We start from the raw sequence: 72,089 nt of genomic DNA, 5'->3' as shown, positions 1-72,089 counted from the left end.
TTTTAAAATGAGATGCATACCAAGGACAATGGCTAAGCTCTCTTATTCTAAATACAGGTTTGCTGTCTGCAGTTAAGTGCTGGCTGTTCTAGAGCAATGCTGGAATTCATCACAGGGCTAGGAGTTCAGGAGGTGGAGTTAGATAGATCAAGATTAAGTCTTGGCTTCTGTTTTCCAACTTTAGGCAAGTCACTTAGGTTCTCTGCATATTCATTTTCTACTTATAAAGTGAGAATAATAAAATGCTTACTTCATACAGTACAGATTAACTTAGTTTGTACAAAATAACACACCTAGCACAATGCTAAATTCATGAACATTAAGTAATGCTATTATTACTAAAATTTGTATTGCCTAGGCAACTTTTAAAGGACAGCCTTCCTGGTGCTTAAGATTGGAGTGAATCCTTGGTGCTTAGCATTCCTGTATCTAAGTTTAGAAAACAATGGGCTGGGGCACTGTATCTGGCATCAGGGGTTCATACCCTAAGGAGATGACACAGATCTTTTCCCATTTAGAACACAAGGAATCATCAGAAAGCAGACTCTCTGCTTAGTCTGTCCAAATCAAGTTACGTTTCCCTTTCCTCTTATGAAGCAGCATATGGACTTCAAGTCAAAGTCCTTGTTAATGCAAATATGAACTATTGACTTTAATAAGTCTTCTATACCATTTTGAAGAGTGGTACTGACACTTGCCATTTGTATATTCACAAGTCCACAATACACAAATTCATAGCAAAATATAGATCTCATCTAAATGTTCCTTTGGCAATGAGAATAGTTAACTGCTCATTTCTTGCCATCTTTTCTCCTATGGTAAAGGAAAGGCATTAAGGCTTTTGAGTGAAAACAAGAGCTACTTTTCTGCATAATTGATTTATAAGTACTCTGAAGGACTATAATAAGAATAATAAATAAAATTCCACATTGTATACTGCCACAAAAACACTAAAATACAAAGAAACCTATTGGTGTTTCTTTTTTTTTTTTTTTTTTTGAGATGGAGTTTCGCTCTTGTTGCCCAGGCTGGAGTGCAAGGGCATGATCTCGGCTCACTGCAACCTCCGCCTCCCAGATTCAAGCAATTCTCCTGCCTCAGCCTCCCAAGTAACTGGGATTACAGGTACGTGCCACTACGCCCGGCTAATTTTGTATTTTTAGTAGAGATGGGGTTTCTCCATGTTGGTCAGGCTGGTCTCGAACTCCTAGCCTCAGGTGATCCGCCCACCTCGGCCTCCCAAAGTGCTGGGATTACAGGTGTGAGCCACCGCGCCTGGCCTGGTGGTTTTTTAAATCATCTTTTAAGTCTACAAAAACAGTCAAAATAGAATATCATTAATTTTTATTTCTAAAAGTACTTTCCCTGAGGGCATTATGTTATTGTATCAGACCAAATATTCCTTTGTATCATATTGTGTGAATTTTATAAATTAATGAAGATCTTGCTTGGGGGCAAAACATGCCATACAAGATACTGTATGTTTGAGAGAAAGAGCTCCAAAAATCATAGGTTCCCTTTAATTTAGACACCTTAAGAGCTCAGGTTATTTTGAAATCTTCTTGAGGAACTCCATGTGCAGTTGCTTCTATAAGTTAGCAGAGTCCCAGGGGGTCACCTGAGAGATATTTTGATCCATAGTTGATGGCACTGGAGGGGGTGACTCAATCTAAAATAAGACATCGAAAGCTTCCAAGACTTAGTATCTATGGTATAATTTAAATTTATGGAGTGATGTGTTGGGAGGGGTGCATTTTTGCTAGAGCATCAAAACAAGAAATTATTGACTTCAGAGTAGACAAGATAATAGTCCCAGAGGATGAAATAAAATATCTTAGTTAAAACAGAGCCGCATGTTAATGCCTATTTAAGGCTTTTCGAACATGGTAAAACACATAGAAAATATGCAAGGTACTCTCTATAGTTCTGGTTTTCAGATGTCTGTGTGCATCAGAATCATATGTTAAAATGCATATTCCCAAGTCAGACACTAACCCTGATCACTGAGATTTTCTGAGGGGGAAGGTAGCAATTCTGATGTAAACCAAGGTCTAAGAATTGCTACTCTATAGTTTTTGCCATGCCATATCTCAGCCTATAGGGAAAAGGCTTTGGATTCTAAGAAAGAAAAGCACCACATTGGTTTGTTATTCTACCATAAACACTCACAGAAAGAGGAAATTTTATTAAAACATTTATCAGCAAGGTATTTTTGGAAGATTTTTTGTTGGTTATGTGTGCATTTATTTAATAAATGATCTTCAAATACCTCAGTAAGTATAATCAACTGCAGTTCCTGTTGGCAATACAAGAATGAATCAAACAATTGAAAATATCTCCAATTTACTCACATTCTAATTGTAGAGACACGCAAGCAACCAGAAAAATGAAATAGAAGGCATTAAGATAGATGCATGCACAGGGTATTATGAAAGAATGAAGGTAGAGATGAGAGCTTTAACCCAGCTCGAAAAGGGCAACTTCTCAGAGGAAATGATGCTTAAGCCAAATCTTGAAAAAAATGATTATATAAAAAGGTTAACTTGAGGGTGTCTATGAGAGCATGTTTCGGTCATAAAGAATGAAGTTAAAAGGTTCAAGGGCATGAAACAGCTGGGATAACAAGAAGTAATTAAATATATCAGTTTAAATATTTATACATATATTTAATTGATTTCAAATAGATATAGTAATTAAATATAACCAGTGTAAGAGTCATGTGAGAAGAGTGCAAAAAGTGGAAAGGGTCAGATTATGAAAGCCTTATTTGGTAAAATAAAAAATTTTAATTTTCTCTTGTAAGCAAAAAAGACTAAATGATTTCAAGGACCAAAGTGAAAAGATCAGATTTGCATAGTTGAAAGCCACTTCTGCCATTCTGATTACATTATGGAGTATGATTAAAGGTAGGGTAATGCAATTGAGGATGGGAAAATATGGTAATTTTGGCAAGTGGCAATGGAAGAGGTGGAAATGGATATGAACAATATTAAGAAAGCAATAAAAAAGACTTCAAGTCAATATGAGTTGTACTGTGAGTGAATAATGGCACACAAAATCAACACTCGATCTGCAGAAATACTTTACTAACAAACGTTTGGAAAACAAATTGCCCATTCTCCATCACACAGGATTTGGAGAGAAAATAAAAGTGGGCTGGACTCTTTTGGAACCCAGAAACTTTTCCCTGTCCCCTGGGGCATGGAGGTGGCAAGAACTGTGGGGTGGGGTTCATTGGATTTTGATAGGCATCAAAATGACCTGGTAAGTGTTTTAAAAATCCTAAATTTGGATCAATGGATGGAAAATACATGAGTAAGTTTTCTCTTGATTATTTAAAAAGTATAATCTACTATCAAGATGGTTAACCTAGGGTTAACAATATCAACTGAGCATCGAACAACACTAATTACCCAGTTGATCTTAGGCAGCTATCATTATTTTGAGATGGAATCTTGCTCTGTTGCCGAGGCTGGAGTGCAGTGGTGCCATCTTGGCTCACTGCAACCCCTGCCTTCCCGGTTCGAGCAATTCTCCTGTCTCAGCCTCCCAAGTAGCTGGGACTACAGGGGCACACCACCATGCCCAGCTAATTTTTGCATTTTTTAATAGAGACGGGGTTTCACCATATTGGTCAGGCTGGTCTTGAACTCTTGACCTCAGGTGATCCACCCACTTCGGCCTCCCAAAGTGCTGGGATTACAGGCGTGAGCCACCATACCTGGCATAGGTAGGCAGCTATTACATCCCATCAACTTAGGGGATTGAGCGAAGATCTCTGCCTTCACAGAGCTTATGTTCTAATGTCAATTTAGGGCACAGCTCATTATTTTCTGCATATCAGATCTTCCCAGGAGTATTATGTGACGTGGGAAGAGTGGTCACCTCCATGGATTGGATGAGACTCAAATATGCTTTCAAAACTATGGTATTGTTGCTTTCTACAACATCACAAAAAATACAAGGCAGAAGAATATGTGTGAAGTAAAAACATAGATATATTTAAACAGATTTAGAGCACTTATTTGCCTGATTAATTGGAAGAAGAAGAAGAGAGGAGGAGTAAGAGAAGGAGAAGGAAAAGGAGGTAGAAGAAAATGAAAAAACTTTTATTAAAAACAATAAAAATTACCTGTATACTTTCATCCAGATAAGCTTTATTAACAGTTTTCAAAGTAGCATTCAAGTATGTTTTTAAAGTTCAGATTATGTAGTTTTTATGGCTCCTTTTGGCTTTAATCTTATATTATTTTACATAAAATAATAATGAGACCAGTAAGCAAAAAGTATGTGTAAGAATATTAATCACAGCACTGTTTACAATTGTCTGTTTAATCTGTTTAATTCAGCTTTTTATATTCTGCCTTTTAGTGTCATTATTTTTGTTATTTAAAAAGTGTAACAATCACAACAGCAAACAACATAATTTTGCTATGATAACATGGTAGCATTAATATTTTTATATCTTTTCTATATCGCTATCTATATATTTCTTTAACAACTATTTGGACCATATTGTATATACAGGTTAGTATTCTTTTTTTCCTTACAATCTACCTTTTCCTAAGCTCTTTAAATATTATTTCATCATATAAGCTGTATATTTGAAATATTGTTACAGATTTTAGTTATAAATAACTATACACATGTAAATGCATTTCCCTACTATATCCTGGTAGTATCGTAATAAGTAATAGCTTTTATTTCACTGGTTAATGCTCTATCTGCTAGTGAAGAATCCACCTTCTCTTTTTTCCATAATTATTTCTGCAGCCACCTGGATATGAATCAGGTGCTCTTATCATCATGTCTAGCATGTTGTCACATGACATTCATCATCTTTCCTTGCCTCTTGTCTGCCTATACGCCAATGATCCTACCTCTGCCCGCTAAGCTATGCTAGGTTGCCTTGTCCCATCCTCTTGTGCTCACAGGTGAGCTGCTTCCCCCAGGTATCTTTTTTTTTTGTGTGTGGAGACAGGGTCTCACTCTATCACCCAGACTGGAGTGCAGTGGCGTGATCACAGCTCACGGCAGCCTCAACCTCCTGGGCTCAAGAGATTCTCCCACCTCAGCCTCCCAACATGTTCTTCTGGCTATGAGCTCACTTCCACAATTTGCCACCTCTTCCTAAGGGACACTGCTTCCAGAATCACTGACTCAAACCTCCTGGGTGACTCTGTTACTATGGTGAGGTTAAGATACAAGACATCTCTGAGTACTCTGAAGCCAAAATAATATAATAAACAAAAAATTATTAAACTATAATACAGTTTATCATTCTATATATTATATACCATATATTATTATAGTATATTAATATACAATTCTTGTTGTTGTTGTTGTTGTTGAGACGGAGTCTTGCTCTGCCACCCAGGCTGGAGGGCAGTGGCGTGATCTGGGCTCACTGCAACCTCCACCTCCCGGGTTCAAGCAATTCTCCCGCCTCAGCCTCCTGAGTAGCTGGGATTACAGATGTGGACCACCACGCATGGATACTTTTTGTATTTTTAGTAGAAATGGGGTTTCACCATGTTGGTCAGGCTGGTCTCGAACTCCTGACCTCAGGTGACCCTCCCACCTCGGCCTCCCAAAGTGCTGGGATTACAGGCGTGAGCTACCGCACCTGGCCTAATATACAATGTTTTTTAAAAGAGGAAGAGAGGCTTCTTTCAGAAGCAGAATAACTTTTTTTTTCTTAAAATTACATATTTGGATCCATAAAGGAATACAAAATGTGCCCTAATCTGTAATAGGGATTTTTAAAATGATCTCTTTCAGTTTTTATTTATTGCTCTCTTATGGGATTTAGGTATCTATATAATAGGAACTGAGCTAGAAAATGCATTTAGAAGGGACACCATGTTTTATTTAGAATCCCTCTGCCTCTTCAGTGACTAAGATTTTGTTATTAGGTGAACTTCCTGGTGCCTGGCTTTTTTTTATCTTAATAATTACTTTAGTTTGCCAATGTACCTTTTGGAAAGAATATCCTTGGTTTAAACTGGGACTTTGCACATTTTTTTCTAGTAAGTCCTTGTAATTCTTTGAAAGGTTCTTACTCATATATCACCATCCATTCTTGATGGAGAATGGGATGAAGGGATGTTTAATAGAGTCACTCTGTCTCTTCTCCTGGGGCAAGATATCAGAGATGAAGACAATCTTTTGTCAGCCATTGTTAAATGATGAATCCAATCCCAGCCCAAAGCTATGTAAATGAGTTTTGGCACTAGTGATATTTCTGGCAGTCTGTCTCAGGGATCTCAACCTCTAACTAGGCCTTTTCCAACCTTGAGCTTTCTCTTAGACAAGCATGCCATTTTCTTATGCAGGATGACTTCTGTTTCTGTGCAAGGCCATCCCATTCCTGAAGTGGTATAGGAACTGATGCTGAATCAGTGGCTCAGAGACAATAGAATTGGATTTGTCAAGCCTCATAAACCCCTCTTTCCATCACAGACTCTCTCTAGCCTCAGCTCATCAACATTCAATTATCAGAGAGCTGAAGAACTAGATCTGTGAACCAGGGAATCCTCTAGATGCTTCTGTGGATATTGGTATAATATCAATTATGGCCCTATTCTCTGCCCTGGCTCTTCTCTCTAGTGCTTTTTTCTAACACTTCAGCACAGAAGACGAAACATGACCCTTCAACATCTGATTTCTGAATTTAATTTTTCTGGGTTGAACATAAAAAATCATAAAGGGGTATAGTTTACAAAAAAGCAGACAAACAGTAAACATATGAAAACATGTTTGACTTCATACATCATGAAATGTAATATGTTAAGCAACTATAGCATTTCATTTCTTATCTGTCATATTGACAAAAGTCAAATAAAAAGTTCAATGATATTTTGAACTGCTAAGAACAAAAGCATATACTGGTGCTGAGAAAGTGGATGTGTACATCGTTAGTGTCAATTTGACAACACGTGTATACACTGAAATTTCTTGTACCTTTTGTTCCAAGAATTATAACACTAAAACACACTTTATAGATGTTCTCACTAAATTGTGCCAATAGATGTATAAGGCCAATCATTTAATATTGTGCTGTAGAAAAATGAACAAAAATCACTAGGGAAGAATCAAAAAGACCTGTATTAAACTAGAACTTAAATCAGCAAAGAGGTGAAAAACATGTCATGGAGAAGAATAAGGAATATACTGAAAAGATCAATATAAAGAACAGAATGTGGTCTGTGAAAATAAAAAAGAATCTATGTGGTATAATTTTTTTCTAGAAGATGAAAGTTAATACTAATAGTTATTATGTTTGGGAAGATAGATTTATTGGAGAAGAGAGACTTACACTTTTCATTTGGAATCCTCTGAGTCCTTTAATGTAACTGTATTTATTTTTTTTAAATGGCAATAGGAGATATGTGAGTCTGTAGACCTAGGTTTTATTATACAAATATGCAGAACAAAATGTGTGTGTCCATGTGAACTTTAAAAATTGTTATCTGTTTTTTAATTGTATGCTCACATGCGGTTGTAAGTAATAATACAGGGAGGGTTTTTGAGTATATCTCTTTGTTTAGCCTTTTTGATGTTGCTAAATGAGTAAAGCTGTTTAAGTATTTAAGTCCTTATTGATAAGGGAGCTGAGGTATTTCTAAGCATTACTGCATGAAAGCACACCTGGGGCAGGAGCGAGACTTTCAATGATGACTGCACATTAGAATCACCTGGGAACTTTTAAAAAGCACTAATATTCAGGCCTTACATTATACCAATTAAATCAGAATCTTTCCTGGGGGCTAGGAGTAGACACATGTAACATTTTTAAAGTTCTCCAAGTGATTTTCAACATGCAACCAGAGTTGAGAACTATTGGCGATATTTCTCAAACTTAAGTGTACATAAGAATCACCTGGGAATCTTGTTAAACTGTAGATTTTAATTCTAGAGATCTGTGATTCTGCATTTCTAAGGAGCTTCAGGTTGATGATTATGCTGGTCACCTGCAGGCTGCACTTAACGTTGCAAAGGGCTACAGGTATGAGCTGGTATTTGCTAAGATCTTGGATTTTGAAATTCATAGAGTTCCATTTGAGGATCTATGGACTGTGGAGGTAGGAAAAATGTGAGCTGGGGAATGGAAGTAGAAGGGAGGAGGAGGGGGGAGTGTGATGGGGAAAGAAGAGAGAGGGCTGGTGAACAAAGAGTAGATAGATAGTAAATAGCAGATATGTTCTCAGAGTAGCAACTTTTCTTTTGCCCTTTCCTTAAAAAAAAAAAAAAAATCATTGTCCTGGCCGGACCTAGTGGCTCACCCCTGTAATCCCAGCACTTTGGGAGGCAGAGGCAGGCAGATCATTAGGTTAGGAGTTCAAGACCAGCCTGGCCAACATGGTGAAACACTGTCTCTACTAAAAATACAAAAAAATGTAGCTGGGTGTGGTGGCAGGCGCCTACTCAGGAGGCTGAGACAGGAGAATCACTTGAACCCGGAAGGCGGAGGTTGCAGTGAGCTGAGATCATGCCGTTGCACCATAGCCTGGGCAACGAGAGTGAAACTCCATCTCAAAAAAAAAAAAAAAATCATCGTCCTTTGGAGGAACTTTGTCTAAATTTCACCATTATCCTCAGCAATCATTAGACTTGTGGAAAGTCACAGTTTTGAAGAAAAGTTTTGGATTTGTTTCCTGAGAAAATATGAATGCCTTAATGAATTTATTGCTTAGTTCCGTCTTATCTGAGCAAGCATATTAACATCATAGTGGCCCTAAACATTTTGGAAGCGAGGTTAAGGGCAAGGAGAGCACAAAATTGAATGGTGTCAAATATTTATCAAGCACCCAATACCTGCCAAGAACTTTCACTTGTATTACCTAATTTAATTTTATGAAAATTCTATAAGCTATGTAAGTTTTCATATTCTCATTTGGAGATGAGGAAGCTGAATCTAAAGCAAGTATTCAAGTTATTTCCCAAGGTCACATAAATATAAACCAACAGAGTTAGTATCTATACTCAGACATTTTCACTCCAAGTTCAGTTTTCTTTCCATTTCAACTAGGAAAGCCTGAACTTACAGAAATAGCAGATAGGTTGAAAAATAAAAAAAAAATAATAAATATTTGATTGCAACAAAAGATGGAGGCTAATATGTTGAATATAGAAACAGTTTTGAAAAGAGCATTGAATTTCAAGAACATAGTAAATTTCAAGTTTAAAATGTAATCTTGAAAACTGAAGGATTTGCTAATGGACTATTCCAGTAAAAAATTAAACTATTATCAAATAAATGTAAGAGTAGTTAAGGAACCTAATGAGATATTTAGAAAGTTCCTTTCCCTAAGGATTCCCTAAAATTAAAAATAATTCTTAGTTTCTCCTGACTTGTTTGCTCATAACTGTGTGATAAACTAAAGCTCTTGTGCAAAGTTATCAGTGTCAAGAACTACACAAAATATTACCCTGGGAATAGAGAGGATGTGTGCCAATGTGTGTGTTGGGGGCGGTTAGAAGAAATCCAATTAAGAAAAGTGGGCAAAGACATTTTAGTATCAAGGTTGAAACAGGAAGATAAGGAAAGAGAATTTGTCCCTATGTGCCTGAGGGAATAGACCTATATAATTCTGAGGGAGGTTGGATAGACATATATTATCTACCATCTGTTTCTACACCTTGAGGAGCCTAACTAATGAGATCTTGGATTTGCCACTAACGTTTGGCGAATAGTTGTGGGAAGACTCTGAAGCTTCATTCTGAAACTCCAAAATTCCTTGATGTGTCAGGACAATTTTGTTGCTGTAGGAGGTTGAGAGAGGTCACTGTCAGTAAAAACTTGTTAACGTTCATCCTGTAGGGCCTACAAAGCAGCTCAGAAACCAGTGTTGGTCACCCAGTCAAATTGATTGCTATTGGCAGCCAAGCTACATGACATTTCCATGTGTTTATGGGTTGAAACCATGGGATGAGTCACACAGTTGAACTTTTTATTTAATCTCTTTTCTTTAGCATAGATCATTAGATTAATTTTTGGATTCCCACCTCTTAAAAATCACTCATAGCAGTTTGAAATATGTACCTTAAAATATACATGAGCTGATATACATTTGTTTGGCAGGGTTGATCTAAGATAACCCACCAAAAAATGGTTCATAGGTCAAAGTCCCCCTGTAACCCTGAAACCCCTGATAACTAAAGATCTTGGCTTAAAGTAGACCTATTTTGTGCTGAATTCCACTTGACTGAAAATGGGATGATTGCATGTTTCCAGTGCCAATATGGTAAGAAGACTGCTGTTGGTCACAGTCATCAACCAAGAATATGTAAAATGAGTTTTAGATCACTCTAAAATAGACACAGTTTTTGCTGTCATGCTGGAAGTCAGTTCAACACCTTCATGCATCTACCATACTTATATTAATGTCAGTAGAGTTTATGATTTGATTTAGTTTGGATCTGTGTCCCCACTAAAGTAATGTCAAATTGTAATCCCTAATGTTGAATGAGGGGCCTGGTGGAAGGTGACTGGATCATGGGGGCAGATTTCCCGTGAATGATTTAGTACCATCTCCTTGGTGCTGTCCTTGCAATAGTGAGTGAGTTCTCATGAGATCTGGTCGTTTAAAGTGTGTGGCACCTCCCCCCTCACTGTGTCTTTCTTCTGCTCCCGCCATGTAGGATGGCGGCTCCCCCTTTGCTTTCTACCATGATTGGAAGCTTCCTGAGGCCTCCCCAGAAGCAGAAGCCACTATACTTCCTGTACAGCCTGAAGAACCGTGAGTCAATTCAATCTTTTTTCTTTATAAATTACCTAATAGCAGGTATTTCTTTATAACAATGCAAGAATGGGTGAATACATGATTCTTTCCAGGAATTTATCCTGGACCCTCCTTGCCTCTGTCTCTGATGATGCCCTGCCCCATTCTCAGGCTTGTCTTTACTTCTCCTCCTGGCTTTTGAACTTGAAGTGGTTTCATTTCCCTTTTTAATCCCACAAGGTATCCCTTGTGATTAATTTTCAGCTCTGGGAGGATGCTCCCCTCTGGTTTTACCTCTCAAAACTCATGCCTGGTGCCAGGTTTTAATTAGCCCCTTGTCAGCCCCTCCCTCCCTTCAGGAATGAAAAAGACTGAGGTCAATGTATTATAATTACAATTGTGTTGAAGATATTTCCAACACACTGGATGCTGATAGGTGAAGAGATAATGAGTGGTAAAATATCAAGACTAATATTCTTATCACTACTGTCTAGAAATACATACTGACAATGGGATCAAAGAAAACCAGAGCAGCCTAGGGAACCCTATTCTATCCCATTTGTAAATTTTGATTTATAACTGAACCTGACTGATCTTTGTTATCAATGAATAATAAGTTATTGCTGAGGATGTGGACAAATAAATGGGAATGAATCTGCCACAAAAGCTTCAAACCAAACATATGACTTTTTATTCTCTTGTTTTTTCACTAGTTCTAGACTCAGGCATTTCATGAAACTCTGTGCAAATTTTCAAGGGTAGAACTCAATATGTTGTGCCTGATCTGAAAACTCTAAATTCTGAAAATTAAAGAAAAGGAATCTTTTAGGCTTATTTCTTCAATCCGTTTTATGCAAAAGCGTAGCTAAAGTCTACACTTACTGTTATGATAATTACTTTTTATTTAAACATGAATTTTTGTTATTTATTGTCACAAAAAATCTCACTTTTTATGTGTGTTTATGTATGAATAAATGTAGATTAAATATCTAATGTGTGTTTATACGTGAATAAATGCATATTAAATATCTAATGTAGGATTGACAGTCTCTTTCACATTCTCTTATTGAGTGAATTTTAAAACACTTATAAAGTCATTGGGATGATATTCCATTGCTTAAAAACCTTAGTGAGTCCCTGTTCCCTTCAGATATGCTATACTTTTTAATAGTGTTCCATGGTTCTTGAATTTTTCTCGAGACAAAATCTCTCTCTGTTGCCCAGACTGGAGTGTAGTAGTGCGATCTTAGCTCACTGCAACCTCCGCCTCCTGGGTTCAAGCAATTCTCCTGCCTCAGTCTCCCAAGTAGCTGGGATTACAGGCCCCCGCCACCATGTCTAGCTAATTTTTGTATTTTTAGTAGCGACAGGGTTTTATCACGTTGGCCAGGATGGTCTCGAACTCCTGACCTCAAGTGATCCTCTTGCTTCAGCCTCCCAAAGTGCTGGGATTATAGGCATGAGCCACTGTTGAATGTTTTATTCTGTATTTCTTTTCCATTCCTTTTTTTCTCCTTGTGTTTCAGTTTGGGAAGTTTCTTGTGACCTATTTTCAAATTCAGATTCTTTCCTTGTCTATATTGAGTCTAATGATGAGCCTATGTGAGTCAATCTTCATTTTTTTAGCATTTATTTTCAATTTTTTCTTTATGGTTTCCATGTCTCTGTTGACATCATTCATTTTCCCCTTAGATGTGACACTCATTTTTGCACAGTAGACAAATGTTTACAAAATTTTTTTGTCCCTTCTTGCTTCACATTACAAACTGTAGTTATAATCGAATTATTTCAAGTTACCTGAAAAAAAATGCTTTCTAATTCCAGGTTTAATGAAATTTTTATATTTCAAAATCAAGCTCAAATATTACTCTGTGATGACTTCCTGGTCTGATTTTATGAGTCCTTGGCATAATTGGTGGCTTCTTCTTATGCTTGACCAAAATACTTTCTATATACCTTTGTATGCACATTATACGCTATTATATCTATTGCTATTATATTATATTGTTATAAGTTTTATATTATACCATTATATCTATTGTTAGATGTCTATCTCTTTTATAAGACTATAACATCCTAAAGAATATGGAAGACATTTTACCCATATTTATAATTCCAGGCACATACTAAGTGCTCAACATTTTACATGAATATTCTGTTTTATTCCTAAAAGCATGTGAGAAACTTAGGAGAAAACACAAGCAATAAAACAGTGGTAAATTAAAAATAGAAATACAGAATCTGAAAAAGTAGAAAGGCATATAAAATTTAAAACTTGAAATCCTGTAAAATAAATGCCCAAATATACAGACAATTTAAAGACACAACTGAGCTTCAAATTTCTGAGCTTCCTAGAAGACAAAAAAGTAAAATGAGACACATGGTATTTTAGGTAGCTGTTGCCAAAGCATTGAAGTATAACAGCATTGAAAGAACCATAACATATTGGTGGCTCATGCTATTTACTTATTATGCATCTGTGGGTGAGCTTAAGCAATTCTGTTAACCTCAGCTGAGCTAAAATCTATGTTTTGACTGGGTTTTAGCTGATCTGAACTGTAGTGTCTGTTATTTTCTGTTTCAAGTTGCAGGTGTGAAACAGAAAATACTCCAGCATCTCTCAGCCTCCTTGGATATGTAGGCTAAGCCAGATCATGTTCTCATGGCAATGCAAGGGTCAAACAGCCAGGCCCAATATCACAGGTACTTGTAAGCCTTTGGTTCTGCCATGTTTACTAACATTCCATTGCTTGAGTAAATCATATGGTCAGACCCAATGTCAAGAGACAGAGAAACTGTCTACTTCCATGGAGGTGGCACTGAAAAGGCCATAAAAATTTCTGAATCATAATCTAATTATATATGAGAAATTATTGTTTGCTTAAGTGGAAGGGGTATTATTTTGTAAGGGAAAATAAAACTTTACTCAGTCCCATATGCCAAGAAATATTTCTCAAATGCTATTTTATATGCGTGGTTCTTAGGGATACAATGGACATATCACTGACAATGTTTCCTAAGTCTACTGGTTTTAAATTCATATCGCTATTTCTTGAGGTTAACCTAATTCAAACAGGTGCTTATATTGTGGTTATTGTCTCACATGCATTGTTGAATTAGATTTCCATGGCCATGTCAGAAATGGAAGACAATATCTTTATATCCATTTTTTAGATGAGAAAACATTACTCAGTGATATTAAGCAATTTTCCCAGTACTAAAGATTCCCAGTACTAAATGATATAACTTAAATATCATCAACTATATCACAATGTTGTTAATTCCAAGATAACATGTCATCTTTCAAAGGCCTAGACCACATTAACTCTAAAATTGATAACAATAGTGTTAATAGGAGCTACAGTCATACACAAGGTTTCTAGATGTGTGCAGTATTAACAGGGCTTGTCACTAGCTGTTTTTGTTTTACCCTCATCAAATTTCACAATCATGTCTAGATTTATTTTTTGCACGTAGCTATATAGTTGTCACAGCACTATTTGTTGAAAAGATTACTTTCTCTGTCGAATTCTCTTTCCTCTTTTGTCAAAGATCAGTTGGCTATATTTGTGTTAATCTATTTCTGGGCTCCTTATGTTCCATTGATATGTCCAGCTTTTTTCACCCAAACCATGCAGTATTGATTATTGTAGCTTTATAGTAATTCATGTGGTATAGTTCTCCCATTTTGTTCTTTTCCTCTTCAGTATCATATTGACTATTCTGGATCTTTCCTCTATTGATCCTATACACAATTTTATTAGATTTATTCCTAAGTGCTTCTTGTTTGAGTGCTGATATAAATGGTATTGTGTTTTTAATTTCAAATTTAAATTTTCCATTGTTGGTATGTAAAAAAGCAATTTTATGTATCCTGCAGCTCTGTTTTAATTGCTTATTAGTTACAGGATTTATTGTTGATTCATTGGGATTTTCTACATAGGCAATCATGTCACTTGCAAAAACAAACAAATGAAAACAGTATTATTCTTTCTAATCTGTATACCTTTTATTTTGTTTTCTTGTCTTATTACCTTAGTTAGGACTTAGCATATGGTGTTGAATAGGAGTAGTGAAAGGGACATCCTTGCCTTGTTTCCAATCTTGGAGGAACAGGGTCTAGTTTCTCATGATCAAAAATGATATTATTTTTAAGTGTTTTGTAGGTGTTCTTTGTAAAGTTTTAGAAATTCCCCTCTCTTTCTAGTTTGAGAGTTTTAAAATCATGAATCATTGCTGGATTTTGTCAAATGCTTTCTCTGCATCAATTGATATGATCAACTGATTTTTCTTCTTTGTTAACATGGCAAGTTAGATTAATTAATTTTCAAATGTTGAACCAGACTTTGGGGAACTTGGAATTAACTCTACTTGGTCATAGTTTTAATTCTTTCTATACATTGCTAAATTCCACTTGCTTAGTTCCATAGATCTCTTAAGTAAAACTCATTAGTTCCAAATTCAGAATGACCCGCAACCCTGGTACCAGAGATTATATGTAGCAAAGACAAATAAATAAATTACTCAATATAGCTTTCTTGAATAAAAATTAGATTATAATTGAATTAAAGTTAGACCTAAAAACACTTTGAACTTCTAAGACAAACCAGTAGATCAGCAATGGGTTTAATTAAACATATTTTTAGTTTTCCATGGACTGATTGATACTTTGTTCGAGAATAGGGGTTTAGAAGTTACTAGTTAAAAAGCTTATGATCCCCATTTACTGATGGGGATTTTTTTCTTCTTAAGACGTACTGTCTTGAGCCCTGAAAAATCTGTAAATAGCTTTTCTCTTCTTCTACTGGTATACTGAATTGCCAATCTCACTTAGTGTGGCTCTCAATAAAAACCCCAGATATATCCTCTCTTTATGTAAAAGTTAAACAAGTGGTGATTTTTCTCAAGTGAGATGCTTGTTTTAGCCTCAGAAAGGCAAAAGTCAGGAACCTGTAGATATGTTGTTGAATATCTTTTAGAAGACATTTCTGACAAAGAGGCCAAGAATATTAGTCTGGGTCTCTAGGGGAAAGAGCTGGTCCATTTAAGACTTACCTAAAGAGAAATGAATGAAGGGTCTATTTACAAAGTCATGGGCATGATTTAGGGAATCAATAAAGGTTGGTGAAGCTCCCAGGGACAGCAACAGCTGGAGTTCTTAGAGCTGAATACCCTCAGAGCTAAAATGGGCAAAGGCCCTCATGGTGTTACCAGAACCCAGTGAGAGCTGCAGTTGTGGAAGAGAGGCTTCTCAACCACTGGTTAAGAAAGGATGATATAGATAAAAATGCAGTCCTCTGAATTTCCACCCTTTAAGTTGTGTGTATGAGTTTTCTTTTGCTGCTGAAACAAATTAGTACAAACTAAGTAGCTTAAAGCAACACAATATTTTTATGTTACAGTTCTGTAATGATAAAATAAGCACCTTGATTTTAACCTGGTTCAACCATGTCAGACTTCTGTAAGAAATGTAGGGCTACATTTCCTTTTGGAGGCTCAAGCTGGGGAGTCCATTTTCTGACTTTACCAGCTACTAGAGGGGACCTGCATTTCTTGGCTTGTGGCCCCTTCCTCCGTCTTCAAAAGCCAGAGTGCAGGCTGAGTTCTTTTACCATTGCATTACTCTGACTGCCTCTTCTGCCTCCTCCTCTATTCTTAAAAAAAACTTGTGACTACACTGAGCTCATTTGGATAATCCAAGACAATCTCCTTATCTTAATATCAGCTGATTAGCAACCTTAATTCCATCTGCAACTTTAATTCTTCTTTTTCATGTAACCTAACATTTCATAGGTTCCAGAGATTAGGATGTGGATATTTTTGGAAACTGTTATTCTGCCTATCACACTGTTGATGTTCAAAACTCTCTCTAAGATAAATGCTTATATTCTCATGATCACTTATAATTCTTATTTCCTTTCTTTACTAAATTTTTTTCTTGTTCTATGACGCTTGCAATGGTATTTCCTTACCCTTGTGCTAAGAAAAATACAAAACAGGAACCCTTTCTTTAAATGTCATTCCACCTTAAAATAAACTTGAAAAGGAAATAATTGTCTATGTTAGAAATTTTTCAGAGGATATATTAGACATTTCTAATCTCATTCTGTTGGTTGTTCAACTACTGTAGTTTCTCAATGGGCATTGATTACTTCACTGTACCTGGTGCCCAACCTTCCTTCATAAACATTGGTCCTGTATTTATCTCCTCGTTATGCTGCTTTATTCTCTTTTCCCTTCTCCTCACTCCCAGTTGCATTACATATTCCTCTCACTTGTTCATGCAGACACTTGACTGTCTCTTCTGTTGCCTGTTGGTGTATTTTTCTAAAAGGAATTGTGGTGAAAGCTAGTATAATACATTTCTCTTCATTTGATAGGGTATGGATCTGTAGTGCCCACTGAAATCTCATATTGAAATGCAATCCCCAAAGTTGGACATGGGGCCTGGTGGGAGGTGATTGGATCATGGGGGCAGTTTCTCATGAATGGTTTAGTACCATCCCGCTTGGCACTGTTGTCACAATAGTGAGTGAGTGAGTTATCACAAGATCTGGTTGTTTAAAAGTGTGTAGCACCTCCCTCATCTCACTCTGCCTCCTGCTCTGGCTATGTGATGTGTCTGGTGTCTGCTCCCCCTTAGCCTTCCTCCATGACTGTAAGTTTTCTGAGGCCTTTGCAGAAGCCAGGGAGGTGCCACTATGTTTTTGTACAGCAGAACTGTGAGCCAATGTAACCTCTTTTCTTTATAAATCACCCAGTCTCAGGTATTTCTTTATTGCAGTATGAGAATGGACTGATGTACCATTGATAGCAAACACTTCATCAAATCCTGTTTATGCCTTTCTTTCACAAGTGGTCAACTCCCTTCCTGTATCTCTTTGATCTGAAGGATCTATTTTATTTGAAGCAATAAAAGAGTAAAATAAGAGCTTTATTATAGTTAACATCTGTGGTGAGATTTGTTTATCTCAATAAAATGTTTCAATTCAGTGTAAATGACATCACAAGAACATTTTCTGAGGCAAACATTGTGGTGTGGCTACTCGACCTCAACTTCCTTCTTGCTGTCCCTCCCTTAAATATCTGGAAATCTAGATATTTCCTCAGTCTTCCTGACAGCTGGGATGTCTGAAAACATAATTCCAACCAAAAAGATGCTGTATTAGTTTGCTAGGACTGTCGTAACAAAATACCACAGACAGGTTGCTTAAATGACAGAAATTTATTTTCTCATAGTTCTGGAGGCTGGACGTCCAAAATCAAGGTGTCAGTAGAGTTGGTTTTATTTTGTTTTATTTTGAAGTCTCTCTCCTTAACTTGCAGAAGGCTGCCTTCTACCTGCATCCCCTCATAGTCTTTCCTCTGTGTGTGAATATCTCTGGTGTCTTGTGTACGTGTCCAAATTTCCCTCTTTTTAAAGAATACAGCTCAGATTGAATGAAGGCCCACCCAGATGACTTTATTTAACCATAATTACCTCTTTATTGCCTCTATCTTCAAATAGAGTTACATTCTGAGGTACTGGGGGTTAGGGTTTTAACCTGTTACTTTTAAGAGGACACAATTCACCTTATAACAGATGCTAAGCATAAGTCTGTGAGAGTAGCCTCCAGAAAACTAAATTCTTTTTTTGAGATGAAGTTTTGCTCTTTTTGCCCCCGCTGGAGTGCAGTGTCACAGTCTCAGCTCACTGCAACCTCTGCCTCCTGGGTTCAAGTGATTTCCTACCTCAGCCTCCCAAGTAGCTGGGATTACAGGCATGCGCCACCATGCCTGGCTAATTTTTGTATTTTTAGTAGAGACAGGGGTTTCACCATGTTGATCAGGCTGGTCTCGAACTCCTGATCTCAGGTGATCCACCCGCCTCGGCCTCCCAAAGTTCTGGGATTACAGGCCTGAGCCACCGCGCCAGGCCAGAAAACTAAATTGTTACTAAGATGGATAGACATGGTTGCTATGACCTCTCTTCTCTCTTTTCCTGATTGAATAAAGATGTGACGGATGGAGGTAGCACAGTCATCATGTGATCCTGAAATAAAGACACAGTGAGCCAAAGATATGTCAGAACTTACATCATAGAGTCCAAAATTAATATCAGTAGCCATACACCTCCAGACTTCTTGTTATATTAAATGAATAAACTGATTCATGTAAGGCTTTTGAGCACAGCATTTTATTATTTGCTGCTGGATAGAATCTCACCTAATTAATTTTTGTGTCAAGGATGTTGTGAATCTTAATTATTAAGTTTTGATTATTAGCAGAAATGAAGACATTGTTCCCCTTTAAATCAGGATCCCATCAGGAAACAGAAATCATCCCAAAGAGAATGTAATGAAAGAGTTACATATACTAGGGAGGGATAAGGGGAGAAATAGGGATGGTGAGCCACCCAGAGATGAGAAGTGGAAGAAAACAATATCACCCTAAAATCAAATGGACAAGGGAAGAAAAATGAATTATCTCACCCCAGTGGGAGCCGAACCTATTGAGAAGTGGCTGCAGGTGGAGCCTATAGACATAGAGAGTCACAGCTACAGCCAGAGGCATGGCAAGGAAACAGAAAAGGAGCAGATAAGAAAACCTATATTCTCTGGCTTCCTCCCTTTGGATTGTCTGCCTGCCTGTGCCTCCAGCGTCCAAACCAACTGGAAGATTTTGGTCAGGGAAGCCTGGTAGATGGAGTCCATCAATGTCAGACTCCCAGGGAAAGTGCAGAGGAGGGAAAGGCAGAGAATGAACCTTGGAGAAGTATAGGGGAAATGCAAAACAATCAGCACAATGTCCCAGAAAACTTTAGCCTCATTTTGACCATTTTTCATTTCCGTTACTATTTGGCATAATACAGGCCAGTAGCTCTTCTCTGATATCAAATATCCATCCTTTAACTTGAAATGCACAAACCTATAAATTAAATTTAGCTATCCTTGGGAAATAGATTTGACTAAAGGCCTATGAGTGAAGTATCTGTGATAATACAAATTGAGAAACTGCAGCTTATAATCAGTTGTCATCCATCAGAGTATTAAAATATGAATTCATAGCTGCATCCTAGGTATACCTTCGTTTTAATCCAATAATGATGCAAAACTGCTGCTTGAAAGCAATTAGAAAGGGTGAGAGTCTCAGTTTCTTTACCAGTAAAATAAATGGAACTGATCTCATCAATTGTATTACAGGGCTCTAAGAATAAGACAAAATATCAGTCAGAAAATAGATTATTTTAGACTAGAAATTACTCATCATTCTTATAATGAATATGGTAATTAAGTTAGAGTAAAGACTATATGTTGATGATAGTCAAATTTATGAAATATCTTCCATATGTAAGACAAATCCCCTCCCTCCCTCCCTCCCTCCCTCCCTTCCTGCCGTCCTTCCGTCCTTCCTTCTTCTCTCTTACCTGTTTCTTGCCTTCCTGCCTCTCTTCCTTCCTGCCTTCTAGCCTTCAACATTTTCTGGCTTTGTGTTAGTTATTGGAAATAAAAAAGAACTATGGTATTACAAGTAGAGGCACACAACTTAAGTTTAGGGCAGGAAAGTATTCTAGAAGGATGTGGAACCTGTTCTGAAATTTGAAGATCATACACAAGCTAGCTGTGGGAAGAAATAGTGGGGGAAGTATATACAAACCAAGAGAAAAGACAATGAAGGCAGGGTGTTTTTGCTTTAAAAATACTGGAAATATGTAAGTATGCAAAAAAAATACATAGAGTGGAGGATGGGGGCAATCAAGGGTGGAGGAATCTAGGCCTAGAAGGGATTTGTCTAACTCGCTAGAGTGTGAATTTGAAACTAAATGCCTAAGCGTCACTGTATGATTTGCCAAACTAGGAAACTTTGAAGATTGAGAGTTGGTGCTACTAATAATTACTCTGGGAGAAAAGGTATAAACTGAGAGTGTCCAGGCCAACCGGGATTTATATTTACTTTCAGAATTAGAGACACATTGGCTGGGCACGGTGGCTCACACCTGTAATCCCAGCACTTTGGGAGGCCAAGGTGGGTGGATCACGAAGTCAGGAGATCGAGACCATCCTGGCTAACATGGTGAAACACTGTCTCTAATAAAAATACAAAAAATTAGCCAGGTGTGGTGGGGGGCGCCTGTAGTCCCAGCAGCTCAGGAGGCTGAGGCAGGAGAATGGCATGAACCCGGGAGGTGGAGCTTGCAGTGGGCCGAGATGGTGCCACTGCACTCCAGCTGGGCGACAGAGCGAGCCTCCGTCTCAAAAAAAAAAAAAAAAAAAAGTTAGAGACCCATTACAGTATTTTAAGGAGAGATGTGGCACGATACGAATTGCCCTTTAGGGGAAACAAATTTGAATCCTATTAGAATAATCAACTGGACAGATACGGACACCCTGGGCCAAGGCAGCAGCAGCAGGGTTGGATACAAAGGACTAGATTTGTAAAATATAAAGCAAGTAGTATTAACAGGACTGGACCTGGAGAGTGAGAAAGTGTCGATATCTCCTAGGTCACTTGTGCAAGACAGTAGTCCCAAATTCTTCAATAATAAAAACAATTTTTTGATACCCACATCCATTTTAACTAGACAGATTTAAAAATTATAAAATCAGATCATTTTCTTGCTTACACTTGCTTAAAATTGCTTTTCGAATAAAACTCAACCTCTATATGGCTCAGAGGCTCTGCACCATCTGATGACTGCCTGTCAGCTAACCTTGGCACCATCCTCCCCTTGTTCACTCAGCTCCAGGCACACTAGCCTCAGTTTTGCGTCTGAAATCCTCCAAGTTCTTTCCAACTTTGGAAAGTTTTTATCTACTCTTCTTTGTGCCTGGACTCCCTCCAGGTGTTACTTCACAGACCTGGTTCATTCCTTGTCTCAGGTCTCCATCCGGCACCCACCCTATGGAGACGTCATTAATAAACGTCCATCCACAGTAAACAGCCCAGACTTTCCACCTGGCACTAGGTTTATTTCAATGAATGACTTTTATGAGTGAAAATAGAAGTGAGCAAATTTGGAATTGTTGATAAATGGATGGTGCACTATCTATTCCTCACACAGCACCCGACTAATCCTCAAAATATAAGGAATTTATCTCCAAAGTCTTCCATTTGCAATTAAAATAAAAGAAAAAAACCTCACTTTGGCCTTCATAGCCTTCCATAATCTGGCCCCGCTTCTTCTCAGACCTCATGTCCTATAATTCTTGCCATCACTCAGTCTTCTCCAGACCCTTTGACTTGCTGTTCATCAAATACTCCAAACACACTCTTACCTCAGGGATTTTGCACTTGTTCATCCTGCCTGGGATGTTCTTTGCCCACTTACTATATGGTTTACTTTCTCCCATCATGCAGGTCTCTGTGCAAATGCCATTCTCTCCAGGAGGCTTTTCTAGACCAGGCTATTCATACTTACTCCTAACCAGACTTTATTATTTTACAGCACTTACCATCTGATGTTGTATAGATATGTGTTTATTATCCCCTAAAGGGTTGTAAACTCTATTAATGAGGGAAAGTTGTCTGTCTTGTTTCTTGTTCATTACTCAGTGATTATAACACTGGATGGCACATAGTAGGTGACTAATGAATATTTGTTGAACAAATAAGCAAACAAATAGGCTGACCCATGGATTCTCCATACATAGTCTTCCTAGGCTAGCCTTCGATCGGAAGAAGTTTCAAATTTATGTAAAGGGTTTTATAGCTAGATTCACTAGCCTTCCTTCAGACAGGTGACTTAGTCGTATCAGTCCTGTTTAAAGAAAATCAAGCGAGTCTCTGAGAGTGAACTTACTTATTGAAGGTCACATATCTTGTTATTGTCAGAGCCGGTAAGAAACCTCGGTTTTGGCCTGGGCATGGTGGCTCACACCTGTAATCCCAACACGTTGGGAAGCCAAGGTGGGTGAATCACTAGAGGCCAGGAGTTAGAGACCAGTTGGGCCAACATGGTAAAACCCTGCCTCTACGAAAAATACAAAAATTAGCTGGGTGTGGTGGTACATGCCTGTAATCCCAGCTACTTGAGAGGCTGAGACACAAAAATAGTTTGAACCTGAGAGGTGGAGGTTGCAGTGAACCAAGATCATGCTACTGTACTCCAGCCTGGGCAACAGAGTAAGATTCTGTCTCAGAAAAAAAAAAAAGAAAAGAAAGAAAGAAAAAGAAATAAAAGAAATTTCAGTTTCCTGTATTTTTGCAGAAAAAAAACCACACTCTCATTATAGTGCATTGTCTATATGCAAATCTGTGTTAAGTGCTTTATTCAGTTAAACCATGCTGTGGATAATTATGTAGCTAAGAGAGGTAATTAGCCCAAGCTCACACAGCTAGTAAGTGACAGAGTTGGAATTTGGTAGCAGTGTCTACTGGCTTCTCAGCCTTGTGATGTACAAGGTAGCATCTATTGTAATGGGTACTTGGCCCCAAAAATACTTGGTACTATTATCCGTCTTAGTGACAGCTTCTGAGTCCGATTTTTGAAATCTAGCATAAAGTTAATATATAATCCCCAAAATGTAGTGATGAAATAATGATCATGTGAGGGAAGTGGTGAGTGTTGGATTCTACAAGAAAGGAAGATCAGAATAGCTTCCTGAAGTGCATATGCATTTTCTTATTCAAATCCTATAAATACTCTAATAATCAGGCTATTATATTAATAAACCTTAAATAATTGGTTCATTTATTCAACAAATGTTTACTGTGCATTTCAGGTGCATGTCATAGTTTTACGCAAATGTGAGAAGCACAGAGGAATCTAGACAATCTTTTTTCTCTAGGAGTTTCTGATCTAATTGGGAAGACAGACCATACACAGGCCAAATTTAAATATGCATTTGTGATAACAAAGAGGAGACTTCCAAGAATACATATGAATACCCATTGCAAGTATCCATTGCAACAGGTGCTCACTTGGACTTCACAAGGCTGAGAAGCTGGTAGACCTGTTACTAAAAAACTTACTAGATGTGTGAACTTGGGCTAGTTACTTTACCTCTCTTAGCTACATCCATTTACATTTTAATTAAATGGATTTGGTTAAATTCATTTACATTTTTTTCTATACTAAGCCTTCTTATAGAACATCACCTAGGTACCACCTGGACTGATTTGAAACTTATATTTGCTCCACTCTTTAGCTTATCTGTTAGGTGGCCACATGCATGGGACAATTAATGAACAAAAACAAAGTAAGGAAAAGGTTGAATAACCGGTAAGCCATTTTTTTCATTTATTCAAATACCTACGGATTGTCAGGACCAAACTGTATGTTGAGAATACAGGGAAGATAAAACAGACATTGTCCTTGCCATGAAGGAATCACAGTCAAGTAGAGGATAGAGTCATAAACTCTAGTGCTCCCAACTCTTATACGTGTTGATATAAAAATCAGAAAGGGGGATGGAAGTGCAATAAAACACGTGACTGTGCTGGCTTCAAACTGTTGGAGTTTGTAACTTAGCACTACCACTTACAACCTATGTGGTGCTGAGCACACTTCTTGTATAGATGAATTTCAGTTTTTTCATCTGTAAAATGGTAACAATAGTTCCTGCTTCCTAGGGTTATTTTAACTATTCATTGAATTAAATTGTGCAAAGCTCTTGGCAATAAAATATTCTCATTAGATATTCTTCTTGCAGATTTCTGAAATGTTTTTCTACAAGATGTTGTCTCTGTCTGAGATGACTCTAGGAAGAGTAAGGAACATCATGAAAGGGAAGTCATCATGAAAGAGATGCTCAGGGAAATATAAGCATTTTGATAGCCTACACCTCTGATCCTCTGCTTAAATGTGGTGGTGTTACTTGGGAGAGAGATGAGGTTGGAAGACAGACAAGGCCAGATAACGCACAGGCCTGTATGACACACAAAGAGATTTGGACTTGATCCAAAATATAGTATAGAAAAGGAGAAGTTTAATCAGAGAAGTCACATGGTCAAATTAGACTTGGACAGTAGTGCAGAAATACATCAGACCAGGGAGAAACTAGCAGCCAGAAAGGCAGTTAAAAAATAGTTGTAATAGTTTAGTTAATAGATGGTAATGCCCTGAAGGCTCTAGCCCTGGAAGTAGAAAGAAAGGTGTGATACTAAGAGATTTTAGAAGGTAAAATAAGTAGGATTTAGTGATTTATTGAGTTTTTGGAATGATTAAGGAGAAAAAGTCTAGGGTGAATCCCCAAAATATCTACAAAATAAAAAAATTATTCGTCCAGATAAGTTAAATGATGGTTATTCCAATTATTGCTGCAATTTGTTTCCACCGTACTTACCTCTTGGGTGAATAACAGTTTTTCTCACTGATCAAGCACTTACCTGATTGAACATAGGCAAGCATATTATTGATTCATAAAAGGCCATAATTAATTCTGTGTGTAACTCTTCATGAAAACTAGTGCTTTTGCTACAAAAATGAAACAAAATCATCAATTATTATAATACAGAAAGAGCTTTAAGAGAGATCTGTGTATTTAGAAGAGATCTGTGCCTCAAGAATGAGCTTCAAGTTTATTTCTAATTCTAGAGTTTCAAAGCTCTGCAGGCTGTTCAGGAGTGGATTTCATTCCCAGTACAACCAGCATTCTGGAATTTAATCAGACAATTTTATTAATTCTATATAGGAAAGGTTTCTCCTCTATGGTGACAGTTGTTATATGCATTTTGATATGGACTACCAAAAAAAAAAACCAACATATAGTGTTTTCAGCTTTTTATTGCTTTGAAAACCTTAACTTCGTTCTGGGAAAGCCTAAAATAATAAAAGGGAAGTGGTATTTTGTAATTATGGATTGGGGAATTTTAAATCTACTGAGCTAGTCTTCTTCCACTCCTCCATGTTCCACTGTTTAGAAGTCTTCTCATATACCGCATTTACTCATCTAAGGAGACAATTATTTAGAGCCAGTGAGCATTTCTTTGTGGATTAGGAATGAAGAGTAAGTTGTCTCACTTTATTAGGCGTTGCAAAATAGGATGAGATGTTATTTTTTTCAAAGTCCATTTTAATTTTTCTTCTCTTTGCTAAATATGATTTACATGGCTTAAGCTTCTTTATACATATGACTATTGGATGTTAAGTGAAGGCATGTATTATTATTATTATTTTAAATACAAGCCTTTATTCACATAGATCAGCTTTGTAGCTTTTGTAAATTTAAAAACAAAAAGGATAAATAAGGCACCATACTTTTAAAAACGAAAACTGCTTGGCTCCAAGTTTAAAACCCAAGGAACAACCAGAATATAGCATATAATTTTCCCTTAGCCTCAGAGAAGGACTCTGCAAGTTCCCTTTTCCATCTGAGATACATTTTCTGACATCTCAAATTACAGTGTTCCCCATTAACTGTAAACTTGAAGGGGTTGATAAGCTTAGAAAAGCAGATTTAGTTAATGCAAAATAAAAGTTGACTTCTATAGAACAGTTTTACGCTTGGCTCCCATCTTTCCAATCATTTTGCATCCAGCTGCCTCCATTTGCTGTGCGAAGGGTCCAGTTTTGGAAGGCATGTATTATTTAAACAGCATATTGTGTGCCAAGATACCAGTGCTGACCAGATGCATCTGGAATTTCCCTGATACTAGTTAACAATTACCAAATGTTAAAATTATCACAAGAAAAATAATGCTGATATCTGACAGTGCCATAGAAAGAAACAGCAAAACCTTTTTCAGTCTCTTTAGAGCAACCTAACTACATATTATGAGATATGATTTGTTATGTTGCAATAAGGCTGAATCAAGAGATGATTAATGAAGAATTTATGAAATATTCAAGGGTTTATGATACATACATTTTGGGTAAAATGTTTACTTCTTTGAGCAGAGCTTAAGCTTTCACAATTTCTATTCCATTTCCTACCGCAAAGGAACAATTTAAGGGAAATACTCCAAAATATTAATCCTGAAGTTTTATATATTTAAGAAGCTTAAAATTTTAGAGTTTGGATTTGAATCAATGTTTTCAGTCTACATTTCAATCTTCTGCTACAAGAATAACCATAAACAGTCATTAGTGTATGTGATTATTATTATGTATTATTTACATATTATGTATCTCATGGCTAGATTGTTCTTCATTTGACTAAAGTGATAAAAATTCCATCAAGGCCAAGCACCCATTTTTTTGTGTGTTATATGCTTCTTTGGTGGATCATTAAATTCTTTGACTCATAAGCAAACTTCAGCAGGCTACTGAGTTGCTTCATGTGTTTTTGCTTTGGGATTCTAGTCCTCTACAGATGCCAATACAGCTCACTCATAAGGGTACCCAAAGCACAACTTTTGGTCTGCAAAATGCTCTGAGATTGCAAGAGAAAGAAGATCATTACAAATAATAACTCAGAAGGAAAATAACACACTAAAATGAACAAAGAATAAGAGCTTATAGGTGTATGTGAGATAAAGCCTTCCTAAATAGAAAAACTACATTGTAAATTATATAATAACCTCCAGTGTTGTGGTGTAGGTGAAAATTATTTCTTAATACAACTAGTTTTTGCTAAGACTCTCCATCATGTAATAAATAATGAACAACCATTTTGATTCTTATTTATGGTTATATGAGATAGGGAAGGGATGAATAGAAATTGCTTCAGCTCATAATGGTTTACAACTATTAAATTTTTTATTTTGGACTGTAACTTTCACCTAGAGAAAATATAAGGAAGGGCATCATGACATGGCTAAAGGTACAGTTATTTTAAAATAGCAGTCCCAAGGTGTAAAAGCACAGTTACTTTATCACGAGAGAATATGTATGACAGACATTACCTCATCTCTGAACTTTGCCCAGTTCCTTGTTCTTTTTCTCAATTGTGGTCACTCTTAAACTCTGGGGATGAAGGAAAACCTATGGTGAGGTTGAGGGATGAAAACGTTGTCTGTATTGTACACCCTCTAATAATTATGAAAATATAAAACTGTTACTGTTTATAGACTTCTTAGAACCATATTTGGCAGAACTTTAATACAATACGTAGATGGGTGAGAAGATTTTCTAAGCACATGACTACAAAAATAAAGTAGAGAAGTAAATTAATCAATGTGACTTCATAAAAAATTTTTAAATTACCCCAAATTTAGAAATAAGCTCCAAAACTTCAATACCAAAAAACCTATCTGAAGGGCAACTTCGCCAGGAAAAATAGTCACAAATTAAAAGTTGATGTTTTTAATAAATCAAGGGCTATCATGTATCAGTAAAAATACAGAATGCAGAATAAATAATAGTGATAAGTCATCACTGTTATATGCCCTTTAGACTGGCAAACATTGGAATGCTGGCTAATGCCAAGTGTTGGAATAGAAGTGAGGATGTAGGAAGACTTAGGCACTGGTAGTGAAAACTTTGATTGCCGAAGACATTCTTTGGAGAAACCTGGCAGTATTGAGTGCAATTCTCTCTCTATATATATACCCTACAATCCAGCAATTTCAGTCCTGGATAAATATCACAAACTAATACACAGATCTATAAAGGGACAAGTTCAAGATGTTCATGGCAATGTCACTGGGATAGGTAGAAGAGGAAGCAGGCTAAAGAAGTGGGTAACATGGAGGGTACAAATCACTGGGTTGTAGCCAGCAGTGAGAAGCAGTAGACTTGGTGGACACAAAAGAACATGGATAGATCTTTTTTTTTTTTTTCCTTTTTTTGAGATGGAATCTTACCCTGTCAGCCAGGCTGGAGTGCAGTGGCTCGATCTTGGCTCACTAAAACCTCCACCTCCCAGGTTCAAGTGTTCTCCCATCTCAGCCTCCTGAGGAGCTGGGATCACAGGCACATGCCGTCACACCCAGCTAATTTTTGTATTTTTAGTAGAGATGGGGTTTCACCATGTTGGTCAGGCTGGTCTCAAACTCCTGACCTCAAACGATCCGCCCATCTCGGCCTCCCAAAGTGCTGGGATTACAGGCGTGAGCCACTGCATCTGGCCAGATAGATCTTAAAAGGAGAGACTTGGGTTGAATGTACATGTGTACATATATATCTATATTGTGTGTGTGTGTGTGTGTGTGTCTGTATACATATACACAATGCTGGGGCCTTGTGCAACCACTGATGACATTGTGTCTCCAGCTGAAAAATACGATTAGCTCAAACTTCTGCAACTTGAAGTCTGGAAAAAAACTACAAATAATGAGGAAGAGGAGACTAGGCTAGATGACAGCATGAGAGAAATCTCTGGAGGGATGGAAATATTCTGTATCTTGTTTTGTGTAATGGTTACACAGTGTATACCTTTGTCAAAAGACAACAAACTGAAGACCTAAGATCTGTGGTATTGTAGTCTGTTAATGAGATGTCAATGAAAATATATACACATTTGTATATATACATACATGTAATAAATGTAATAGAAGGGAACTTATAATACTATATTATAGATACATATATCACAAAACTATAACAACATTTTAACAAAATATATAAATATGTATTAAAATATATAAAAAGTTATATTAAACAAAATATATAAAAATGTATTAAACATATTAAAATGGTTGCTGAGGAGGGAATGGATAGAAATGGGAACAAGGATATAAGGGGTTAAATAAATTACAATGCTGGGGACGTGTGTAATCACTGATGACACTATGTCTCCAACTGACGAATATGATTAGCTCAATCTTCTGCAACCTGAGGTCTGGAAAAAAACTACAAATAAAATAGAAAATGTGACATGACAGCTAATGAGAGAAATGAGAAATACACATGGTTACTAAAAAATATAAAGAGACCTCAAAGTTCACCAGAGTCTGCTAACAGAGACAGATATATACCAGTTCACCACACAACAAGCCTGTAATATAAGGTTCTCACCTGAGACAGTTGCTGTCATACTTAGCACAAAAAGGCATGTGGAAAACACAGCTGGTTTTCCAACTCAACCACAACTCTCAATCCCCTGCTCATTTATTTGATACCCGTAACAGAGGTTGAAAAATACCATGTACTTACACTTCCAACCTTTCGTGCAGTTAGAGCTGCCAGTTCAAACTATTTTTGACCAACAGGATGTAAAGAAAATTTTGGACGAGTCTTTGTTTTCTTGACAAAATTCAAGTGAAACCTCTTGCTTTATGCTTTTCTTCTTTTCCTGCTTTGATGGTAGGTGTGATTGCTGGAACTGTGATACTATTTTATCACTATGAGGCAAAACATATAGAAAAGAAAAGCTAAAACCTGATGGTAGGAAAGCGTAACACACAAAAGAGCCTGAAACCTGTGATGACATCATTGAGTTACTGCACCAGTACTAGCAACAGTCTACTGCCAGTCTTCTTCTTATCTGAAGGAACCAAATCCCTATTTATTTAAATCATATATAGTATGTTATTCTGCTACTTCCCAACAGAATCAAAACAATAGATTTAGAAATGTCTGGCCTATGGAATATTGTGGGACAGGTGACCCTCCAATCAAAAGAAATGTCAGAAATGGACTGAAGTGTCAGAAATGCCAGAATAGCCCATGATATTCTGGGAAGTGAGCACATATGCTACCTCAAGTGTTCCTGTTTTTTTTTTTTTATCGATAGCTGGTATGAATAGAACTGCCTCTATTAAAAGATGGTTATACTTAACATAGGAAGTATGGATAGATATTAGAAAAAAGAAAGGAAACATAAATGAAGGACAAATGAAAATTTACATGGAAAGAAGAATTTCTTTGGGAAGCTGGAAATTTTTGACAAAAAGTCTCCTTGCTTTGAAATAAATTAAGGAAAGCAAAGATTTGTGACAAAATTTCAGAAGAGATACAAAGAGAGCAAAAAGCAGTTAACACATCAGAACACAAGCAGTAGATAGAAATAAGCTGGTGGAACTCAAAAGAAATGCAGCAAAAGAGTAGAATTATAATCAACATGAAAGATTGTTTAGAGGCAGCCCAAAGCAGAACTCATGGAGGACAAATACCAATCGTGAATATAGGAGATTGGTTTGAAAAACAGTCATTCAAAATAAAATACAAACAATGAAAAATATCAAAGTAATTAGACTCTGAAAATAGAAAATGGGAAGTGGTTGTCTGGGTGGAAGGGGAGACTTGGCTAGATGAGAGCAGGAGGGAAATCGCTGGACTGATGGAAACATTCTGTATCTGGTTTTGTGTGATGGTTACATAGTGTCTACATTTGCCAAAGTCAACAAAGTGAAGATGTAAGATCTGTGCATTTTGCAGTATGTTAATTAGATGTCAACAAAAAATATGCAAAAGTGATTAGAGAAAATAGTAGATATGAATCGCAGAAAAAGGCGATCTGAAACATTCAACAATTTATTTGTTGAATTTCTTTTATTTGTTGAGTTTATTAAATTTATTTTAGACAAAGTGTTCAACAATCCATAGGAACAAGAATTTCCCATAATAAAAAATCAGAATCTGCACAGGAAAAGAATACACTATGTTCTAGGGACAATGAGCCCCAAATTATTAAGATGCAGATATAGCCTGCTGAATGTATTTAATAAGGACAATGGAAAAGTCCTATGACTTTAAAAAAAACCATGTATCTTGAAAATTGCACACACAATTTCTCAAAAAATAAACCTAGATTCAAAAAAACAACTAAAACCCAAACTGAAGAAAACCTAAAAAAATTACTTTAAAAACATACCGTATATTAATACATATGAGGTATTGCTAAAACGGGGTTGAGAGAAAATCTTTTCCCCTTCAACATCTTACTAAGGGCAGAAACATGTAAAACATCTTCAACTCAAAGAGAAAATTATGTAAATAAGTAAATTGATAGATAAACATGCAAAGCCAAGAAAAGCAAAAGAAACCAATAAAGTTAAAATCAGGAATTATTGAATTGGAAAATCAACTAACCAGCCAACAAATGAAAGTCTTTAGCAGAACCAATACACACATTCAGAAACTTACCATTAAAAACAGTACAACAAAATACATAAATCATTAAGTACTCTAACCAAGGATAAAAACATACTGATTAAAAATAGGGATGAAAATGGGAAAATAATTACAGATATACAAGAAATGTATAAAAAGTTTTTTGAGACTTAACCATTGTTTGTCGAGTTATTGCAAATGGATGTTTTATAAGAAGCAAGTTCTTCCTGCGCCCTGGTTTATTTGACCAGTCTGGGGATTTTTGTTGTAATAGAAGAGTTCAAACTATTTTTTATCATTATCACCAATAATTGATAACATATATTGAACATCTATTTTGTGCCAGGTATCCTGCTACACTCTTCTCATACATCATAATATTTAATTTCCAAAACCTCACTATGAAGCTGTTATTAGTTATATTTCATTGATTCTGAGACACCCAACTTTCTCACATTTTACTGTCATTAAGATTGTGATAGGTCTCACAATGAATGGCATCATGCAATTATCAGATATTTTTCCTTTTTATAATATATAAAAATGGTGCCACTTATAATCAATGACATACATCTTAGATTAAATGAAAAAGATAGTAACCATTTTATAAGTGAAGAGACAGAGCTAACAAGGTTTAACAACACACACAAGGTCACACTGAAGGGGTGTCAGCACAAGTCAGCCTCACACCGAATCCCTTCATAAGGGAAACACTTTGTCCTTCATTATCTCATTGTAATGACAATCACAATCTATGCTTTCTTGCTGTATCATTCATCTTCTACATTTTGTTCTATTTATTGTGATTCTTTTACTTATATTCTCTGCATCAGTTTGGAAGTGACTCATTACATGTCAACAGGAATCAACAATAAATGTGTAATGCACATTTATTATGCACCAGGTTTTGTGTTTAAAAGTACATAGAAAATAAATGCTTAATTCTCCCTGTTGAAAATAATAAGGGAAGAGACTTCCTTCCCTTTGCTTAGAGTATTTATTTACTTTAGAAAACTTACAAGTTGTTTCTCTGTCTCTTTGTAAGTCGTTAAAAGCTAAATTAGCCTCTTGTCTGCTGTATGGTCCAGGAATTCCTTCTCGAGGACCTGGGAACTATTTCTTTGAAATGCAATCATTAAGGAAGACAGCATCCCTATCTACCAGTTTCAGTGGGAGGGGAGAAGCTTATCTTTGGTAGATGCCTTGCTCTAAGTGGCAAAACTGCCTCCTGTGATAAAGATATTAGAAATTTATTTTTCCTTTGGATAAAGTCAATTAGCTAACAAGATGGTCACCCAATTACCAAATGAATTTAGAATGAATTCTGTGTGACAAACTGTGCCATCATGTCCTCTTACATGAGGACTAGTTATAGTTTGTCTTGAGAGCATGTATGTAATGATTTGTTTCTGCTTGGTAAGATTTCTTTCTGCTTTTGTAATCTCTTAGCAAAATGCATGTGATGTGCATTGAATTCTAATTTAATGCTTATGCAATAAAAATAGCTTTCTGTTTCTTCCACTTTTGTGAACATTTCTGGGTTAGGAGGAGATTTTGTTTATAATTACATTTTCAAACTGTAAGGACTAAAAGTTAACTAGTAAAGAGTTAAATAATTGTTCGGAATGATTTGATTATGCAAATTTATTCCATCACGATGGTCACATCAATTCGTGCTTATATACATGATTTTATGCTTCCATAAGTATGTCTAATATTACCCCTTTCCCCTGTAACTAAGCATTTAAAAACCAGACAGCTGCTGCTTTGTTGAAGAAAAGGTGGTGAGTTGATCCATGGGGCACACAGTTGGCATTGATGTTTGCTGAATTAATATGCCACGTGCACCAGCTGTCATGTCATTGCCAAGATTGTAAGTTTGAAATGATCTAAGAATTCTGCATTCAGGCTGTTGAAAAGCCTGGCACCATGATGGATGCCTGAGGAATGAGCTCTACCTTCCACCAATATCACACGTCATGCTTTTTCTTTATAGTTCCAGTAGTTGAAAGTTTATTAATATTTTATTTTTGTCAATTTTAGAAAAGAGCTCAATTTGCAACTAAAATATCTGGGAGAGGGAGGGTTACAGGGCAAGACACTTAAAGAGAAATCATACACAGAAATGAGTTCTGGGTTGTGTGACCCTGTATTCAATCAGGATGCAGAAGTCTTGCTGCGCTGCACAAAACTTTCTCTGGTCCACTTTAGATAAAAAAGAGACAAACAATCACATCATTTAGTTCTCATATTTTGTTAATATTTGCAAAGCCCAATTTTAAGGTTTATTGGAAACTATATTGAGCTTGCTTCTTTCTCTGTTCTTGATTGCATAGCTGTTATTTTTTCCACTTTGCCTTTGGTGACTTTGATTATTAATAACCACAACACATAAACCAACTGCATGAGTAACCATGTGCCTTTTCCCCTCTTTAGTTAAAATGTGATTGAGATAATTATTGGTTGGGGTCTAAAGAGTGGAAAAGATATAATGTAAAAATTAGTGTTTTTAGTACGGTATGTAATAATTTGGACAACAGGAAATGCCATTTGCTGTTTTATGTAATTGAACCATGAGGGCTGGCCAGAGCCCTGACTGCAAGACAGGCAGAGGCCTCAGCAGCTCAACTGGTATGAGTTTAAGTGGAACTGGTCCAGCTGTGGGGCCTGGCTCCTTTAAGTGATGCTGAGTGGTCTAAATTAATTTCTGAGTAGAGACTGAGTGAACTTGAGGGGAATTTTTGGAGGGAGAAATTATAGGCTTTAGTACATGGTTGAAATGAGAGATGCACAAATGGGTAGAATCAAGAGTAATTCCATGGTATTTCCCTTGGGTATCTAGCTGAATGTTGCACTGTTAACTAAGGTGCTGTCAACACAGGAGAAAAATAGGTTTAAATGAGGGAGATACTAAGATTGTAGCTGGACAGTTTATTTTTCTTCTTAAAGACAAAATAAAAGCCTAAGGAGTATTTGGAGGGGTAGATACATTTAGGTGGTAGGTATAGTACCTACTTAGGCCGTGTTAAGGCTTATATCACATGGATTAGGAGAAGAATGCACCCCTCTCCCAGTTGCTCAGACCCAAACTTAAAATCATTTATGTCTCCTCTCTTTCTCTTCCAATTCACATCCAATCCAGTAGCAAATATGTCAGCTCCTTATATATCCAGAAATGAAACTTTGCTGCAACCACCCTGGTCTAAGCATCAATTCTTGTCTGGATACTAGCCTCATCCTTCCCCTAGTAGCCAGGAAAGTTTATTTCCACACAACAGACAGATGGATATTTTAAAAATGTAAGACTGTTTAAAATAGTTTCTCATGTCACTCAAAAGTAAAAGCCATAGTCCTTTTCCACATGGTCCTATGCGGAACCATAGGCTGTCATTCTGGCCCTTATTTTTATTTGCGACTACTCATTGCACTCCAGTCACATTGGCTCCCATAACAAACTCCATTAACAAACTGGGGGCCTTTGTACTTCTCACTCACTTTCCCTGGAATGCCCTTCCACAGATATTTTATGTTATTTCTCTTGTTTCATTCAAGTCTTTGCTCAATTATCACCTGCACAGATCTTCTCTGATCATTCTATCCAAATAGTACATGAGTCATGCTGTCATGCTCTATCCCCTTACTTGATTTATTGCTTATAGCCCTTACATTGTCATTATTTTGTTTTTGTTTTACTTGTTTATGTATTGTATTTATTCATTATCTACCTGTCTGTCTGTCTATCTATCTACTATCATCTGTCTATGTATGTATGTTTATTGTCTGCTTTCCTCTAACAGAAAGTAAACTGTGCAAGGATGGGAACTTCTTTTGTGCTCACCACTGTTTTACCAATGCCTAAAACATAGCCTGACACATAGATGCTCTATAAATACTGGATGAATCAATCAGTCAATTCACTCATTTAATAAATGTGCCAGCAATGACGGCAGATAATGGATTCCCATTCATTCAAAAGGTGAAAATATATAATATACATCACAGTTTAATGGAAAGAACAAGAAATATGAATTCAAGAATATTTAATTGATTTGGGAAAGTTAAGCTTTATTAATCCTTGCTTATCATCTATAAAATGAGGATTAAAATGATAATGCCTCATAGATTTAACACAGAAATGAGCACTCATGTATATAAAATGTTCAGCATGTTTTTGGCATCCATTTAGTTACTCAAGCGATTGTAGCTATTATCATTCGAGATATTGTCACGGCCCTGAAGGAGTTCACATTCTTGAAAAGACCAAACATATAAGTAGGATTACAACACAGTGTTAAAGGAATTTTGATAGAAAAGAGCACATGATATAGGTGATATTCAAATACTTGATAGCTGGTAGAGTCAGGACACTGATCAATCAGAAGGGAAATTGGCTTTAAAATCCAGTCAGTGGTTATTCTGGTACACACTGTTCAATTATAAATACTGGGAATGAGCCACAGATGAGAGATACTCTACTCTTCTAGAAAAAAATACAGATGCGCTATCAATTCAGATAATCCTCCCATTGGCCCCAGTAACTCAGGAACTATTGGCCTGATATTGAGCACTGGCCTTAAACTTATGCCTGATTCCTTCTCACTACTAATTTGGTTTGGAATGAAATATTCCAGAATAGGCCAATGGGTGTTTATCCTGTTCCCTGAGTTAACCCCTGTGACGTCCTCTTGGTCTGATTTCAATATCCAATTGAACCAACCCTCAAAAGAAATTGCTCCAACTTTTGGCTTTTGGCATCACACCTTACTATTATTCCCCACATGGAGTCTGTGTATACTGTCTCTCTCTTTATGTCCATACAGGTGTCATCTTTTTTTTTTTTCTCCCTGGAGAATGACACAGTCCCTGGGACTTGGAATCTGTAGATAAACCAGCCTGAGTTTGCCTGCCTCCTTACCCAGACTTTGGAATATTTCCCATGTGTATTAGCATTCTCTAAAGGGACAGAACTAATAAGATATATGTATATATGAAGGGAAGTTAATTAGAATTGACTCACACAATCACAAGGTGAAGTCCCATGATAGGCCGTCTGCAAGCTGAGGAGCAAGGAAGCCAGTCCAAGTCCCAAAACCTCAAAAGTAGGGAAGCTGACAGTGCAGCCTTCAGTCTGTGGCTGAAGGCCCTGGCAAATCGCTGATGTAAGTCCAAGAATCCAAATTTGAAGAACTTGGAGTCTGTTGTTCGAGGGCAGAAAGCATCTAGCATAGGAGAGAGATGGAGGCTGGAAGACTCAGCAAGTCTACTCTTTCCAACTTCTGCTTGCTTTATTCTAGCCGTGCTGGCAGCTGATTAGATGGTACCCACCCAGACTGAGGGTGGGTCTGCCTCCCCAGTCCACTGACTCAAATTTTAATCTCTTTTGGCAACACCCTCACAGACACACCCAGGAAAAATACTTTGCATCCTTCAATCCTATCAAGTTAACACTTAATATTAACCATCACACCCTCCACCCATCTCCTCTTCTCCTTTTGCTAGCCTTGGTCATCCCACAGGACATTCCATTCAAACCAGCCCTGAGAGGTGGGAAGAGAGTGAATCCGTGGTTGGGAAGGGCAGTCTCAGACAGTAACTAAACTGGTACAAGCACTTGGGAAAGGGTTAGGGAGAGAGGAATGCATATGGGAACAGTAGAAAATGATTTTTTTAAAAAGAAATTATTAGTAACTATGTCACAAATACAGTATTATGTTATACAGGTAATTCCAAAGTGTGAGTATGTGTGTGTATACCTATGTATTTCAATTAAATTAATTTGACTATAACAATTCAACCCAAGCCAACAAAGTTATTTATTATAACTGTAGTCTGTATATGAATGTAAGGGATAATATTTACAATCCTTTTAGTATCAAACCAAGCCTGTGCCTTTTACACATCTACGCTGTCCTGATGCCAGCTAGCCAGTACCCAAATATAAAGAGCTCTGAACAGTAAAACCCTGTTTAGAATTAAAATTCTTCTCCTTTGATCAATGTTTGGACTTCTTAGCTGGCTCCTGTGTTCACCAAGATGCTGAACTCTTGCCTTGCTTACAGCTAGGATCCTAATGCTTACTCTTCAGAACTAAGTGATGACATATACATATTGGCTTGGCTTTTGAACCCTGAATATCCTTCTTAGATGTGGCATCTGGTTCCTCAGAGTATCTGACGCTCCTTACCCAGGTGCCCCTAAAGATAATTTGTAATGAGGATTCTGTATGAATTGAATTATTCTAAATTGCTATAAGGTTTACTCCTAAGTATCTTCACCATTATTCTACAAATACTCCAAACTTTTTTTATAGTATCCGCATATTATACCTGGAAATATCGATTATGGAAAGCAAAAGAAAATGTATTCTGGGTCCACATAGAATTAATGAGGTTTTCTGATATACATTTTAGTCTCTTAATAAATACTCAATATTTATTCATCATTGACAACAAGATCTTCATAGATAATGCAGGCAAAGGAAAGTCTCGAATAAAAAATAGTTCTAAAATAAAAATTAGAGGTCAGAGAAACCAAAGGTCAAAATCTAAGAGGTATATGTTATTAAAGAGTCATGTTCCAATTTTCACACTGTAAAAGTAGTAAAAAGTAAAATCAAAAGGAATGATCCAGCATATTGGATTACTTGTTCATAGAAATAATGGCAAGAGAAAGGGGATTAGGACAGTTCAAGGGGTCTGTGAAGGGGCCAGAGAATGAACAAGAAATATTTCCTGTTCTTTTCAAGGCAAAGGCACTATTAACTTGACAAATGGCTAGTTCATGGTTGTGCTGTTGATCACATATATTTATAGTGTCAGAAAGAAGTGGTGTGACAATGAGAAATAGGGTAGTTTGAAACTGTGGTTAGCAAAACAAAGGCAGAAAAATAAATGAAAAATTGTCTAAAAGTTTCCAAGATAATGGGGAATAAAGAATCCATGGCCATTTGCCATCACCTAAAGCTCCCTAGCATTTGGCTATCAAAATCAATAGAGTTAAATTTATCTAAGAATACTACCAGCACCCAAAGTTGATAATTTCAAAGGGAAACATCTAAGAGCTTAAATTCATTGAAAAGATTATGCCAAGAGCTTTTGATGAATACTTCCCCAGTCTTAAAACATATTTCCCTAAGCTAGAGTTTGGAGGGATAAGATAAAAGGCAAAGTGAACTGGGGGATCCTAGAAATAGCAAAACTGACAGTGTTAGGAGTATGGCAAGATCTGAGACAGAAATGACTGCAGACACAGAGGCAGATAAACTATACATAGCCTTGAAGAAAAATGTTCCATGTCCTTAGCATGAAACTAAAGTAGCAAAGGAAGTGCAGAGGGTTCCTAGATATGGTTTTGAGTACCCATGGGGTGCATGGGTAGCTGAGTCCTCCACGGCAGAGCAGTCATCCTTCCCTGTACATATGCCTGGGGTCTATGATGCTGTCTATATGGTCTGTCAATTTTTGATGTAGACTTGTATTCATCAGCAGTTTGAAGACCTAGAGAACTTCCAGCAAGGACTTTATCCTTCATTACACCCTAAGACATTGCCCAGTCCCCATCTGACTTAAGCAGTGTAGATACTCGTCAACCATATGTACACTGTCCAGTGATGCCCACAAACTTAGGAAGCAATGTAGGCTCTCATGGATGAAGGAGAGGGAAGTACTTGCTTTGGGGGTAAGGTTGAATATGCATTCTAGTGACATTTTTATTGAATCTAAAATGGCGCTCCATAAATGATGTGTTGATTGTTATCATCATTATTATTTTATTTAATGCATTCTGTTTGTCATTTTGGGAAAAATAATTTTTAAAATAACTCCTGAAGGTATTGAAGTAGAGAAATACATAAACCAACTGAATTCATAGTCAAGGCTCTGATGCTCAATGACCAGTCTTCCTCACAATGCCATGTCAAAATAGGACTTGTCTCTGGCTGGGCTGGCTTTTAGCATGTTATGGATCTAATAGGCAAAAAATTATTTTTCTAGGCTTGATTAATATTTACATTACACTTCTGGGAAACATTTTGCACTTCACTTGTTACAACTTATTTTATCTATATGTTTTATTCTTTTTTATCTTTATGAATATAATAATGATCTAACTGCCATACCTGTCTCTCTATGTTCCCTAAGGTTGGTTGAAATGATGTGTTCGGCTAGCAGTTGTCCACTGTGTCCTTTAATGGTCAAACCTTTCTTTCTAAAGCTGCACTACTGACTGAAGGGATAACCTTTTTTATTCATTCAACTAATGTTTATTATAACCCTGGCCTCATGGAACTTAAGAGTCTGTTGGAGGGGATAGACAGCTGAATTAGTCAAACTGATTATTATGCAATTAAATACCTATGTGAACTAATGTTAAATTTTTGAAAACTTAACAAACTATATGAAGGGAGATTCCCAAGACTATAGTAATGCATAATGGAGGGCGCTCCATCCATCTCACTCCATCCAGGGGTGAGATGGTCTTCATTAAAAGCTTTTTTGAGGAAGAGTTATTTGTACTGAGATTAAAAGGATAAACATGAGTTTAATAAACCAGGGGAGGGGAGGGGAGGAATGGGGATTGAGAAGACCATTTGACCATTTGAGGACAAATATTTTGCTAGATTGCAGTTTGATTTCCCAGCAGTGAAAACGGGGGTTTTATATTGCTGATTTTCATTAATTAATTCAGCATGGATTTATTGAACACTTATTGCAGGCCAGAGGCTTTACAATATACGGGGAATACAATGATGAGAAAATAGCTATTCCCTTGGTTGTTTATTTATGCAATCACTTATTTGTTTAGCTTGCAGTCTAGTTAGGACAGACTAATTAAATGATAACAAAATAAAGTATAAAATTTCAAATGCAACAGTGCTATAATAGATACAAGATACATTTGTAATATATAATAGGAGTAAATCTTCTCTGAATTGATATTCTTAAACTAGTAGTTGAAGGATCTGTAGGTATTAACTAGGAGAAGAGGAGAAGAAGTTAATTTTAAGACAAAATAATAGAAGGTCAGTGTTAGGGAAGAGAGTACCAGAGAAAGTATGGTATAAAGTGAAAATGGAGAAGTTGGTAGAGGCTAAGCCATGCAGAGTGTTATAAGTAGGATGTGTTAGTCTGGGTCCACCAAGAAGCAGAAGCCCAGACAGGGTCTTATTAGGGCGAATGGCTGTGTGAAAAAAAATAGGAAAGGGTCAAGGAAATCTGGGAGAACCTTCAGACCATGCAATAACTTGAGTGAAGCATCTTAGACTGATATTCAATCTAAGGAAATTTCGATAAAGGTTCAATAAAAGGATATCTGGCACCAAAGTCCACAGACAATGGAGTACTCTGTCTCCTAAATTAGGTCTGCCTTAGTATTGTTGGAGAGCTGGCCATGTGTAGTATGGCTTATGGAGGCAAGCAGAGATTGATTTCAAACATTAGCAGCTTTGAATGTTTCTGATTGCACCTCTGTGGTCACTTAACATGTTCTTCTGAGTTTATAATATCTTTAAATTGGTAGTTATGTCTACCAACAGGATGAGATTAAAGATATATTTTGACAAGTATAGCTTTTCTCTTAATGTTTGTAAGGATATCTTTTGATAAACAGACATTTTATATTTTGCTGTATTCAAATCTGTCAGTATTTTCCTTTTTATTCCTTTCTTTTGTTTACAATGTTTTATCTGTGTCTATACAGCTTATTTAACACTTTAGAGCATATGGACTTTAAACTGCCTGTGTTAAATTCCTGTCCCTCTAACTATATAACCTTGGATACTTTTCTTAATAAAAAATAATATTTATTGTAAAAGAACTGAAATCACAACAAACAGTCTCTCAATACCACAGTGCAATCAAATTAGAACTCAGGATTAAGAAACTCACTAAAAATCACACAACTACATGGAAATTGAACAACCTGCTCCTGAATGACTCATGGGTAAATAACAAAATTAAGGCAGAAATCAACAAGTTATTTGAAACCAATGAGAACAAATAGACAATGTACCAGAATCTCTGGGATGCAGCTAAAGCAGTGTTAAGAGGGAAATTTATAGCGCTAAATGCCCATATCAGAAAGCTAGAAAGATCTCAAATCAACACCCTAACATCACAATTAAAAGAACTAGAGAAGCAAGAGCAAACAAATCCAAAAGCTAGAAGAAGACAAGAAATAACTAAGATCAGAGTGGTACTGAGGCAGATAGAGACACACAAAACCCTTCAAAAAATCAATCCAGGTGCTGGGTTTTTGAAAAAATTAATAGAATAGATAGACTGCTAGCTAGATTAATAAAGAAGAAAAGAGAGATGAATCAAATAGACACAATAAAAAATGATAAAGGGGATGTAACCACTGACCCCACAGAAATACAAACTACCATCAGAGAATACTATAAACACCTCTATGAAAATAAACTAGAAAATCTAGAAGAAATGGATAAATTCCTGGACATGTACACCCTCCCAAGACTGGACACATACACCTTCCAAACCAGGAAGAAGTCAAATCCTTGAATAGACCAATAAAAGTTCTGAAATTGAGGCAGTAATAAATAGCCTACCAACCAAAAAAAAGCCCAGGACCAGACGAATTCACAGCCAAATTCTACCAGAGGTACAAAAAGAAGCCAGTACCATTCCTTCAGAAACTATTCTAAACAATCGAAAAGGAGGGACTCCTCCCTAACTCATTTTATGAGGCCAGAATTATCCTGGTACCAAAACCTGACAGAGACACAACAAAAAAAGAAAACTTCAGGCCAATATCCCTGATGAACATCGATGCGAAAATCCTCAGTAAAATACTGGCAAACTGAATACAGCAGTACATCAAAAAGCTTATCCAACATGATCAAATCAGTTTCATCCCTGGAAAGCAAGGCTCATTCAACATACTCAAATCAATAAATGTAATCCATCACATAAACAGAACCAATGACAAAAACCACATGATTATCTCAATAGATGCAGAAAAGGCCTTTGATAAAATCCAACATCCCTTCATGCTAAAAACTCTGAATAAACTATGTACTGATGGAGCGTGTCTCAAAATACTAAGAGCTATTTATGACAAACCCACAGTGAATACCATACTGAATGGACAAAAGCTGGAAGCATTCTTTTTGAAAACCATCACAAGATAAGGATGCCCTCTCTCACCACACCTACTCAACATAGTATTGGAAATTCTGGCCAGGAAAATCAGGCAAGAGAAAGAAATAAAGCATATTCAAATAGGAAGATAGGAAGTCAGATTGTCTCTGTTTGCAGAGGACATGATCCTAATCTTTAGAAAACCCCATTGTCTCAGCCCCAAAACTCCTTAAGCTAATAAGCAACTTCAGCAAAGTCTCAGGATACAAAATCAATGTGCAAAAATCACAGGTATTCCTGTATACCAACAACAGACAAGCAGAGAGCCAAATCATGAATGAACTCCCATTCACAATTGCTACAAAGAGAATAAAATACCTAGGAATACAGCTAACAAGAAACGTGAAGGACCTCTTCAAGGAGAAATACAAATCACTGCTCAAGAAAGTAAGAAAGGACACAAACAAATGGAAAAACATTCCATCCTCATGGATAGGAAGAATCAATATCATGGAAATGGCCATACTGCACAAAGTAATTTATAGCTTCAAAGCTATTCCCATCAAACTACCATTGACATTCTTCACAGAATTAGAAAAAAATACTTTAAAATTCATATGGAACACAAAAAGGGCTGGAATAGCCAAGACAATCCTAAGCAGAAAGAACAAAGCTGGAGGCATCATGCTACCCGACTTCAAACTATACTGCAAGGCTATAAGAACCAAAATAGCATGATACTGGTACAAAACCAGACATACAGACCAATGGAACAGAATAGAGAAATAAGACCACACACATCTACAACCATCTGATCTTCGACAAACGTGACAAAAGCAATGGGAAAAGGACTCTCTATTTAATAAATGGTCCTGGGAAAACTGGCTCGTCATATGCAAAAACTGAAACTGGACTCTTTCCTTACACCTTATACAAAAATTAACTCAAGATGAGTTCAAGACCTAAACATAAAACCCCAAACCACAAAAATTTTAGAAGAAAACCTAGGCAATACCATTCAGGATATAGGCATGAGCAAAGATTTTACGATGAAATTGTCAAAAGCAATTGCAACAAAAGCTAAAATTGACAAATGGGATCAAATTAAACTAAAGAGCTGCTGCACTGCAAAACAAACTACTATCAGAGCAAACAGGCAGCTTATAGAATAAGAGAAAAAATTTTCAATCTACCCATCTGACGAAGGTCTAGTATCCAGAATCTACAAGGAAATGAAACAAATTTACAAGAAAAAGACCACCCCATCAAAATGTGGGCAAAGGATATGAACAGACACTTCTCAACATAAGACATTTACATGGCCAACGATCATATGAAAAAAAGCTCAACTTCACCGATCATTAGAAAAATGCAAATCAAAACCACAATGAGATACCACCTCACACCAGTCAGAATGGCAATTATGAAAAAGTCAAGAAACAACAGATGCTGGGAGGCTGTGGAGAAATAGGAATGCTTTTACATTGTTGGTGGGAATGTAAACTAGTTCAACCATTGTGCAAGACAGTGTGGGGATTCCTCAAGGATCTAGAACCAGAAATACCATTTGACCCAGCAATTGCATTACTGGGTATATACCCAAAGGAATATAAATCATTCTATTATAAGGATACATGCACACACATGTTTATTGCAGCACTATTCACAATAGAAAGACACAGAACCAACCCAAATGCCCATCAATGATAGACTGGATAAAGAAAATGTGATATATATACACCATGGAATACTATGCAGCCACAAAAAGGAATGAGATCATGTCCTTTGCAGGGACACGGATGAAGCTGGAAGCCATCATCCTCAACATACTAACACAAGAACAGAAAACCAAATACCACATGTTCTCACTCATAAGGTGGGAATCGAACAATGAGAACACATGGACACAGGGAGGGGAACAACACATACTGGGGCCTGTCGGGGGCTGAGGGCAAGAGAAGGGGGAGCATCAGGGCAAATAACTAATGCATGTGGGGCTTAAAACCTAGGTGACAGGTTGATAGGTGCAGCAAACCACCATGGCACATGCGTACCTATGTAACAAACCTGCACGTTCTGCACATGTATCCTGGAACTTAAAGTAAAAAAATTAAATATATATATTTATTGAGCTCTTACAACATACTTAGCCTAAGTTTTATTTCTTTGATGTTGTTTCTGTTTTGTTTCTCTTTAATCTTCTTTTGCTTTTATCTGTGGTATATTTTTTCCATTCTTATGGAGTGAATGAAGGGCAATGGGTTATTTTCTATATGAACAAAGGGGAAAAAGGGCAATGGGTTATTTTCTATATGAAATTAGGGGAAAAAGTTTTTTAGTAAAGATAGTTATCACCTTACTTTTTAGAAAAGATAACTCTAGTATCAGTATAGAGGGAAGTCTTTATAAACAGGGCGATAATTGAGGACACTATAACAATAATCTAGGTAACAATGAAGGCTTCATCCAGGACAATTATTGTGGGAATAGAAAAGAAAGGATGGGTATAATATTGGAAAAGTTAGATTCAGAAGGATATATTTTTGAAGTACTACAAATAACTAAGCTTATTGGCTGAGGAAGAGAAGAACACCTTCATAGGCTTTCTCAGAGTTTTCTAAACTTTGTAACTTAAAAAATATATCATTCATTTATAGAAGAAATAAAGAGGTATAAGCAGAGTTCTGGCAGAGTAAGTAATAGTTATGATTTTAGATATTTTAAAATTGAGGGGACTGAAAGTAATCTAGGAAAAGATGTCTTGGGGAACTTTAACATTTAAATCTAAAGGCTGAGCACAGTGGTTCATGCCTGTACTTTGGGAGACTGAGAACTTTGGGAGGCTGAGGCAGGAGGGTCACTTGAGGCTAAGTGTTTGAGACCAGCCTGGGCAACATAGCAAGACCCCATCTCTACCAAAAAAAGTTAGCTAAGAATGGTAGCAAGTGCCTATAGTCTCAGCTACTCAGGAGGCTGAGGCAGGAGGATCACTTAAGCCCAGGAGATGGAGGCTGCAGTGAGCTATGCTCACACCACTGCACTCTAGCCTGGGCAATAGGGTGAGAACCTGTCTCAAAAAAATCTTTTAATAAAAATAAAATATTTTGTAAAAAATCTGAAGTTCAAGTGTTAGAGTGTAAAATGACACTTAGGAAAATACCAACATGTAAGTGATAGAGATGAGAGCTGAATTTATACGAGTAGATGATTTGAAAACAAGAGTGTATACGTGGAAAGGAGAGGAAAACCAATAATAGACCCCTACGGAAAAGCAACATGTTGAAAGATGAAGAGAGAAGACCAGAAAGAAACACAGTGAGAGAGAAAAAACATTATGTAGTATAGTGTGATGGAAGCCCTGGAAGAAGAAGTATTTTCAACAGCAGGGAAGCAATATTACTGTCAGGGACTTCAGACTTCACACTTCACTTTACTCTCATAAAGTAAAAATGAAAGGAGCTCACCCACTGGATCTGGAAAATTGAAAGTAATTTGAAAATCTTAGCAAGAATATTTTAAGAGTCCCACTGATAAGGACAAAAGGACATTTTCCTAAAATTCTTGCCCCAGGTCACAAGGGCTAGGGCTGATTTTTTTTGCAAATGAGCTAAGGCATTATCTAGCCATTATACTTCTATGTACTTCTGCATGTGGAGCCTGAAAAATCCCCATCAGCCACGACGGCTACTGGGAGTGCTGTTGTGTTCAGGCGATGACAGCATCAGCCATCACCCAGGATCATCTCATTCATCTTGAATCCTACAACCACTGTCCCTGCGGCATAGAAGATATTCATTGGTTCAACAAACATTTACTGAACATCAGCTCTATATCAAGCATTGGAAATACAAAGATAAATAAGACTTGGTTCCTCCATATGAGCTCCTGTTTGGCTAGTCAAAGAAACAGATGTGAGCACATTGGGGAACTGATTTTTCATTCTATAACAACATAGCCTATCAGGTAGGAAGCAAGGATATATTATTAAAAAGCCGTATATCTACTTATTTGATGAGCTTAAATCTTTTACAACTAGAGTGGTATCTTTTTTGCTTTTTGTAGTTGAATACAAATAGTTGAAATGTGCCCTTTCATGTCAAAAATACCTATATAATCAAAGTAATGTATTGAAAGACAGACATCTTCACTGCAAATTCAATACCTGACTCGGATCTTCTCTGTGATAGTTGGTAGATGCTAAATTATTATTAATTTTTGTCTATACAAAGCCAATAAAATAATTTTTATTCTGTTTCTATACAGAGAGCCAATAAAATAACTTAGGTGTAAATATTTGATTATTTATATTTAGTTTACAGCAACTATACCAAATATCTGACATGCACACTTGCAGTTGTTTTCTTCTGCACCTGTGGCTGACACTGCTAATTAAATATGACTCTCTCTAGTCATAGATGTGGACACACAATCCTTTTCAGCACAGTGTTCCAGGCAGCCATTACCAGTCAAATGACAATGGGACATGAAATATATTTGTCTTCCCTGATCTACATGGTGTTAAACATATATTACAACATAAATGGCCTAATCAATCAATCATTTTAAACAAAGACAAAGCCTATTAAATATATATCTCCCTACTACATATTTAGGGAGCTCCCAAATACAGCTAGAATTTATTGGTATTTTACTGTATATTAGATACTTTTTAAGTAGTTTCTTTATATTAACTCATTTATGTGTCATAATACTCTAAATTCTATGCCATTGTCAAACCCATTTCATAGGAAGAAAATTGAAGTGCAGAAAGACTGAGTAACCCCTGTGCCTCTCACATATCTACTAAGTAGGAGACTTGAGATTCCGTCTGGTTTCTGAGCCCATGCAATTAGCCAGAACTACAAACCGAATCCATGGAAAGATGTGCCTGAAAATTACTTTATTCAGAAAATTAAGGATAAATTAATTATAACATTGTAATTGGTGCTAAGACATTGTATATTTTTAGGAAGTGTTCTTGGAAGTTAAACCACAAGATAAAATAGGCAGGTGCATCTACTAGATTAATGTATACTTTTTGCTCATATGATAGGTTGTGCTGAAAGCACTAGATAAAAAAAGAGGAGGCATTGATGCTAGTCTTTGTGTTGCTGCTTACCTCTTCATGCCTCAGAAAAACAGTATTCATAGCATTTCAGGGAAACATATACATGTATCCATTGCTGGTATCATGGTCAACCAAAGTGATATTTTTGATACTGGTTTGGTAATAAATGTCTTTAAAATATTAATATTTCCTGATCCAGCAATCCAACTCTGAAAAAAATCCAAATAAATATTTCAATGTTTCCGTAAAAAATAAAGAACTTGTACACAGATACTTATACAGCAAGATTACTGTAGTAACGTAAAGTTGTAAACAATAATATGTCCCAAACTAAGGTGATGTGGAAATAACTACTGTAAATTTATTATTACCCTTTTCAGTATCATAGATTTAGGTGTTAATAATAGTATAAAATAACAGTTATAGTAACATAAGGTGCCAGGAGTAAAGAATAATTGGAATAATAAATTTAATGGGTTAATTGTAGATGAAATGAAAATTGTAATAGTGAACCAAAATGATTTTATGTCAATAAATCAATGAGGAATGAGAATCTTCCAAGTATTTATCAGTGCATACATAGATGGGAAATTGCCAGAGAATATAGCTGGTTTAAGTAGGATTTCATTAGCATTGCTTAACCAAGAAAATTCTTCCAGAAAGAATTACAAGTGATTGTTCTGATGCCAGAAATCCTAATAATGATAACTTTGACTTGCAGCCAAAGTAATATACTTAAATTAAGATGCCAGGAATTTCCCTCATGACCTATTATACTAGTTATTTAATGCTTCAGAATGGACAATGGACCTTGCAGAGTGACAAAGAGGGAAAGTCAAGTCACTTCAGGCAGAAGGGGTAATGTGTGTATCACAGTCCCATTATTGTGCATAAAATGTCTAGGAAAAAAATGAATTATTTAAGATATTCCATCAGAAGTTGTGACCAGAGTCTCTTAACTTTTGCAAATAAGAAATTAGGGCAATTTATTACTTTAATATATCCATTGAACATCCATTATGTGCTAAACACTCTATTAGGCTATTCCCAAGTGTTATCTTATTTAATCCTCATAATAACTTTACCCATGTATTCAACAAATAACCATAAGATAATTATTATTATTTTCCCATTATAGACAAGGAAAGTAATACTCTGAAACAATAGGCAACATACCAATGTAAGAGCAACTATATGCTAGAAGTATTTACAATCAGATTTGCCTGATGCCAAAGCTCTCTCTGCTAGTTCATTTTGCTTCTTAGATGAATGGAGGGCTCCTTTTTGTTCCTATGCAGTAATTTGGCAGATATGGAGGACTGCTCAGGTCTCCCTTGAAGAAAGAATTTGCTGTCAGCTGTGAGAAGTGCAAAACTCCAAGTTCAGCACCTACATAATCTGCTGCTGCAATGTTCAAGCCAAGGCCACACTCTTTGTGGAAGTTCCTAGTCGAAGTTTGAGCACAGTGAGAATAGTAGGGTTTGCAATTTCTTCCTAGCATTTGACTCTTCTAATGGGCAATCTTTGCTGCAGGGTTGCCTATTTGGTTGGCCAAGACTTTTCCAGTTCTCCAACCCTGATTCTTTCTCCTTTATCTTTCACAGGCACTGAAAAGTAAAAGATAAGGGTGGATAATAAATACAAATAAAACAATGTCTGGTTGTTATTACATTGTACTGCTCTACAACAGGAAAATTTTTAAAAGCTGAGGACATTTAACAAACAATTAACAAACAGTGTCAAAGTGATAAGCATCTTCTGTCATGGTAGGGTTAGTGTTTCATTCTCATAGATACAGGAACATATTCTGGATACAGATTTACCTTTCCTGCCTGCAGAATTTTGCCTAGCACCACTAGTTCAAGAGTGCCTGAACCATGAACCTTAGTTATAGAATATCAACAATATAACATCCAATCAGGAGGCCCTCTTCATGGTAAAGAACACGCTGGAGTGAGTCAATGACCATGGGATCCACTGGTCATATGATATACTTGCACTACCCAGAACCATCTGGTCTGAAGGAGCAGTGCAATGGCATGATGAAGAAACAACATACATACTGCTAATCCAGAGGCAGTACTCTTTGAGGATGTGGTGCTGACTTTCAGGAAGCATTATGCACACTGAATCAGAGACCTTCTTAATAGGGAGAATACATCAGTCCAGAAACCATATGGTAGAAGCAGGAGTGACCCCTCTTACTATAATTGTCAGTGGCCCACTTGTAGAGTTGAGCTTCTTGACCCCACAACTCTGAGCTCTGTAAGGTTATCGGTCCTGGCCTCCAAAGAGAGCACCCTGTAGCAAAGGGATACTTCAAGGGTTCCGTGGAAATATGAGATATGGTTCCTGGTTGGGCACTGTGGATTCCTCATATCCAGAGACTAGCAAGCAAGACAAAGAGTCACGATTTTGACAGTACTTCACTCTGATCCTCAGGTAGATATAGGGTTGTTGTTACATAATGTGATCAAGAGAGATATATGTGCAAGTCAGGTGATCCACTTGGGCACCTTGTGTATCCCCTTGCCTAATAGCAACTCTGAGTGTACAAATACTACAACACCAACCTAAGAAGGATATGGTTATCAGGGGCTCAGAGACCTCTTCAATAAGAGTTTGGGCTGTACCACATAGTAAACTACCAAGACCAGCTGGGGTAATAGCTGAAGGGTAGGGAGATTTAGAATGCATAGAGGAGAAAGACTATGAGACCAATTGTAATCCAGAGACCACCTGCAGTGACAAGGGCTATACTCATCCCAATAGGCTTCCTCTTCTAAGCTTTTCCTCAGGAAGAGATGTACACTAGAACTCAGCAAGGCCAGCTCCCAAGAAACATTTGACTAAGCTCCAGAGAGGTATTAAGTTTTGGTCTTTTTTGTCCAATGTGTAGCATTGAACAGATACTGCATAATCTTTTTTCTCCAAGTTCCCTACTGGGTCAACTGAGACTTTATTAGATCTGCCTGTTGAGCTGAAATATCCCCTGCCCAATTCTCCATCCTCACCTCATTATTTTTATAGGTTTCAGATCGGTATACCGATGAAAGTTTTCTTCTGTTTGTCCTAATGAAGTCTGTCTGATCTTAACAGGGATAGGGCAAGAAAGCTTGCTTTAACTTCTTTGTTATTTGACACAAGATTTGCCAGCCCATCGTTAGCAATAATATCACTCCACATGAATCTATTATTAGATTTTTATTTTTATCATCTTAATCCAGTAAAAACAGGATCCAACTAAACAAAAACAACTTACCAAGCCCAAAAATTTAGCTGCAACCTAGAGTAATGGAACTGTGGTCTAAATACTGTAACATTTATTGTGTTGATATAACCATATGTAAATAAATAAGAAATAAACTGAAAAATCCTAAAGATGCTTCAAGAAGATGGTAACTAACTCTCATTGTTGACATCTGGCTATGTTTGGCCATGAGGATAAAAAGGACAGTCAGTTAAAGTAAGAGCAAACCTGTATTACTTTTCTAACATTGTATTTATTTTCAGTGTTTTTTTCCCAAAGAGATTTGGGAAATCCAAATCCCTCCCAAATCTCATGTTCTTCTCACATATCAAAACCAATTATTGCCTCCCCAATAGTCCCCCAAAGTCTTAACTCATTTTAGCATTAACTCAAAAGTCTGAAGTCCAAAGTCTCATCTGAGGGGAGGGGCTGGCATGAAGGTCTCTGAAATGCTCTGGAGGCATTTTCCCCATTGTCTTGAGTATGACCACTTGGCTCTTCTTTACTTATCCAAATTTCTGCAGCCTTGAATTCCTCCCCAGAAAATGGGTTTTTCTTTTCTGCTGCATGGTCAAGCTGCAAATTTTCCAAACTTTTACGCTATGCTTAAAAGACAAGTCCCTTCTACCTATGAGCTTGTAAAATCAAAAACAAGTTAGTTACTTCAAGATACAATAGGGGTACAGGCATTGGGTAAATACTCCCATTCCGAAAGGGAAAAGTTGGCCCAAACAAAGGGGCTAAGGGAGCCATGCAAATCCAAAACCCAGCAGGGAAGTCATTAAATCTTAAAGCTCCAAAATGATTTCATTTGACTCCATCTCTCACATCCAGGCCACACTGATGCTAGGGGTGAGCTCCCACAGCCTTGCGTAGCTCTGCCTCTGCGGCTCTGCAGGATACAACCCCCATGGCTGCTTTCACAGGCTAGCATTGAGTGCCTGTGGTGTTTTTAGGCACACAGGGCACGCTGTCAGTGGATCTACCATTCTGAGGTCTGGAGGATGGTAGCACTCCTCTTACAGCTGCACTAGGCAGTGCCCCAGTGGGGACTCTGTATGGGGGCTCCAACCCCACATTTCCCTTCTGCACTGCACTAGTAGAGGTTCTCCATGGGGGCTCTTCCCCTGCAGCAGACTTCTGCCTGGACTATGAGGCATTTCCATAAATCCTCTGAAATCGTGGCACAGGTTCCCAAACCTCAGCTCTTGCCTTCTGCACATGCACAGATCCAACACCACATGGAAGCTGCCAAGGCGTGGGGCTCACACCCTCAGAAGCAACAGCCTGGGCTGGGCCTTGGCCCCTTTTAGCCATGGCTGGAGCTGGAGTGGCTGGGATGCAGTGCACCATGTCTTAAGGCTGCACCAAACAGAGGACCCTGGGCCTGGCCCATGAATGCATTTTTCCTTCCTAGGCCTGCAGGCCTGTGATGGGAGGGGCTGCCAGGAAGGTCTCTGAAATGCCCTGGAGGCATTTTCTCTACTCTCTTGGCTATTAACATTTGTCTCTTCTTTCATTATGCAAATGTCTGCAGCCTAGAATTCCTCCCCAGAAAATGGGGTTTTCTTTTCTACTGCATGGTCAAGCTGCAAATTTTCCAAACTTTTATGCTCTGCTTCCCTTTTAAATATAAGTTTTAGTTTCAGGTCATTTCTTTGTTTATGCAAATGACTGTAGGCTTTTAGAAGCAGCCAGGACACATCTTGAATGCTTTGCTGCTTAGAAATTTCTTCTGCCAGATTCACTAAATCATCTCTCTCAAGTTCAATGTTCCACAGATCTCTAGAGCAGGGGCACAATGCCTCCAGTCTCTTTGGTAAACATAGCAAGAGTGACCTTTACTCCAGTTCCCAATAAGTTCTTTATCTCCATCTGAGACCACCTCAGCCTGGACTTCATTGTCTATATCACTATCAGCATTTTGATCACAACCATTCTACAAATCTATGAATTTTCAAACTTTCCTATGTCTTCCTGTCTTCTTCTGAGCCCTCCAAACTGTTCCAACCTCTTCCCATTACCCAGTTCCAAAGCTGCTTCCACATTTTCATATTTCTTTATAGTAATACTTCACTTTTCTGGTACCAATTTTCTGTATTAGTTCATTTTCATACTGCTACAAAGAACTACCTGAGACTGGGTAATTTATGAAGAAAAGAGGTTTAATTGACTCACAGTATCATAGGCTTAACAGGAAGCATGGCTAGGAGGCCTCAGGAACTTTCAATCATGGTGGAAGGTAAAGGAGAAGCAGACACTTTACTGTGATGGAGCAGGAGAGATACAGAGTGTTGGGGGGGGGATTGCTATGCACTTCCTTTTTCTTTTTACTATTCTTTTTTTATTATACTTTAAGTTCTAGGGTACATGTGCACTACATGCAGGTTTGTTACATATGTATACATGCACCATGTTGGTGTGCTGCACCCATTAACTCGTCATTTACATTAGGTATATCTCATAATGCTATCCCTCCCCCCTCGCCCCACCCCACAACAGTCCCCGGTGTGTGATGTTCCCCTTCCTGTGTCCACGTGTTCTCATTGTTCAGTTCCCACCTATGAGTGAGAACATGCGGTGTTCGGTTTTTTGTCCTTGCGATAGTTTGCTGAGAATGATGGTTTCCAGCTTCATCCATGTCCTTATAAAGGACATGAAGTCATCCTTTTTGATGGCTGCATAGTATTCCATGGTGTATATGTGCCACATTTTCTTAATCCAGTCTATCATTGTTGGACATTTGGGTTGGTTCGAAGTCTTTGCTATTGTGAATAGTGCCGCAATAAAAATACGTGTGCATGTGTCTTTATAGCAGCATGATTTATAATCCTTTGGGTATATACCCAGTAATGGGATGGCTGGGTCAAATGGTATTTCTAGTTCTAGATCCGTGAGGAATTGCCACACTGACTTCCACAATGGTTGAACTAGTTTACAGTCCCACCAACAGTGTCAAAGTGTTCCTATTTCTCCACATCCTCTCCAGCACCTGTTGTTTCCTGACTTTTTAATGATCGCCATTCTAACTGGTGTGAGATGGTATCTCATTGTGGTTTTGATTTACATTTCTCTGATGACCAGTGATGATGAGCATTTTTTCATGTGTCTGTTGGCTGCAAAAATATCTTCATTTGAGAAGTGTCTGTTCATATCCTTCACCCACTTTGACATGGGATTGTTTGCTTTTTTCTTGTAAATTTGTTTGAGTTCTTTGACTTCATGTCTAAAACACCAAAAGCAATGGCAACAAAAGCCAAAATTGACAAATGGGATCTAATTAAATTAAAGAGCTTCTGCACAGCAAAAGAAACTACCATCAGAGTGAACAGGCAACCTACAGAATGGGAGAAAATTTTTGCAATCTACTCTTCTGACAAAGTGCTATGCACTTTCAAACAACCAGATCTCATGAGAACTCTATCAGGAGAGCAGCAAGGGAGAAGTATGTCCCCATGATTCAACCACCTCCCACCAGGCTCCTCTCCTGACACATGGGGATTACAATTTGACATGAGATTTGGGTGGGGACCCGGAGCAAAACCATGTCAACCATGAATACATAGAATTTTTATTTGTCAATTATATACTTCAGTTAAGCTGAAAAAAGAAAATCAAAGAGAAGTTACACTAGTTTCTTGTGGCTGCTTTAACAAATTAAAAACCAGCTTTGTGGCTTAAGAAACCCAACACTTATTCTTTCACAGTTCTAAAGGCCAGAAATTCAACATCAGTTTCACTGGGCAGAAATCGAGGTGTTGGCAGTACCATACTCCCTCAAGAGGCTTGAGGAGGATGTCTATTCCTTGCCTCTTCCAGGTTCTGGAGTTATATTTCTTGGCTCAGGTCCACCTCCTCCATCTGCAAACCCAGCAGTGTAGCATCTTGCAATACCTTTCTCTGATTCCATTGTCACATTACCGTCTTCCCTCTTTGGTCCCCTGTTGAGTCTCCCTCTGCTTCTCTTTTATAAGGATACATGTGATTGAATTTAGGGCCCAACCAGATAATCCAGGATAACCTCTCCTCTCAAGATCCTTAGATTAATCATGTATATTTTCATATACTCTCACACTGATAGGTTTTGTGGATTAAGAGGTGACTATATCCTTGGGAGGGAGGTCATTATAAAAGTCTGCCACAGAAATTAATACACAAAATCTGAGTATAAAAAGATACAGAAAATAGTGTGGTTCATATTCAAGAAAAATGCACTCAGTAGAAATTGAAACTGAGTTGGCTTGGATATGGGTATTATTAACAAGTGAACAGATAGAGAATATCAATGGAGCAATGTAAAATATTAAAAAAGTGAATAAAGGGGACATTATGTAAATCACCAAAATGAAAAAAAAAATTTACTAAATAGGCTCAACTGCAAATGTGAGAAAACTGGAAAAGAATAAGTGAAGTTAAATATAGATTAGTAAAAATTATTCCGTTCAGAAGAAAGACAGAAAATATTAAAGAAAATAAAACAGATTCAGAAACTAGTGCAACAATGTAAAATGACCCAGCATACATATAGTGATTCAGAAAAAGGGAGGACCAAAAGAAAAGGCAGAAAAATAGTTGAAGAATTAATGGCCACAAATTTTCTGAATCGTATAGAAAATATATTCAAAGTTAAGAAAATGAAAACTTAAATTGTAGTTTAAGTTTGGATGAAAATATTTGCAACATGTCATTTAACAAAAAATTGTATTCAGAATATATAAGGAGTCCAATAACCTAACAATATGTTGTCTTCTTCATCAATAAAAAAATGAGCAAATTATTTGGACAGATACTTTGTAAAAGAAGATATGAGAATGGAAAACAAGTTTATGAAAATGTGCTCAACATCACTAGTAGTCAGAGGAACACAAATGAGATAGCACTATTCACTCACTAGAATGACTAAAATAAAAAGACTGAAAATGCCAGTGTTGATAGGGCCACTTTTATAAACCAGCTGGCAGTGTTTTATCTTTTTCTATGAAGTTGAACATACTATTATCATATAAGACTCAGCAGTTGTAGTCCTATATTTCTATCTGAGAAAAATAAAAGTTTATATCCACACAAAGGCCTTTACCTAAATGTTCATAGCAACATTAAATAGCTCTACAATGGAACAACAAAAATGTCCATCAACTACTCAATGGATAAACACATTGCAGTATATCTACACAATAGGGCACTACTTAAAATAAAATAGAATAAATTACTGATACATGCAATAATATGAATGAATCTCAAATATATTATGTTAAGCAAAAGAAGCCAGATGCAAAGTCTGTATTCGTACACTCTGATTTAATTTTTGTGAAAGTCTAGAAAAGGTGACATGTGTTGACAGAAAGCAAATTATCAATTGCCTGGGGCCAATGATTGAGGGTATTGACTGTAAAAGGGCACGATAAAACTTTTTGTGGTGATGGAAGTGCTCTATATTTTTATTGTAATGGTGGTAACATGACTGTGGACATTTGCCAAAAGTCACCTTACTGTGTACTTAAAAGGGATGAATTTTATTTTAGTATAATTTGTACCTCAATAACACCGTTAAGAAACACAAGTGGATGTTGGCTACATTATTAAGTGTTTTGCCATATGTAAGGTTTTTGCTATATAATTTTATTTTGTATTCACAAGAAACCCTAGAGTACATACCAACTGTGAACAACCTGAAAAAGATGATTCCATTTACTATAGCCACAAATAAAATTAAATGCGTAGATATTAACTTTAACAAAGAAGTTAAAGATCTCTATAATGAAAACTATAAAATGCTGATGAAAGAAATTGGAAAGAATCCCCCAAAATGAAAAAATATTCCATGTTCATGGAATGGAAGAATCAATATTGTCTTGATCTATTGTATGCATGTGGCATTGATCATTGCATACTTCAGGAGCGGGAAAGGAAAACATTCAGAAAAAATATTATCCTCATAGAAAAACAAAATTACCTCAGAAATTAAAAAGATGTTAACCTAGAAAATTTCTAATAGTCTTATGTTTTACTAGGCTAATTCCATTCCATTCCATAATATTAGGACTCTTTATTCACCTTTTCTCCTCTTGCTATCATTAATTCAAAGATTACTGTTTGAATAATACAAACCAGTTCATATACGGAGGGAAAATAGCAAGGAGCACACAAAAAGACATAAAAGCAAAGACCCATATCTGCAACATCCACTATTCCTAATTCTTTTTTCTGAAAGTAAATATTTTAAAGTATTTTAGATGATACCTAGGGATTCTCTGTTGTTTAAAGCAATTTAGTGTACTTCCACTACTTCTCATCCCCTTTTTCAGTTATCTTCCCATTAAAAAAAATAAATTGTATATGTGTACGTGTGTGTATGTGTGTGTGTGTGGTTGTCCTATAGGTAATATAACTTCAAATTACATACATCCTTAAGTTTCAATTGACTGACTTTATGAGTGAATTATAAGATTCCTTAATATCTATTTAGAATAAATACATTTTAATTTTCACTTTTTAAAATCTCTGATGACTATTTTCTTTGTCATTTTTCTGTCAGGTGAACTCATAAATTGTCATGATTTATAACATTTTCATTTGCTTCTGAAATATAAAAACCTTTTTAGCCTATAAGTTTATTCTAAATGTTAATCAATATAGACAGAATAGCATTAAAAATGTATAGGAAAGCAAATGTAATTGTAAAATCCAAAGATCTTGTCAGCTGAAGAAGAATCAAGCATCCAAGTAAACAAATTCTATTTTCCCATGTTTTATCAACTATTCACAATTGGGCCACATTTGACTTTTTATTCTGGTACAGATTTTTGTCTTCTCAATAATTTCTACTTGTCTTTCCTTTTGCCATTGTTGAGAGGTGAGATTTGCCCATTTTTAAATTGGATTATTAGACTTTTTCCTGTAGAGTTGTTTAAGCTCCTCCTTTTATATTCTGGCTTAATCCCTTGTCAGAAGGGTAGTTTGTAAATATCTTCTCTCATTCTGTGGGCTCTCTCTTTACTTTGTTGATTGTTTCCTTAGTTGTGCAGAAGCGTTTTAACTCAACATGATCCCATTTGTCCATTTTTGCTTTAACTGCCTATTCTTGTGGGGTATCACTCAAGAAATTTTTGCCCAGACCAATGTATTGGAGAGTTTCTCCAGTGTCTTCTTGTAGTAGTTTCATAGTTTGAGGGCTTAGATTTAAGTCTTTAATTCATTTTGATTTATTTTTGTATATGGCAAGAGATAGGGTCTCATTTCACTCTTCTGCATATGGATATCTAGTTTCCCCAGCACCATTTACTAAAGAGACTATCTTTTCCCCAGTGTATGTTCTTGGCACCTTTGTCAAAAGTGAGTTCACTGTAAATGTATGGATTTGTTTCTGGGTTCTCTATTCTGTTCCGTTGTTCTGTGTCTGTTTTTATGCCAGTGCTGTGCTGTTTTGGTTACTATAGCTCTGTAGTATAATTTGAAGTCAGGTAGTGTCATTCCTCTAGTTTTGTTCTTCCTGCTTAGGACACCTTTAGCTATTCTGGAACTTTAGGGGTTTCATATAAGTTTTAGGATTCTTTTTTCTATTTCTGTGAAGAATGTCATTGATATTTTGATAGGGGTTGCATTTAGTCTGTTGACTGCTTTGAATAGTATGGACATTTCAACAATATTGATTCTTCCAATCCATGCACATGGAATATCTTTCTATTTTTTTTGGTGTCCTCTTCATTTTCTTTCATCAGTGTTTTATAGTCAAAATGGAAAAGGCGGAAATCATGGACACTCTAGGAGCTTCAGGCAATAAGTGTCCATAAATCTTTCAGGGCCAGAGATTGTCAGGCTTATTGATTCTCATTTACTGTATCCATTTCAAATTCTCGAAGAGAGCTATGGACTGGTTCAACGTTTGTTAGGTATCTGCCCCTCAGTTAAGGGTAAGGTGATAGAATATAAACAGAGCCAAAGATCATCTTTAAAAACATTCTACTAACAGAAAGCATTAACAAAATGTTTATGTTTGTATGGCAACTATGGTTCTCACTTCACTCAAACAAACATTTCAGGGTTCAATGTCATAGTGAGGCTCATTAGCCACTGGACCTGAAGGTCAAAGAATCCCTATAAGAAATTTTTCTGGTGGCTGTTGCTAAACAGGAAATTAAATAGCTCATATTGACTACAAAATATTCCTTTTTTTCTATGTACTTTTCATGGTTTCAGATGCAAAGCACACCTTGGCATCAAAAAGCAGAATAGTTTTAAGCTGTACTATTCATATACATTAATATTCCTTATAAACAAACAAGTAAACAAAACCCAACAGACTTGAAAGTGAAAAAAAAATTAGTGAACCAATGAAAAGAAACAGAATAAATAATTAACCATACAGAGGTTTTTCACAAATAAGTCAATTGACTCCCAACATCACCTTATAATAGCTTTCTGCTTTCAAGTTAATATATAGTCCTAAATTAGAGATTATGACATTCAGGCTTAAAATAATAAAAGTGTATAACTCAAAAAAGATGTCATCAGTAAATTGCCTCATTTTGTAGACAAGAAAACAGCATCAGAGAAGAGAAATGATTTTCTAAGATTAAAGAGTTTGCAAGACAAGAGCTGCAATCGAGACGTGAATCAAAATTCAGGGCTCTTTGGACTAGTTTCTAAAATGGTACTTCATCCAGTATTCTAAGAAGCTTCTATTCTGTTGGCTGTTGAAATCTTTTGGTCATAATAATTGGGGTTATTCTATTGGAAAAACATCCTGCTGTGTTCTATAACAGAATGATTTTTTCACAAACTGATTCTCTAGTTTATTTTTAGGATGAATATTTTCCCAGAAAGATAAAAATTGTCAGTGATATTATTTTGGTTATTTTTAGACTTGTATTTGAGGACATTTTATGAAGCTAAGCATTTTGACTAAGCTTATTCCTCTTAGATATTATTAATAATTCATTTTAATTTTTTTCTGATGACTTTTGAATATCTAGTTTGAATTTGACTAAAGTACCTTTAATAATTTTATTAAATTTTAAGTTTAATGCTTATTTTAACAGCAAGTAGGAGCTATTTTTAAACCTGGACATATAAAACTAAATAATGCATGGTTTCTATTTTTCAGGAATTCATAGGATAACTAGGAGGAGAGATGAATTTAAATAATTATAATGCAATGTAATAAGTGGCACAGTTTGGAGAAGAATTAGAGTGTTACAAAAACATATAGTACTAGTTACAGGGAATAACTGTAACAGGGAATATATATATATATATATATATATATATACACACACACACACACACACACACACACATATATATATGAAAGATTATGATCTTTTACTCAAGGATATCACAATTTGAAGGTTTCAATATTGTTCTTTATCCAACGGGACAAATGCCCTATTGTGACTACAATTTGCATGGTCATTTTTAACAAAAATAGATGGTAAAAAAAATGAGACTTTGCTAGATTATTTGGAATAAAAACAATCAAACATGTATTTTTTTCCTCTATTTCTAATATGGAAATACGATGTCAACAACACAACAGAAAGTTACAAATTTTATAAAAGCGGCGTAGACAATGAATTGGAAATTTAGAGATGGGAAGGAAAGTTATTTCTAAATAGGAAGAGTAAATTCCACAGATAACCTGGTAATATATCTTGGTGAGTATGATTAAAATGTAAGAAACTTATCAAGAGTTGTTAAGGAAATTGCTAAAATATGAATAGCATCAACATGCTTAGTATTTATACTAAATACTTAGTAAATAAGTATTTAGCACTTATTGGGACGATCAGCTATTTCTATCTGGTTGGAGTGTTTTCAAAAAGTGGTACAAAATATTTTTTAAAAAGAAATGTGAACCCAATCTGATAACTCACTAAAGGGCAAGGTACTAATTTAGCAATTTATTCAATAACCAATTTGGAGTAATCAAACGTGTCTGAATTAGAAAGTTATAGGATTGGCACTGTATTTCAGGAAAATTAATCCACTAGCTTCAAATAGTCAAGTGAGATACACTGGAAAGCACGGAGATCAATTAGAATACAGCTTCAACAATCTAGGTACTACTTATAAAGACCTAGACTAGGACAGCTACAGGAGAGATTGCTAGGAAAGGTTTTGTAAAATACAGCATTATTTTCACATAAAAGGTATGCACTCTGTATATTATTAACATATTAGAAGTTATTTTTCCTAAATCCCACGATAAATATTTTGGAAAAATAAAACATGTTCTTAATGAAAGTTACCCAAAATTTCATAAGTTTTAGAAAAACAAAAATAGAACCCATATTAATGAATTAATGTGATGGATTTAATTTTGCCTTATAGGTTAGGGTGTTTAGGGAATGAGATATGGAAAGACAAATTTAAAAAAAAAAAACTACGTTAAGGTGTGAAGAGAAGTTATCCAAGGAAGAATTTTTTGTCAGAGAGGGGTATCGTCCAAATTAAGGAGAAATGCTAGGGAGCTAAGGATATGGTAAGACAAAGATTTCTGGGGAAGGAGAATACTTTCCCTCTCTTTCTAGCTAACTGACCCCATAGTCTTAAACTTTTGAGTCTCAATTTTCTTTTTTTAAAAATGAGTATAATATTATCTACTTGCTTTAGGTAATGATTAAGTGAGAAAACGAATGTCTTAGAAAATAGTGCTTAGTATTTATCATGCACTCAACAAATATTAGTTGGATGTTCGATGGTTGGGAAGTGGAGATGGAGGAAAATGCCATCTAAATGGCAGAAAACAAAGGGTTGGAGTGAATGGTATAAGTTAACATAAGTGAAAGGGAAAGTAATGTGTACCAGCAACAGAACACAGCCAGATTTCTGGCACATAGGCAAAATTTATAAAATATTTTTCTAAATAGAGTTTAAAATATGGGTTTTGTAGCTGACTACACGTGTATTGCTGGGGATACAATATTTGGGACCTAAAGACCCCAGTAAAATTTAACAGAAGAATTAATGTCACCATGAATGTTGAAATTGGCAATTGAATCAATTTGTATTTATATCTATATTACGGAGCCATAACTCAGTCCCATTGGATGCTCCAGTTAATGATATGTTTTTGTCTTCGTGAGTTTCCCCATTGATATGGCCTAGCTGTGTCCCCACCCAAATCTCATCTTGAATCGTTGTTCCCATAATCCCCACGTGTACTGAGAGGGACCCAGTAGGAGGTAATTTAATTATGGGGGCAGTTACCCTCATGCTGTTCTCATGATAGTGGGTGAGTTCTCACGAGATCTGATGATTTTATAAGGGACTTTTCCCCCTTTTGTTCGGCACTTCTCTCTCCTGCCACAATGTGAAGAAGGATGCGTTTGCTCCCCCTTCCACTATGATTGTTAATATCCTGAGACCTCCCCAGCCATTTGGAACTGTGAGTCAATTAAACCTCTTTCCTTTATAAATCACCCAGTCTTGGATATGTCTTTATTAGCAGCATGAGAACAGACTAATACACCCATAAAGCATGTTTTTGAATTTAAATTAAATGAGAAAGCCAGTTTCCCATGGCTCCCTGGGATTTTGCCAAGAGGCGAATTCCTCTAAAACCCCAAGTACCTTTGCTGCATTGCTTTAATGATGTTCTTTTATTAAAATGTCCATGAAAATTAAAATTAAGACAATGCATATTTATATGTATACAAACAGTTTAAAAAGATAAAAATTTTTAAGTCCAGTACAAGGTGTAGTTGCCTGTCTCTTTTTACCCTACCACAATTTGCTGAGCAATTTGAAGAAAATTTGTGATCTGCAGAGCACCCTGCAGAGACTTAACATCATCCTGCTGTTTCCTCAAGAGTAAACAATAAACTCTGCTTGGGTTTCCCACACAATTATAAGACAATTAAGCTTAGCTCTTTAAGAATAAGTTCAAGACTAGAACTGACCTCTTCTTGGCTAAGTAGTGTTCTGAGGGCAAAACAATTACAGATCATCTTAAACACACACAAATGCACAGGGTAATCTCTGTCATTTGTAACTGCATCTGTAGAAAATGCTGCCATCCTTTTCATGGTTTTAAATGTGCTTTGCAAACCAAAAGGCTTTCTAATTACAAATTAGCAAAAATGGAAATTTATGTCTTGAGAAAATACGACACACGTGCAACCTCTCACTGGGTATAATCAGAACATTAGAAGTTGGCAGCAAATTTTCCAAATTGACCTCCCCTGAAGAACACACAGAAATCTGTAGTTTATGAATAAAAGTTTTCTAGAATACCATCAAATCATTCCATTTCTACAGTCACTTCTGCTTCTTTGACTCTGTGTTTTAGTGAAAAGGAAGTACTCACTCCCTACTTAGGCCTTGCCTCATATGCCCTTTCTCAGAGGAGTAAAAATAAGATGCCCCAGACAGAGGCACATGTATGATATCTCAGAGTGGCTATCCTGAATCCCTTCTTCCCTGCTACCCTGGTGAGTTGGCTGGGAATTTGTAGAAAAATAAAACCTGAGGTTTTATCTCATAACCTATTTTCACATCTGTAAATTGAGGCTATGATCACTTATCTCATAGAACAGTATAAGAATTAAAGCATCTATGTAAAAGTGTTCATTGAATTTTGAAGACAAAGTAAGTACTCAAAGTGTGTTGAACAAATCAGGTCTGTTTGTCATCAAAAAGCCTTAATATCTGTGGAAGTTAGAGTTACAATAAGAAAATTTTCTTTATGAAGTTCAGGCAAAGAAGAGGAAACTATTTTGTAGAATATCTTTAATGGCCAGAGACTTGGACTTGCTTTACAGAAATTTTATAATCTAATAATATGACTAATTTAATTTTTTTTGGTATTAATGCGATTAAAGAGAAAATCTGTCTACTATCTCCTCTTATCCTGTCTGGAACAAGATTGAAATAAGCAGACTAGATTTATTGGGGTCTTACCAAAATAAATGATCTTAAAGCCCTATTAAGATAACAATGAGACTTTATCCTTGATGATTTTAGTTATCTCCTAGGTAGAGAAAGAAAAGTTGCTGACTTTTTCTGTGCAACAGTCACTTCAGTTATGACAAAATAAGGATGAATCATCTTGCAGAGGTCAAATTTGTTAGATTTATCTTCTTCATCATAGTGATTTTGACTAGACTGGAAATGGGGCATAGTGATATGATCTAATGTGGCAATGGTTAAGAAAATGTGTGTGTACACACTGTATTGAGTAACTGTCACCGAGGTACCATGAACCCATAGGCCATGAGACTTGAAGTTTCATAGCTCCTGTTTCAAAGCCCAATCACTGACTATTCTGTGGGTTTTAGGTGGAAAAGCCATCATTGGTGATCTTATTAAAGTTCTAGGAGGCATCTCCAAATAGCAGGACTCTGACTTGGAGACAAGCATGATGAAGAGGGGTAAATCCAGGGACAGTGATCCCTTCATCTGAATGTCATAGGGTTTTCTGAGAGATACATGAAAGATTTCAAAATTTGGAGAGTTTAGGGAGAGAATGGAACCTCAGAGAAAGGAAGCCAGATTAGGAAATAGACCACATTGTTCAATCAATTTTACTAGGAAGTTATGTACTGGTGGCTCTCAAACAGTTGCTTTGCCATTTGGCTTACATCTTGGTGTGTACAATTTATCATGAAGAATGTTGAAGAAGAAAGCAGTTAGCAGCTTGATTTGAACATCAAATTCTACACTCTTCCTCCAACATCATTAAGTTAGCCTGCACTAATATAGAATCATAATAATTTTGACATAGAAAAGGCAACTTTGGATTTCTTAGTCTTTGATTTCTATTCCCTGTTAAATATCAAGCACTGGGTTAAGTGCTAAAATGTTAATAATTATAATAATACTCTCTTCTCCTAACATATGTGTAGCCTGGTGCAGGAGAAGGAAAAGTAAACTGAAAATGTTAATGCAGTGTTCAAAGAGCTGTAGGGAAGCAAAAGAAGAACCTATTAAATATGCCTGGGGATAAGAAAGTCTTTCAAGAGTAAATGAGATCTGTATTATGTCTTGAATGAGTAGGCAGGAATGCTAACAAGGAACTCCAGTGAAAGGAAATAGTAAATTCACAGGCATTACATTACAGCAACTATTCTGTAGAACTTTCAATTCAGTGTAACTGAAATGCAAAGAGGATATGGGGCTACTGGAGAGAAAAAGACTAGAGATGTAAGTGGAGGTTACTTACTCAGACTATATATATGATTGGGATAGGAAATATGGATCCTTTGAAAAGTGTTAAGCAATAAGCCAGGTTAGGGAGTGATCTGATTTGTTTGAGGAAGATTGCTATTCCTAAAATAAAGCCAATATGGCTTCAATATATTCACTTTCTAAAAAAATTATTTCATTTTTCTACCATTTTATTTTCAACTTATATTTATATTCAATTTCCTAACATTTTATTTAAAGTTTTATATATACGTTCATGAATAAAATGAGTTATAATATTTTCTCCACATGATGACCTTATCAGATATTTAATATTCTGCGGTTACTGGCTTCCTAAAACAAATTAAGAAGAGTCCCCTCTTTTTAAATGTTTGTCCAAGATTGGAGTTATTTTTTCTGTAGATCTTTGGAAAAATTTACTGCTGAAGCAAACTGGACCTAGGGGTTTCTTTATAAAAGTATTTCAAATTACAGATTTAGTTTTTAAAATAGTTACTTTTGTGAAGACTGAAAATCTGAGACAGGTCTCAGTTAATTTAGAAAGTTTATTTTGATAATGTTAAGGATGCATGCTTGTGACACAGAATCAAGAGGTCCGAAAACATGTGCCCAAGGTGGTAGGAGCACAGTTTGGTTTTATACATTTTAGGGAGACATGAGACATCAATCAATATGTGTACATTGGTTCAGTGTAGAAAGGTGGGACAACTTGAGGTGAAGACGGGACAACTCAAAGCAGGGAAGGGCTTTCAGGTCATAGGTAGATAAGAGACAAATAGTTACATTCTTTTGAGTTTCTGATTAGCCTCTCCAAATGAGGCAATCAGATATGCATTTATGTCAGTGAGCAGAAGGGTGACTTTGAATAGAATGGGGGGCAAGTTCCCAGCTTGACTTTTCCCCTTAGCTTAGTGATTTTGGGGCCCCAAGATTTATTTTCCTTTCACATTTCCCCCCTTTTCTTTTTTAAAATCTCTTGGAGAAAGCATTTTAGGAAAAAATGAGTCTCTGGTCTCAGGTTTTGTCTTACCTGTCATGAATAGGATGGTTTATTCCTAGATGGGTAGGTCCCGAGTTATTAGGAAAGTTCATTTTTAGCAGGTTGTGAAGTCTCACATCCTGTGAAGAGAAAATAGGGAGAGGAAGGGAGAAAAACAACAACAAACAAAAGAACAATCCTGAAATATTGGTGTAGGCCACATTACTCTGAAGTCCATACATCAGTAGGCAGGTATGAGACTGGCTTATGTATGTAAATAGGTTGCTGTTACTTTCTTCTGAAGTTTAAGTTGTCTGGCTTCAGTTCACAGGGCTTTATGAAAACACAGCTTAGTTTTCAGTGACTCCAGATAGGAAAAATGGCAGGGGGAAGGAAAAAAATTGAAAACATTATTTTGAAGACTTGTAGCCAAGAAAAATTAGAATTCAGTCCCACCTTTAGAAAATAATAAAAATTAGAATTCAGTCCCACCTCTAGAAAATAATAAAAATTGAAAAACATTAGGTAAGACTAGAATCTAAATTTAGTTTTCGAAACAAAATTTTTCTTTCTCGAGTTTCCCATTTTTATTAAAGACAGAACATGGTAAGACTGATTTGCTTTGTTATACTTGGCCTGCTTATTTGTATATAGTATAGCAAGAATAATATTTTTTACACAAGCTTTTAAGTTGGCTTTGATGGAACTTTGTTCCATAAAAGGAATCTCAGATAAGACTTTTATAAAGCCAAGCCCAGCCATGGATTTGTACCATCGAATACCTATGAGTTGGGTGAATTCCTCTCCTTTTGAGGTTCTGAGATAAACTTGGGGCTCCTGGGCCTCCCAGAAAGTGACATTTGTTACTTACCGTAAGTCAGGAACCCTGGACAGGAACTGTGTAGACAAGCAATGAGGCCAGTTTTCCCAAGGGGATTTAATTGGCTCCATAAGTCATGTTTGATCCTTAAAGGAAAGTGCACCATTCCAGTCAAAGCCTTGGTAAAATAACCAGTTTCTCCAATTGTGTCCTGTTTTAAATGAAAACAGATTCTTATTGTACTTATGCAAATAACGATATTGCCGTAAGTTAAGAATACTCACAAATAGTTTCCAAATTCTGGAGAAATCAATATGTTCTAAATTTTGTTCATAGAAATATACTAAATTGTTAAAACCTCTCAATAGCTCAAAAGAAAAATTTCCTTGAGTCAAAAAACTAAACAAAGGATCAGCAATGTTTTAAGCAAAAGTCAAAAAGTTTACTTCAGTCTTCTATTAGTTCTGTCCATGTAGTTAATTCCTATTCTTCTGGATATTCATGAACATTTCAGTTCTCCATGATTCCTAAAAGTTTTTCTTCTATTCTGATGTCACAATCTCCAACGTTATTAGAAAGTTGTATTCAAGAGCACCTGTTAGAGTTTTAGAGCTGATTATAAAACCACCTTCTAAATAGGACCAAAATAAGAGAACAATTGCCCGAGGATGACAAAAAGTTTTAGGGCAGCCATAGTCAAGAACACAATTGACAAGGAAATTTGTTACCTCTGTGGTGCACAATAATTTAACATAACAATTATAGTTATTACTGATAATGTACACTAAGTCATATCAGAATTATAGGGATTTCCCATAATTTTGGAACACATACCAATATCATACTTATACAAATACAGCCCAAAGAAAAGCAAACACCATTCCATATTTGGCAGTGTTTCCTATATAGTTTTTATAACAAGTATGCCAAATTATGTCATTTTTGGATCTTAGGGAATCTAGTATCTTAAAGGATTAATGAGGTCAGAGAAAGACATACTTTATAATTTGATTTTGGAAAGTTTGTCAAATATCAGAGGTTTAAAACACTTGATATCACAGGTCATTGTAAAATAAGTCATTGATTTGACCAAAGTGATAATTAAAGGATTTCAAAAAAAGGTAAAAATCTTCATTCTTTGAGAGAGAAGACTTAATTTTCCAAACAATAAGTCCTAATAAAACAGCATGAAACCAATTAAATTTGTTTTTCAAAATTTTATAAACAATCTATAAAATTTTAATCTTGACTATAAGATGTAACTTCCATAAGCCTTTTATAACCTTTATAACCTTTATTAAAGGGTCAGTTAATGCTTAAGAAAATCTTGTTAATCTGACACACCAGCCCATATGCTGGTCTTGCATCAGTGTGCCTTTGACATTGATGATTAATTTATAGAGAAACTGAACTTATTTTATCACTCAAAGTTGGCCCTTACAATCTCACGTGCCCACCTCTTCCATGATAGTCCCTGGGCCATGAGGAATTGAATAACTTTAATTTCTTGTCCTGTGTCTCAGGAATGCAGTTTATTTTGATTGGCTTCTTCTACCCGACCTGAAGATGAAGTTTTAATTGCTGTCAGTGTTTAAGACTTAGCAGGACATGGTGTCCTTTTTAGAACCAGGAGTCAAGGCCCTGTGACTTAACGTCATAAGTACTTTAAAAGAACATACAGAAAGATGCAAGGATATAATAACCTTAATTTTAAAAAAAGGTTTTTACATCTCAGTTTTTTTCCTAAGCAAACCAAAATTTAATGATAATGGCATAGGAATTATTTCAATAAAATGAAAAATCTGTTAGGCAAAAGGAAAGACCTTCTGCACTGCACAGAATATTACGTTGGAAGAAAACATTTTCTTTGGACCTTTAAGAAAACATTGTTAGCCTCAGGCCACAACAAACAGAACTTGAGGGAAAAAAACTTAGCTGAAAATGAGTTGAAGGAGAGTGCTACTATTTTGTACCCTTTAAAAGGAGAGAGAAAACTGAAAAGTGTGAGATGCAATAAAAGTTGCACTTTTATTTAAAAAAATCAGTATCTCTTATAACTTATTAAGAGTAAATCAATCCCTTAAGAAAATTTCATTGTTCTAATCAATTATTTAGTGTATGTGTTTTTTACATTAAGCTTAGCTTTAGAAAGACCACTATAATTTTCCTTTAATTAATAGACAACTGGATTATATAAAAGATTTTTTTAATAAATCCTCTTATTGTGATTTAATAAATCATCTTATTGTGACTTACACAGACCATTCATGACATGCTTGAACTTTCTGGTTTGTCCTGAACATCCCTCTTAAGCAATCAGTCATTTTATTTTAGGACTAAATCTACCATACAAGATTCTTTCTCATATGAAATTATTTCCTTTAAGCTTGCTTACCAAAAAAGAAACTATTTTAATAACTTTCTTTACATCTCTCTTATTTCCTGGTTTTTTTTTTTACCTTGTTTTATATATAACCTTTACATAAGTTTTGAATTAGACAAAAACTATTCACCTTTTTAAAAAGGAAACACTGTTTTTTTTAGAAAGAATGTTTTCCTATGAATAAATTTTTTTGGTATTTTATTGGAAAATACCCATATAATGAAATATCTATTATTTAACTCAATATAACTTTATATTCTAAGTTATGATGAGTTTGTTTACATGTATTTATCCCATTACATTTACATAATTATTTTATTTTAATCATTTACCTAGATTATTTATGAAAACTCTGATAATCATTTAAATTTATGGAAACACTATTGCAAAACTATAACTGAAACAGTGAAAAATATCTAACCTGACTCCTTCTTGCTTCTAACCTCCAAGCTGTCCTTGTTCATTCCTGGGCATAGGCAGAACTAGCTTTGGAGGAACTTAGCTTATAGTTTAGCTGTGAAACAAAGATGATAACAATCTCTTGCCAAAACAAACCTTACTGCCCGTGGACTAGACTGCCTAAAGCCACAAGATTAGAAGTTATGTTAATCTTAATAAATTCAAGATGTAGCTATTATTAGTAAACCAATGTCTTATTTATTAAAGATTATGTAAGCAAAGATCATTCTGTTTTGGGCTGGGTTTATAGTTTGGTAACCTTATGCCAAATTTTAACACCGTATAGTATTTGGCTGGGATAGTGTGAAATTGCTTAATAAATGCAAAAAATTTTATGCTGGCAATTCTTAAGACATTTCTAATAAAGCCAGCTTATGTATTATTTTACTTAAGTTAAATAAACCTGAAAAAGCATTAGACTAGCCTTTTCTTTTTTCTGATAGTGTTTGATTCAAGTGCTTTTATTTTCATAAGCCAATTAAAATGGATTTAATTGCCAATTATACATAAAATTATAGAGATTATAAAGGCCTTTTAAATACACACACACACACACACACACACACAGATCCTAGAGCTTTTACTTCAGTACTTTAGTCATGAGATAAATACAAATTCACCAGCTTACAAAAGAACCTGTTGAATCCAGTGATTTTTATCTTAATATAAAAATAACAGATTCAAAGAAGGCAGAAAAGAAAACTAGAGAAGAAAGGAACTTAGAAATTCTGTACTTTGCACGTTGACCATAGGACTCTTTTTCCTTAATATAGCCATTTTTCATAAACTCTGGCAAGTAGAGGTACCATAAAACCTACAGAGTGCTTGAAAGTGGGTTATTCTCCTTGTTTTCTCCTCATTCTTGGATTATTTGTTTCCCACTTTTTTTCTCGGAGGAACTGAGCTGTGGCCTAGGGTTTTTGTGTGCTGGATCGATGTTTGCTGCTTGTGGGTAGGACTCCACAGTGTGTCACCACTGAATCATTTCCACCTTCTTACATGTCTCAGTTTCTCTCTCCAGAGGTCTACGACCCCTGAGAGGGCTCAAAATATTGGGTGATTCACCCTTATATGTGTTTCCTGGATGAGACTTTTTTTAAAATTAATTTTTGTGGGGATTTCCCTGTGGCTCCCTGTGTCCCCAACACTCCCACAAGGCCCCTGGTTACCCAGGAGTGACTTTCAGCTGGGAGGAGCAAATGCCCTTTCTCTTCAGAGCTGAGAAACCTCATTCTCTCATTTACCTATGAAAACAATAGTTCAGTTCCTCATGCAAATGTTCACAGGCAAGCTGAATCAAGATTAATTTTGGGAGAAAAATCAATAGAGAAGACCCGTTAGAATGCATCTCTGAACTAGAATTAGGATCCTTAAACAACCACTTCCTAGGAGAGAAAAAGACAACAGCCAAGACCATTTCCTGTAAACTATGCTCTGCCACCCCTAACTCCATAGCTCTCATCTGCCATTACACATGCCAGGTCAAATCCTCTCACCGTACAAGGTAATCTCTGGTACGCCAAAGCCGAAGAGGTCAGGTCATGCAATACTGGAAAACAGAGCTTTAGACCTAAGAAGAATCGTCCCATGACTCTTGAAACTTTACAAAGAAAACAGAACACCCCAAAATGGGTGAGTCACCCTTTGTTCTGAATTCTTTTAAGGGGTTCAAGTCATTAGAAGCCTTCTCTAGATTTTTTGGTACCGCATATGGCAAAGGGGGAAGGAGGTATAGGGTGGGAGAAAAGTAAATTAAAGAACTTTTTTTTTAAGGCAGGAAGCAAACCAGAAATGAAGCATGTGGTTTTTTTTTTCCTCTTTTGCAGTTGCGAGGAATTTTAGCCAAATTACAGAGGCTTTGTTCCCATAATTTGTAATTCTCACTAAGATTTGACCAAGCCAGGTAGAGTTGGTGAAATCTGATGGGAGAAAGACCAGAACAAACAACAACAAAAAACCCAATAATGTGATCACTGAGTGTTCTAATGGTAAGGAGAAATTAAGACCAGCTGGTTGTTAAACTTTAGCCAAGACAAAACCCCAATTCAGCTACTTATGCAGGGATGGATCTCAGCCTGAAGACTGCTTTCTACCATCCCAGAAGCAGGAAAAAAGAAACCTTCAAACTCATCTTCCTGCTGGGAGCAAGCTCAAACTCCATAAAGGGAGTTCCTGCCTTCCATTGTCATAGAAATGGGAAATCTTGCCTTCCTTGTTGGAAGCAAGCAAAACCCTGGAAAAAAAGGGTGGAGGAGCAGGGAGTTGTACAGCAAAATAAACTTTAGATCTCCACCAACTTTTGGGAGGTCAG

General features: G+C 36.3%; 1 long non-coding RNA gene across 1 annotated transcript, besides 1 other annotated feature; it reads right to left on the bottom strand.

Moving 5' to 3' along the window:
- Positions 1 to 17,930: 17,930 nt before the first annotated feature.
- On the bottom strand, positions 17,931 to 48,563 carry LOC105376195 (uncharacterized). Its single transcript, XR_930202.4, has 5 exons — positions 47,794 to 48,563; positions 29,680 to 29,867; positions 27,489 to 27,549; positions 25,032 to 25,119; positions 17,931 to 18,756 (listed from the first exon to the last, which is right to left on the bottom strand). It is a non-coding gene; the product is annotated as an uncharacterized LOC105376195 (long non-coding RNA).
- Positions 70,563 to 71,762: an enhancer, noted in NCBI's record as "BRD4-independent group 4 enhancer chr9:107172152-107173351 (GRCh37/hg19 assembly coordinates)". NCBI's record gives its function as "activates an origin of replication core promoter dependent on BRD2, P300/CBP, MED14 and CDK7 cofactors, and independent of BRD4, by STARR-seq in HCT116 cells {active_cell/tissue: HCT116}" and the evidence as "EXISTENCE:reporter gene assay evidence [ECO:0000049][PMID:35650434]".

The sequence above is a fragment of the Homo sapiens genome, chromosome 9 (genome assembly GCF_000001405.40).
Source record: "Homo sapiens chromosome 9, GRCh38.p14 Primary Assembly".
Lineage (NCBI taxonomy): Eukaryota > Metazoa > Chordata > Mammalia > Primates > Hominidae > Homo > Homo sapiens.
This window is presented reverse-complemented; position numbering and strand designations above follow the sequence as displayed.